The 71,559-nt window shown below is 40.9% G+C and overlaps 6 protein-coding genes across 16 annotated transcripts in view; 2 read left to right on the forward strand and 4 right to left on the reverse strand.

Moving 5' to 3' along the window:
• Positions 1-3,970: 3,970 nt before the first annotated feature.
• On the forward strand, positions 3,971-7,565 carry LOC131233152 (uncharacterized). The gene is made up of 2 exons (XM_058229765.1): positions 3,971-4,937; positions 7,182-7,565. Exons 1-2 carry the CDS (start codon positions 4,171-4,173, stop codon positions 7,216-7,218), a joined length of 804 nt encoding a protein of 267 aa, XP_058085748.1. The 5' UTR covers positions 3,971-4,170; the 3' UTR covers positions 7,219-7,565.
• Positions 7,566-21,966: 14,401 nt separating this feature from the next.
• On the forward strand, positions 21,967-31,514 carry LOC131232767 (uncharacterized). 5 transcript variants are annotated; one of them, XR_009164930.1, is made up of 8 exons: positions 21,968-22,151; positions 22,346-22,593; positions 22,673-22,812; positions 24,720-24,869; positions 24,984-25,043; positions 25,469-25,671; positions 25,930-26,047; positions 31,441-31,514. XR_009164930.1 is itself a non-coding variant. In XM_058229242.1 (7 exons), exons 2-6 carry the CDS (start codon positions 22,443-22,445, stop codon positions 25,643-25,645), a joined length of 678 nt encoding a protein of 225 aa, XP_058085225.1. In that variant the 5' UTR covers positions 21,967-22,151; positions 22,349-22,442; the 3' UTR covers positions 25,646-25,671; positions 25,930-26,361. The 5 variants fall into 5 exon arrangements, 2 of the variants coding, with proteins under 2 accessions (XP_058085225.1, XP_058085223.1); XR_009164929.1 differs by lacking the exon at positions 31,441-31,514 and adding an exon at positions 30,805-30,954; XR_009164931.1 differs by lacking the exon at positions 31,441-31,514 and adding an exon at positions 26,480-26,760.
• On the reverse strand, positions 26,956-31,533 carry LOC131232766 (probable purine permease 11). The gene is made up of 2 exons (XM_058229239.1): positions 31,422-31,533; positions 26,956-28,157 (listed from the first exon to the last, which is right to left on the reverse strand). The coding sequence occupies exons 1-2, from the start codon at positions 31,456-31,458 to the stop codon at positions 27,037-27,039; spliced, it is 1,158 nt and encodes a 385-aa protein (XP_058085222.1). The 5' UTR covers positions 31,459-31,533; the 3' UTR covers positions 26,956-27,036.
• Positions 31,534-34,298: 2,765 nt separating this feature from the next.
• LOC131232683 (probable purine permease 11) lies at positions 34,299-48,864 on the reverse strand. 4 transcript variants are annotated; one of them, XM_058229090.1, is made up of 2 exons: positions 48,670-48,864; positions 34,299-36,157 (listed from the first exon to the last, which is right to left on the reverse strand). In XM_058229090.1, the coding sequence occupies exons 1-2, from the start codon at positions 48,704-48,706 to the stop codon at positions 35,022-35,024; spliced, it is 1,173 nt and encodes a 390-aa protein (XP_058085073.1). In that variant the 5' UTR covers positions 48,707-48,864; the 3' UTR covers positions 34,299-35,021. The 4 variants fall into 4 exon arrangements, 3 of the variants coding, with proteins under 3 accessions (XP_058085073.1, XP_058085072.1, XP_058085074.1); XM_058229089.1 differs by lacking the exon at positions 48,670-48,864 and adding an exon at positions 37,784-38,062; XR_009164905.1 differs by lacking the exon at positions 34,299-36,157 and adding an exon at positions 42,389-42,844 and having other exon boundaries at positions 48,670-48,818.
• Positions 48,865-54,352: 5,488 nt separating this feature from the next.
• Positions 54,353-58,170, reverse strand: LOC131233736 (probable purine permease 11). The gene is made up of 2 exons (XM_058230521.1): positions 58,098-58,170; positions 54,353-55,437 (listed from the first exon to the last, which is right to left on the reverse strand). Exons 1-2 carry the CDS (start codon positions 58,132-58,134, stop codon positions 54,353-54,355), a joined length of 1,122 nt encoding a protein of 373 aa, XP_058086504.1. The 5' UTR covers positions 58,135-58,170.
• Positions 58,171-62,440: 4,270 nt separating this feature from the next.
• Positions 62,441-71,559, reverse strand: part of LOC131233288 (probable purine permease 11) — a 12,321-nt gene continuing 3,202 nt past the window's right edge. Inside the window, exons 2-3 of one of the 4 annotated variants that reach the window (XM_058229936.1) lie at positions 69,850-70,508; positions 62,441-62,977 (exon numbers count right to left, since the gene is read on the reverse strand). In XM_058229936.1, the coding sequence (XP_058085919.1) occupies positions 62,504-62,977; positions 69,850-70,508 (1,133 nt within the window). In that variant the 3' untranslated portion in view covers positions 62,441-62,503. Of the gene's footprint in view, positions 62,978-68,879; positions 70,512-71,559 lie in introns of those variants that run through there. The other 3 variants (XM_058229935.1, XM_058229938.1, XM_058229937.1) reach the window with 3 other exon arrangements.

The raw sequence follows: 71,559 nt of genomic DNA on the forward strand, positions 1-71,559 counted from the left end.
CGAGGTGAACCGACCCATCTGTTTTGTTAGAAAACGCGTGCTTTCAGCTCAAAAATGAATTTTTAAGAAAATTTTACTATTTTTAGTAATTCTGATTTTTTAATATTTTTAATATTTTTAGAGTTTTAGATTTTCTTTCCTTTTAGAAATAAATTTTAATTCTACTAGGACTCTTCTAGAGAAAGTTTATTTGCAATTTTTATTTTTAGAAATTAGGCTTTAAAAGAGTTTTATTAGAATTAAGATTTTTATTAAAGTTAGAATTTTGCTATTTTTGGTAATTACGGATTTTAGTTTATTTTTTCTTTATTAATGGTGTAAGGAGACGCATTAGAGTATTATCAATTATTCATTAATCAATTTCAAATTTATTAGAATTTATTTCTATTTTCTGTTTTCTTTCCTCGTGGATTCGAGAAGTCTCTCTGAGGAGTCGAGAGAAGTTCCATGGATTCAGAATAGTTATCCTCTTGAGAAAGACAGTGCTCAACCTCACATCTTGCCCTGCGTCACATAAGAAAAGACCTTGCTGATTTAATAGCAAATAATGCAGTAAGGACATGATAAAGAGGAGATCAATGTCTATTTCTCAAAAATAGCTCTTGAATTCATAAGAAGAGAAAAAAAAAACTCTAAAAATAATAAGTAAATTGATATTATTAATAATAAAAGTTTACTTATGAAGCTCTAATTATATAAACCTACGCCTAAATTTCTAATGTTCTTGAAATAATAAACTCCTCTAAAATATTACATATATTAAAATAGTGAATTAATTCTAAACAGACTCAAACTCTTCTCTGTCCCAAGTAAATATTTTAATCAATTTTAGGACTCTTCAAACTGTAAAATATTCTAAGACTAACACAACTGTAATTTATTAAAAACAGTAAATTCTTTTTACTAAAAACTCAAAACCCGTTTAGACTTTTAGATCGTACTTTCTAACATGATTTCTTTCGATCCTATCCATGTAATAATTGTCTTTGACTGTCTTACATCAGGTAAGGATCTTAAGAAGAATTATGGGAGGCAAAGGGCTAGGTTTGGATAAGCCCAGCTCGACCTGACACTTTAGACCCAAGGCCTGAGCCCAGCATGTGGCTGGTAAAAATTGGTTAGGCTCAAAATTGATAAAATCCCTATTTCTCTCTTGAATGCTCCTAATCTGTTTGTTGATCAAGTGGGCCACACATGCACGAAAAATTGACAGTCTTAAAATGAACGAAACCAACATTATATATTTAAGATAGATGAACTGCCTAACCAAAGGATGGAATAACATATTTATAGGACAAGACATATATAAATATACATATATAGTGGGGTTAGACTCGGACAGGCTAGATGACTTAGCCCAAACCCTAGCAAAAAAATGATCCGGCTGTCCAGCAAGGCCCAAGTGCAGCATACAAGGCAAGCTAGTTGGTCCAAGCCCAGGCCAAAACCAGGTTGGGCAGCCCAGCCCATTGCCACACTTAAGAAGAATAAGCAACCAAGCAGTATTATAGAATGGATAAATCAGATTAAATGATCTGTGCCGCTATTTTATAGGAGAATAGTTGGATGGATAAGATCCTTCTATCATCTAGATTTTCACTCCATGGCCCATTGAATAATGGGGTAGGCCAAATGGACGACCCAAATATCCGTATGCAAATTGGTGCAGTGTAGGACGTTTGCCATATCAGGTTTGTATGAGAAAAACATGCACTCAGAAAATTTCATGTTCCAAAAGAATTTTTTCTTAGATTAGTCAAGCTTGCAAAGGATAGAAATAAAAGCAAAAATAAGATCCACGAGCAGATTCATGGCCACCACACATCAATCCAAACCGTCCAAATCATGGGACTCATTGTGGATAGGCATAATTCAGAACCTAAATCCACCTATTGGTTCTAAATGTCCCATTGGTAAGAGTCTTATGGTCCAAAATTTTCAAACAGTTTCCATGATCAGAGGTTAGGATCGTCCAATCAAAATCTAATTTTGGTATTGTGACCCATCTAAAATGGACCCACGATCTGGACGGTGCTGATCTGGTGGATCATTTTTGCAACTTGCACCATGATTTTGTGAATGGGTACTATGGATCCCTTCTCCATAAGGGTGCCAATGAGTCGGGTCTGGGTCAGCCTGAGCTGGGCCCATTAGTAAAGGAGCCAAGAATTCTGTCATGAACCCAACCATTTAGTTGCACTTGGGTTGGGCTGGACTGACCCGACCCAGCAGGACCACACATGGGTTTTAAATTTGTTTTGGGTCATCTGGCCCACCCCATTTATAACCTATATGCTAGATTGGGTAGGGTTCAACCCAAACCTGGCCCATTACTTAAAACGGGCAATATTTTCAAACTTGAGGCTAGTCTACTACCCATTTAGCTTTAGCCCAAACCCGCTCCTAGGCGGGTCGGGCCTAAGCATGGACCCACTACCTTACGTAACGCAAACTCTATGGCCAGGTCACAGTCAGAGGATCGGATTGGATGAACAATCCGGGAGTGGATTAGCCGTTACCCGGGTAACACCTACCGTGGGATCCACCCTGATGATGTGTTGTATATCTACGCCGTCCATCCGTTTCTCCAGCCGATTTTAGGTTGTGGTCTGTAGAGTTAAGCAGATCCAAATCTCAGGTACACCACACCACAGGAAACAGTGGTGATTGAGTGACTCACCATTAAGAAATTAAAAGGGCCCATTATTAGGTTTTTGTAATATTTATTTTCCTTCCAGCCTGTTGATAACATTAAGAAGAGCTGGTTGAAGGGAAAATACAAATATCAGTTGGTCATTCATCACTGTTTCTAGTCGTGTGGTCCACTTGAGGTTTTTATATTCTTAAGGTTTAGGATCACGTCCTAAAATGAAGAGGAAAAACAGATAGACGGCGTGGATATACAAAAAATACATCAAGGTGGGCCCCACAGGGTTAGGGTAGCACCCACTAATGCGTTGCCGGGTAACAGCGAATCCGCTCCCGCGCAATCCCATGATCCCTGGATCGTAGGTACCGTACTTTATTTGTGGAAGATAGTTGGAACATTTATATTTAACCGTCCAATAAATGTCCACCAATCGGATGGTCAGATAATCAAATAAATTTTAATTTTAGTTCATGATACAATCTAAATTAGGTACCGTAATTTGGACAATATAATTCTATTATTTGCGTGCAAGTTCTAAGTAATTTTTAAGTGCCTGTGTATCATCCCTCATACTCTGCCAAAGCATTAAAGTTTTTCTGTCGGAGGACACGCGTTTCGGTTAAACCGACTTCAGCCAACACCATCCACCAGTTGACCGAAGACATGGCCCATAGCCTCAAAAAACATATTAATCATATAACCTTCTAAGAGACGCGAACCACCGGTCAATATCAACCATCCATTAGTAAAACCCAGATCCACCAGTGCAAAATTACGGTGGCCCATCGCCCGACTACACGGCGTCAGATAGGAGCGTGCCTGCTAGGCGGGCACGTGGGAGACCACGTGTGGGCGTGGCCTCTGTTCACTCTGCAACCCAAAATCAAGCCGGTCAAAAGCTCAGGTGGGCCACACCGTGGGAAAGTGTTGGGATGGGACGCGGACCGTCGAGCCAACATGGACTATTCATATCATCCAATCCGTTAATCCGACACGAATCACCAGGAAGAAGGGACGTATTCAAAATCACTATATTACACCCTTTCCTACGTGCGATTCACCTAAGTTTTGGATCGCTGTGCAGTTCAGTATCAAGGCCAAGCAGCAGTGCACCTGATGGACGGTGTGGATCTCATCCATACGAAGTTGTTGGCCACGCACAGAAGGCACGTCCCCTGCTTGTAACTACTATGTTTTTACCGTCCCACACAGTCCACGAGCCCATCGCTATTAGAAAATGACGAAAAAGCCCTTCCCATCTACACGCATATTAGAAATTTAAAAGGCCATTCTAGTCAAATCCCAACAAGTGAAATAAATGTCCTGCCCAAGGGCTAATTACAAAACCGCGTCTAGAAATAAAGGAGCGCTCCGAACGTTGGCTTCCCTGCTTTGACCTACACACCCCCAAATCCACACCAATTTCTCTCCAAAATGACAGAGAAATCGAGAAGAACCAACTTCTAATTCTCCTTTCCTCACAAAGAAATGACGGAAAAGGGTGCAATCACAGAAAACGAATGAGGTGCAAACGCCATCCGTTCGAACAGGGCGTAGGCGTCTGCGCTGCCTGTCTCAGGGAGCGCCTTTTAGCTCTCATCGAAGCCCAGTCCAAAGAAAATCGCCGGAAATCTGACCCACAGCCACCGCCTCCGCCTCCCCTTGCCTTCCCACGCTCCGTCTCCCCCTACATCTGCCGCCGCTCCGACACGTGGCAGCACCACAACCAACATCAGTTCTACAGCACCCCGCAGGTCGGCCCCACCTTCTCGTCCAGCACAAAGAAGAAGAGCCGCTTCTCCGTGTTCTCCTCTCTCTTCGGCGCTTCCAGATCTGAGGAAACCGAGAGAGATAATACAGTCCCGATCTCATCCACGTCATCCTCATGGTTCTCCGCCTTCCGCAAGAAGAAATCGCGGCTCTTCTCCCTCGACGATGAGATCTCCGGCAACGGCGCGCGGAGATCGTGCCGGACGAGAGATAGGGGGATGTCGCCCAAGGAAGGCGACGAAACGCCGATCCAGAGCGGGTTCTCGGTGGGATCCTCGCCCGGGTGGAGGAAATCAGCACCTGTAACGGCCGTATCGGCGGCACCGAGGAGGTCGCAGCACGGACGTAATGTATCGGGTTTCGCTTTCTGCCTCAGCCCGTTGGTGAGGCCGAGTCCGAGTCGGCACCGATCCGACACGGGCTTTTCGGACGAGTTGCGGAGCGCGAATCGGCACCATTTGTCTACGGCCGCCTCGCTTTGCGCAAACAGGTCGAGAAAGCTTGCGGATATCGGAAGGTACCCTTGAATTTTTTTTCAGCTCTGTTGACGCTTTTGCCCTCGCCTTCTGCGCGTATTTACTTTGATTTTTTTTTTTCTTCTTCCACTTCGGTAGATACAAGGTAGATCTCGTTGTACGGTTAAAAAAAGAATTACAGTAAAAATCTGGCTGTATAGATAAGGTGAGGAATGAATGAAGGACGTGAACGATGTTACAGAGACTTAAATGTTTACGGAAATGCCGAATTTGCCCTCCTTATGATGTCATCTCCTTTCTTGTTTTGCGGGTTGCTTGTCTAGTTCACCACCACCCTATGACTCTTCTTCCTTAGCAACAATTTCGGCAATCCGGACCGTCCAATTCGTGGGACTCATTGTGGATGGGCGACAGCCCAAAATTCCCAACTGATCGGACATTCGGAATATTGATTTTGGTCATTTTAGTTTAATTTTCATGTGATAGCTACTGATTGGATGGTTAAGATTGTTGGGTTAATGGGCCTCACGTTTTGGATGGTCTGGATTGACGCAGATCCATGCCTACTTAGGGATAAGTGACCAACCAGCATTTGATTGAAGAAATGGCGGTGCATGTAAGCCAATGTAGGCTCTCATAGCACTATAAGTTACAGTGCTCCTAGTTGCATCAGTACACATTCTGTCCATTCCAACGATCCAGACCATCCATTAGGTTCAGCATACCTTATGGGGGTATACAACCTGAAAATCACCCTCAATAGATGGTCCAATCCGTAAGTTAGCCATGATTTTTACAGCCATCTATATTTGGAGTCACAGATTGGATGGTTAAATCCATGATGGGGCACAATAAATAGATGGATACAATTGTTACAGAGGCCTAGATTCCTGGAACTCATCTTGACCTTTCATTTTATAGGCTATTGATCTAATGGTTAGAATCCTTAGATTGGTGTGAATTTCAGATGGTAGGCAAAGAAATGTGTGATGAACCAAATGGATAGTCCTGATTGGTCGTTGGACTGTTTAAGTGTCCTGATGCAGCTAAGAGCACTGTAACTGATTGTGCTCTGACAGCAATGGATTATTTCTCATTAGTTTATCATAATAACTTTGTGATGATAGATATCTAAGATACACTACTTCCGGACCCACATGATTTAAGTTTGGAAATCGATGGGTACAATCTTTTCCAATGGAAGCTTTGTGGGGGCTACCGTGATTACCCCGTTATATCTTCTTCGTCCATCTGTTGCACCAGCGCATGTTAGGATGTGATCTCAAAATCTGGCAAATCGAGAACTCAAGTGGGCCACAAGACAAGAAACGGTGGAGAGGGGAATGACCACCACTGAAGACCATATGAACGGGTTGGATGGCATCTAAACATCATGGTGGACCCCAAGAAGGTTTCAACAGTTGGTGTTTCCATCCTACGTTTCCTGGGGTGTGGTCCACTTGATAGTTTTGGATCTGCCCCATGTCTCAGCTCATGTCCTAACATGAGTTGGCGGATATAGCACAGACATACCCCCGGTGGGCCCCACAGAGCGTAGGCTTATGTAAGCACCGGATACCCGTTACCAGCAAGTCAGCTTCCCTTTCTGACTAATGAAAGCTACTTAATTTTGGACTTGATATCCGCACCCACATGATTAAAAGATACACCCCTTCTATTATTTTGATGGGGCTGGCAAGGCTGCCGTGACAGTTCACCACCATGTTTAACCTGTGCTGTCTCTTTCACTGTCCACGTGGCATACATGCATGTCAATCTGAACCGTCCAAATAGTAGGGTCTGTCTTTGATGGAGCATGACTCGAACTTTGCATAGCATGGCTTAAAAATTGCATTGATCGAATGATTCCCACCATCCAATTGGTGGTTATTTGGTGGACGATTAAGATTTTTTGTGTGTCCGGTATCAGTTTTTATACTCTGCTTCGTTGATGATAGGGTCCTCTACCGAGACTGTCCTGATTATAGTACGTGTACAATGCTGGACAGCACACACCGAACCTTAAAATGGTGGTGAACAATCAATCACCATCGTCTGGGGCCTCTGGGCCACTCTGTGCCAGTACCGGTCACCATTATATAAAAGCAATGGACGGTTTGACGAACTTGCAAGCGGTCTGAATTCACCGTTGATTTGTAGTGGGTCAGGGTTCAATTCATCCAAACATTAATACAGTGGGACACGTTGTAGATGATTGAAATCTAAAAGCTTATCTTAAATGGGCCTACTTCAGTCCTTTGATCATTTAAATATTTACCTTGCAGAGCCAGCCTGGCCAGGACCACCTCAAGCCAATGCTAGGGTAGACCTTACCAGACCAATCAGGTCTCGGGTCGTGACAAAGCCAAAGCCTAGATAACTCGGGCGAGGGTAGGCCCAATCCCAACCAGTTCGTTTGCTTGTAATTAGTGCTTCTGGATCATCCAACAGAATTACCCCATCGTAAAAATGGGATGAACCAAAAAAAAAAAAATCATGCTGACCAACGTATTTGGAAGTTTGTAGATTGTAATTCATTGTTTTCCATGGTGTGGCCCAGTCGTATTGCTCATATGCCATTCAAGGCGTGCATTATATGAGCTGCACTATAATCATCATGGGACACACCATTAAAAAAAAAAAAAAAAAAAGAAAAAAAAAAAGAAGAAGGGAGAATTTTTTCAAAACCACCAAACTGGGATTACTTTGATTGTTCTGATATCAATGTGGATGCCATACACATAACCAAGTGGGCCGCACAACAGCACTTGTGGAATGAGCTTATCGCGAAAGGGACGTGTGGAATAAGAGCTAACAAGAGCCAATCCTCTACCCTTATTGAGTCTGTATAAGTGGGTCCTGTGATTGTGCAATCTATACTGTTTATCCGGCTGCTGCACTGTCGATGGACTGTAGGCTGTTGCTACCTCTTTCTCTTTCTTAACCTTTGGTTTACAAGCGTATATTACGCATATATTAAAGGATGACTTTTGTTAATTAAACGGTAACATTAATAGCAGGTGGTTTGGAATTTGGAATTTGATTGAGTCATGTGCTGTTGTTTGCTGTTAGAAATAGACACCATTACATGTATGTGATGGACCTAACAATTTTCAAACATTGCTATGTCTGGGCCCAAGCACAAGATCTAATCAAATCCCAACGGTGCAGCCCAAGTGGCCCATGCTTTGATATTCACACCGTTGATGTGGTGTGGTACACCGTCCATAAGAAATTACGTGGCAAATTCCCCCAACTATCTAACAATCCTAACCATTCAATGTTTTCCACTTCCGCTGTAGTTATCCATTTGCAAGCGACCTATTGGATGAGTAAGATCAAGACCCGGTACTGACCCCTTTTTATTGGCGGTTTTGGCCCAGATATGTAGCTAGTTTAGATTAATTAAAAGAGAAATGCTCGAGCACCATAAGTTATACTGCTCCTAGTTGGATCTGATCACTTGGACAGCCCAGTGGATCGATCTAAACTGTTCATTGAGTCTAGAAACATTTCATAGGCTTCCATGCAAAAATCGAACCGTTCAGATGATCCAATTCTTCTTTGATTTGGCCTTATTTTCCACTGCCATACATTTTCAAAGCCATGGATGTGGTGTTTACATTTACCTAACAAAGGCGATTCTTTAAAACTATAAGCAATCTACGAGGAACCCTAACAAATCCATGGATCAAATAATTCATTGGACCTATTTTGTGCAGATGATCTTGACCATTCATAGATCAAGTGGTTTATATTTGTCGGATTAGTGTGATGTTTGCATGGTAGCCCAGCATACATGCGTTGAACCTAATGAACAGTCTTGATCAATGGATTGCACTGTCTAAGTGTGCCAATGCAAGTAGGAGCACTATAAGCATCTCTAGTTTAAAAAATAAAATAAAATAACAGCCCCAACCGTTGGATCTAATCTGGGTCCTAAAACATTGGTTAGGATCATCCCGGAGAATGGCCTATCTTCGTGTAAGGTGGGCCCACCTGTGTGTATGAGAGAGAGATGTAATGGAGTAGTGAGTGGGAAAGGCCAGTTTTCTTAGTGGATAGTTGGCGGTGGGTGGCTTATTCAAAGCACTTATAATTGTGGAGGGATACTATATCTATCTTCTAGTGCTAATGAGTGGAAAAAGCAACGTTTATCACTGACCAGTTCAAGTTTCGGAGAAATGCTTTTATGCTTTCTTGGTAAGATAAGTTATAGTGCTCCTAGTTGCCATGTGGGATTTAGACACTGCAATCCATTGATCTAGGCTGTTCATTAGATTCAACGCTCATTTTATGGTCCACCATACAAACATCGACTGAAAGGACAGGCTTAACCATCTAATCATCATTAGCATTTACAATGGACGGTCTAGATCATCCACACAAAAATAGGTACAACCAACGATTTGATCAATGCATTACTTAGGGGAGATTCTGGATTGCTTATAATTGCAGGCGATCCCAACTGTCCCATCCATGCCTTAGAAAAAGGATGGCTAGAAATAGCTTGACTAAATCAAGGATGGACTGGATCATCCCATTAGTGTGATTTTCACATGGTAGGCCATGAAATGTGTTATGGAGTAAATAGACGGTTAGATCGATCGATCGATCGGACCATAGACCCAATGCAACCAGTAACACTTGAGCATTTCTCATTGCAAGGCTTTTAAGCAACTCTCATTTCCATCTTCATGTCTGCATCTTCTCCACTCTCCTCTTTTGCTTTCTTATCCTCATAGGAGGCAGAAGTTATCAAAGGGCCTTGTCATTCTTTCCTTTTATAGCCATTTTGTAACATGGATTGTGAGATTGATCACATGTATGTGAGATCATCTGGATGTGAAAATTCTAGAGATTTACTGTGCATAGGACATGGAGATCTATGGTTCGGATGACTTACCTAACTGAGATGCCATAGATGTCAGATTAGAATACCAGAAAACTAATACTTTAGTCTTCCTCTCCTTCACACCAGTATACAGAATGATAGATGAGACTTAGAGTTCTGTCGCTGTATTGGATCATGGACCTAGTTCTCTTATATAGAAGCTGAGAGATGAGAGTTTGAATCCCCTTATAACTCTCTCTCTCCCACTGCTCCACATTACTGTGTCCTAGTTTAATTCAAACAGCCTTGCGCAATCATGCATAAGGTTATAACACTCAACCCCTAACGTAGAGTATCTGTGTAAATCACATAGAAGTGGGGTCCATTGGTTTACATGATTACACTGTCCAACCGTCTAATCAATCTAGAACGTTGATTAATAAAGCCCACCACATAGAGTTCTTACAATGTAGGCTGTACATGTGAACCTTGCCATGGAGCTATTTCTTTCCCAACAACATATTGCATGTTTAAGTATTGGATCCCTGCAAAAGGTGGACCACACCGTAGTGATCACTTGGCCTGAAAATCGGGCCAATCTACTATTTGGAGTTGGATATAATGTCAAAATCATAACACGTAATTGGATTGTTGAATTTTGATATTTTGAATTTGGTAGAACATGATCTAACCATTTGAAATAAAAATGTACCACCAACACTGACATCGATTTTGTGTCAAAAAGCTTCAAAATATTTGACTTCAATACCATTATGGAAAAACATCCATTCATAATTGATTCAGGCAAGGTAAAACCATACAAGAAAAGAACTAAAGCTAAAAAGAAGAATAAGTAATAAGATGTACAAAGATACACATAGTTTGATAATTTAGCCATGATCATAGGGTAGTAATGCATAGCATTTTTCCTTAATAAAATGAGAAAAATAAAGAGTATAAAACTTACCACTTTCTCCCACTATTTCACCATAAAATAACTCTTACCAAGGAATTATAAAGAAAATCACCCTAGAGGGGATGTTTCCTTATAAGAAATGTCCAGTGCATACTCACTTTGTGTTTCATACATGTATGTGACACATGACCTCAACACTCTAAATTTTGGTACATTATTAAAGAACTAAATTAAATATTTAAAGATTTTATTTTTAAATAAAAAATAACAACAAGTCAATAGTTGAGTTGGTAGCAAAATTCTTAGTTGAGAGAGAGGTTTAGGGATCGATTCTTGAAGTGGTAATAATAAATTTTTTATTTAAAGCCTAAAGTAAAAGGAAGAGGAAATTCTAAGAAGGCTCGATCAGGTAAGTTCTAATCGTTAGATCTTTTTAACTTTTTATTATGTTGTTAAATTCTAAGAAGGCTCGATCAGGTAAGTTCTAATCGTTAGATCTTTTTAACTTTTTATTATGTTGTTAATTTCTTCTTGATCTATACAATGGATGGCGTGGATCATCCACACCATCATTGTATAAGTGTTTAGAGTCAATTTTAATAAAGTGATGTTTTTATGATTTTGGTCTAATTAGTAATATTTTAGGAATAAATTAAATGGATGGAATCAGATTGTGCTAAGATATATCCGTATGGATCATATGGTCCTTAAGGCCAAAATATACAAGGACCATAATTTTTAGATTAATCTAACAATTAGATAGGCCACATTAGTCGGATCTAAAAGTGTTTAATAAAGGAATCTTAGATTTTTACGCAGGTGTTGGTATCACTTGGCGTAGAAGGTCGAGATGGGCCATTGGTGTATTTGTGGTTAGATCCACATCATCCATCTAATGTATAGAGGCAAAACATGATAATACCTCAAGAATCTAAATGATTTGATCATCTAATGGACCACCTCGATCAAGTAATTATCATTCAATTTTATAATCTTAAAAAGGAGAAAAAAATAGAATAGAAATTTTAATTATTTGATTATTTTGGATCTGGCCACCTAGGATGTTAATCAGAGGTGGGCCCCATCATGTAATAAAAACATATGAATAATAATGTTGTTAATATAACTGATAGGACCCTGGAATTCATATCAACCTAATTACATTGTAGATTCAATACTATCAAACTCAGGTGAGTAACCCAACTTGTCTCATAATTCATTAAAATTAAAATAAATCATTGTGATTGTTTGATTGATTTACTGGTTTGAATATTTTGATATGATAATTGTACGATAAATTTATATGTGAATATTTTAATCGAGACAACTATGCCAAATATGAAAAATATGCATTTACATATCATCCCTCATTCATTGCATTGCATAATGCATGGTCGATCCTAGGGGCCCTCCCAGAAACATCGATCCTGGTAGAGCGTTACCAGATGCAGGCTATGCCCAAGCCTACCGAAAGGTGGAAGCCTACCCAACGGGTGGATGCGGGTTGACGACTTCCAACCCAAGCAGATGGACGATCACCCTATCTGATGCATTCATACCCCATTTTACATCATTGTACATGTATTTTTGTATTATTTTAATTGATATGATTATAAATCATGCTGGGTTATATCACTAAGCCTGGCCAGCTTATATTTTTTATTGATGGAAAAATCGTACAAATGTGAATGAGGGTGGGCCGGTGGCTTAAAATTAGGAATATGTGGTCAAGCCAGAAAGGACTTAAGGGACACGTGGCCTTACTTGACAAAAGAAGAAGTTGTAGCCTTAGACTAGTCATGATATTTTTACTTTAATTATATTTAATTTTCTTAAATTGTAAATTAATTCTTTCAAGTTGTTGGACATGTTTATTTCATTTCATAAGATCTCAATTAAGAAGGTCCTTATTTATGTTTATGATTAATTATTGGAATAAATGATCGTTTCTTATTTTTGAGATATTGTTGAGTATGAATGGAATGTAAATCTATGGTAGAGCTAATAGGTAAATAAATAATTGTATAATTAAATGAAATTAGTACACTCAGTGTACGTGTCATGGGCCGAAACTCGGGTCTGAGGGTGCACACTCTGTTTCATACATGTATGTGACACATGACCTCAACACTCTAATACATTATTATTGTCAACTAAAATAAGATGAACTCATTTTCAAAGCCTTGGAGAATATGTAAAAGATTTTATATTCCATATAGCAATTACTAATTCCTATGCATATGAATATTTTTCACTCTTAATTGCACATGTAGCCATGGGTGAATGGATATGGATTTTGCATAGTAGGCCCCACCGCCTAGATCCCAATTTTGACCTAGAAGGTGCCCTGCGAATATGCTAAGGCTTTGAAAATTCATTAATTAGACAATATGGTTTAAATAGGCTGTAGAATACATATACAACGAGGTAATTGTTTGCGTTGATTGATTGGGTGGTTAAAGAACATGTTTATAAGAGCCTTGTTGAAAGGAGGATGTAGAGAGATGCATGACAAGGTGAGAAAGGATAGAATTAGAAATGAATGTATTCGAAAAAACTTAACCGTAACACATATAGAGAATAAATGGAGGGAAATGAGATTTAGATGGTTCGACCATGTCCAATGTAAACCAATAATTGAATTGGTTATTAGAAAGAGAGGCTTGATAATGGCTAGAGAAAGGCCCTGTGAGGACATGGGTGTAGGTAGCATGAAAATACCTAATAACTTATTGATTAATTAAGATTTTTTTTATACACACTCATGCCCACACACTCATGAACCTATGGCTCAGTGGTAGACTCACAAGAGTTTCAACATGAGGTCATGGGCTCGAGCACCCATTGAATGAGAACCACAGCTAATAATAGTATTGGTAACAATTATCCATTCAATGTAATTTTTCTAGTGTGGCTAAAGTTGTATGGGAGTCGAATCGAGTCGAGCTTCGCACAACTTGACTCGACTCGGCTCGGCCAATAGCTAACTCCAGCTCGAACTCGGCTCGGCTCGGCTCGATGCTCGAGCCTAGTTGGCTAACTCAACTTGGTTCAATCAACAACTTGGGCTAGTTCAAGCTTGTGTGACATTTTCTCAAATACATGGAGTGCACTTTCAATTTCTTATGGTATACAAAACAACAACAGCAGTTTACAAATATTTCATCAAACACTCGATAGGTAACATCAAAATCAAAATATAAGAATAGTTCTATCATGTAATTTTTATTTTTATTTTGTAGTGATTTGTTTTATATTATATCTTCCTTGCCACCAACCGTTCCTGTAGAGAATGTATGCACCTGAAACCGTACTTTGTTAAGTCATTTCATCAAACAATTGGGGAGTAATGTCAATATCAAAATAATTGAGTAACTGAACTGATTCGATCCAAGTCAATTTGAGCTTGGACAAGTTCCAACTTAGCTGGAAATTTTTTCAAGCTCCAAAAATCAACTCAACTCAACTTGAACTCAATTTTGAACTGAGCTTTTTCCAGTTGAGTCAAGCCAGTTACCCGAGCTAACTCGGCTCGTGTACAGCTATAAGTGTGGCCCATATATCATAGTCCACAGCAAGGACGTTTCCAATCATTGAACTACTCCGCATGTGTGCAAGCCCAATGCTGGATGACACGTGCAGGATCTTGTCTCACGGGAGAGGCATATCAAAATCACAAAAGGGTCATGATTTAAAGGCTCGATGACTCGACCTGACTAGTTTGGCTTGGACCTGCGTTGCAACTTGCCTAAGTTGAGGCTGAATCGGCCCCACTCACCCGAGTCAAGGGCGACTCCTGTTGCCGAACCGGATCGACTCTGACGAGGTCCGGGTTGACTCGGACGAGTCTTGAAACCGTGGAGGTGGGTAGGATAGTGGGAAACAGGTGCTTTACGACACCATGATTGATGGGTAGTTAGAAGTTACACGCGCCCTTTTCTTTTTATACTTTTGACAGTACAACAGTAGATAGCTGTACTATTGTATGGCCAAAAGTAGAAAAAAGAGGAGTAGATATTAAGAAGTAGGGGGCAAGAGTGGCCCTTTCGTAATTATCACACACCTGCCGTACTGTCTAACTCAGTTTAAAAGCTCGTAGTTGGCAAGTGCGCAGCCCGTGAGGGGGAGACCAGGAGAGAGGACGCGGATTGGGCTCCCAGGCTAGTAATGCACATGGCCTCTGAGGGGTCACTGCGATGTACGGTTATTATCCACACCGTCCATCCATTTTTCCATATCATTTTAGTCTGCAGTTACAAAAATTAGACAGATATAAATCTCAAATGGACCACACCACAGGAAGAAGCAGTGATAATCACATCCACCGTTGAAACCTTCCTATGGCCCACCATGATAGTTAATTTCCATCCAACCTGTTCATAAGGTCACATAGACCTGGATGAAAGGATAAAAAAAATATCAGCTTGATCCAAAACTTCTGTAGCTCCCAAAAATTTTTCAACGGTAAATGTCTAATCCTCACTTTGTAGTGCATTTGAACATTAGAACTGCCTCATTTTTGTGCTTGAATACTAAAATGACATGGAAAAATGAATGGAAGGTGTGGATTGAATCCATACATTTCGGTGGCCCCTCAGAGCGGCTGTGCATTCCTAGCTAGGGAATTGGAATTGACGGGTTAGGAACGTACATTTTCCCTTTGGAATTGGACGGCTGATTTTTATTTTTATTTTTTATTTCCTTCTGACCATTCAATTGATGACAAGTGATCGGAGTAGGGCACAAATTTGGGTTCTTTTATATTGGCTGCACGTCTGCCACGTGTACATGTGATCGTGTGAGAATGGGCTAGACTAACATTTGCAACGTGGTTCTTCAAACAGTACACATAGCATAGCTCTACGGGAATCCAGACCATCCAAATCGCTGACCCAACTGTGTATGAGCAATAGCATAACCGAAGAAATTCTCTGTGAAGAAAATATTAAAGATCTGAAATTTTCATTGAATTTGGACCACTCACTCTCTTACTTTTAATCATCCATGCTACTACTTGGATTGTTTGATTTGTGTGATTATAGAGTAATGCCCAGGATCCACAATCTGGATGGCACGGATAGCTGTAAATCACTGCCACATGGACGGCCTGGATTCACCGCAGTGGTGAAGAAGAAAAAACCTTCCATCCTTCTCCTCCTCATCATGACCTTCTACACGCAGGATCAAAATTCCAACAAGTGGGGCCCATGAAAATTGATATGATGTACTCCACCATGGATGGTTGTAAGTTGTAACCCTAAACAACACCGAGATTGGAAGGTCCTAATCAGTAATCACCCATCTTCGATTCTTATTAACCGTCAATTTATAGGACACAAATGGAGTGGTTAAGATGGTCCTATCTATGAGATTTTCAAGAAATGGTCCATCCACGGTCCCACCAAACAGATCACTGGTCTGGATGAAGAACCGTGGGCCCCACTTATTATAATTGAATTTCTAAGTCTACCGTGCAAAAAGTTTCGTACTGCGGATCCTATATAATTCATGGGGATTATTTGATACTCTGAAAGAGCATGACACTTGATTCACAGCCACTGAGAATTGAGAAATCACACATGTTGCATTCATCAACTCAAACTAAACCAACAAAATTACAGAACCTACCATTTCTAAGTCACAATCTTAAAATCAGATCGTTCGAGCAATCCTCACCTTTGATTCATGCAAATTTGTTTGTTAAAATAAGACCATTAGATATTCTTCATTTTCAACCGTCCAATACTTGTCCACAAATCCGATAGTTAGATAATCGAATAACTGATAGTTTTCTATTCACGGAACATCTAAACCGGGACCCATAATTTGGACAGTTTAGTTTGAATTACTTGTACGCAATATGTGCAATTTTAAGTAATTTATAAATGGCCGAGTATGGTCATCAACCTCTGCCAGAGTATCAAAGTATTTTCTCATAATTCATTTCTTGAATACAACGGTTGCATGAGGTGGTCCTTGTGTAGACATTTTCGTAGGGCCTGTGTGTCGGATAGCTTTGGGAGTTGGCAGGCAGATTTAGTGAAAGCCCATTTCCCTTGTCTTCTTCTTTAAAATGACTCAATCCTTCCATTGTATCAAAAAAATTCTCTCGTTTTTGTGGCAACTGTTGGTGGGCCCACCCTTAGGGCTCTTGAGATTGGGTCCCATCCATGGCTCAGCAACAATTATGAAGGCCCAAGAAACGTCTTTGGTCATGTTCTAGGGCATTTTCGTCATTTCGCTTGTTCCATGGGTGTGCTGGAGTCTTCACATTGGTTGTTCTAAAAGTGGTAGTCAATGGGCCATCCCTTTGTGGGCCCAGGCTGTTTATATATTGGACTGAAATTATGTCTTGGGACCACCACATTCATTAATCAGCCGTCTACGCGACCCGTGACAGCCATAATCGGGCATGAAGCAGGTAGGTAGGGCTGTCAATGGGCCGGACCGATAGCCGTCCAAGCCAGTCCACATGGTAAATCCTTGTCTGAGCCCGTGGGTCCCGTGACCGGCCAAAATGAAGTCCCAAGCCTGGCCCATGATGATTATTTACAGCCCAAGTAAGATCTGGGCTGTTCATTAGGTGTGCACCATCATGCACGATATGTGACAAAATGCCGGCCTGACCGGACTCGTGTCCTGGTGACAGCCTAAGCCCAGCCCTATTAATAAATGGGCTAAATTTTTAGGACTGGGCTCGGTCCTCTGGCCTAGTATTTTAGCCGGCATGTGATGATATATGACCAAAATGCCCTTGAGCCCAAGATCGGCCCAGTTATTAAAAGGACTTAAAATTTAGGCCCAAGACCCCCCACCCATAAAGCCTATATTCCAGTCCAAGCCCATCCCAAATTGGGCCAGGCTTTAAAACTCAACCGCTCAGCCCAGCCCATTGATTTCCTTAGTCTAGGCCCCAATCCAGATGGGCCATTTATTTGGTGGGCCCACTGGAGAACCATTCAATATGGTCATGTGATTTCAATGAAATAAATGTCCATGATTTATGAAAAGCAGGGGTGGGTTGCATTCCAATTTGAATACAAACATATGAGCATTGACATTGGTTTTGGTGGAGTAGTTGTAGGAATTTAAATACTTATGACCACATTCTCCACTTTAAAGAGGAGACTTTGGGCGAATGGAATGGGAGAAGATTGTCTGCGCATAGTACCGTTGAGGGTTGGTGCGCACACATCTCCCACCATCCGATAATGGTGGGACAGGAATCGCCGACATGCATTTTTTTTATTGGGTGTTTAAAGATTTCTATTCTAAAATGATTGCTGGATTCCTGCCAACTATCTTTTAATGGTAGGGAGAGTGTGCACACCGACTCTCGGTGCTCACTGTGCGCATTGAAGTCGTGCTTGAGTAGGTCCACCCACTCAAAATCGTGTGGCTGGAATGCAAGGATTTAAAAATATCTTAGCTTTAACACTTCTCAAGTGGTTTTTTTTTTTTTTTTCCTTTCTATTTTTTCTTTTGCATTGGAACAGTTAAACAATCCCATGGATTGATCTAGACTTTCCATTAGTGTATTTTTTTATTTTTATTTTTGCACTGGGACAGTTAAAGAGTCCCATGGGTTGATCTAGACTGTCCATTAGGTCCAGCACGCGTTTCATGGGCTAACATGCAAACATAACACTGACCTAATAATCTTAGCCATATGATCAATGGGATCCAATATGGACGGTTGAGATCATTTGTACAAAATAGGTCTAACTTTCTTTAGGGTTTACACCATCTAAACCCTAAACCCTAAAATCATAACATACTTTTAGAATGGCTTGATTTTTTAGGTGTCCAATTCATCTTAGTCTAATCAACCATATCTTATAAATGGTTTAGATGGTGTAAATAGAAAAAAAAGAAGAAGTGGGCCACAGTTATTATTTGAAAGGTCCTAATCAGACACATCTTCTGAATAAATTGGATGGCACATACAAAGCAAGGCGAGCCCACATGTAATTGGAAGGTTTTCAATGGTGGTCATCGGTATCCAACTGTTCCCTTTATCGTTGCCCACCTCAGTTTTAAGGAGAACATGAAGTGGTGCATATGATAGACAGGTTGAATGACATGTGTTCTGCTATCTCGATTTATGAGGGACATTTACTTTATTGATTTCAATCTCTTACCAAACATCTATTAAAAGTAATTCTGATCCATTTACCACCATTTATCATGGTAAATGGTAAGACGAATAGGCCCTTAAGGCTAGATTGTCACCTGTATAAGGTAATTTTGTTCTAATGTTTAAGTGAACATATAGATAAAAGTAAATTAATTATAATAAAAAATAGTAATGATGATATGGATGCAATTGTTGGTTCTAATAAAGAAATAAAATTAAAAATTTTTAAATATTGTAAACAATAAATGATAAAGAAATTATTTGGAGAGTTTATGAATGTTTCAATTGTTGTCTTAAAGACAATTTTACCTTCATAAAGAAGATCTTCAATGCATTGGTCCCAACAATTCTACTCATGGAATATAACAACTTTCCTTTAAGACGAACAACCTTAATCATATGCACACACGATTTCAACTACAATAAGGAATATCATCAATGCATTTGGTCTTAGCAACTCTGGCCTCGTGATACAACAATTCTTTTACGAGATGAACGGTTTGGACTAAATGCAAATGCAATTTTAACCACACAAATCCAAACCTACTTTTGTTAATTTGCCTAGTTGAAAAAATGCAAAGAGAAAATCCTTGTTCAGGAGCTTATAACTAGAGGTAAATGGGAAATATAATTTAAGGTAGGTGAATGGAAAGTAAATGACTTACTTGATTATGTTTGGATGAGAGTAAATGAAATGCATTAAAAAAAATTAATATATTTAAAGAAACAAATGTGATACCTTAAATCGGCTTTAATATCTTAAATCAATGTACATATGGGATATTTAATATAATAATTATAATAAGCCAATTGAAACATATACTTCAGTCAAAAAAGAAGAAATTTTGAGCCTATGGTAGGCCACAACTGTAAGAATCACAAACGAGCAACTTGCCAATATTTTTAATTGTCCATTTAAACGACCAACCTTTAGATAGGTTAGATTATTATATTACTGTGATTTAGTGATGTAGCAGATGATTAAATTGTTTTGGAGTAACATTGACATGCTACAAGTATGGTAGGTATGTACTTAGCGACAATTTTACTTATTTCTCCGATTCTCCAAGGGATCTTAAAAAGTTCAAATTCTCTCTCAGATATAAGATTTCATTTGCAAGTCCATTTACTCTCATTTTATTTCATTTCCATGCACCAAGTTCCTCTTTCTTGCATTTGGAATAGAAGAATGAGAAAGCTTTATCTGAATATAAGATACTCACACCATGTCGTGTGCTTTACATATGTGTGTGAGGTTGGTCCCATGACATATCCTTAGTTATCAATATAAAATTTTAATATTTTTCATTTCATTTTCAATGTAAGACTAAACTCAATGCTAAATCACAAACATAAATAATAATAATAATTTTTCATATTTTTAAATTCAAAAATTTCTGACAACAAAGATTGATCAGGTTAAACTGCGGATTAGCCCAAATCCAGCATAGGCTAGTCAAACCCAACCCAACTGTAGACCTAATCTTAGCTCAGCCTAATGTTCAACCTTAACATAATGTGAGTTAGGTTGAGTTGAGATCAAGTTAGGTTGAATTAATCCCTATCATTAATAAATTAATACATAAAAGTAAACACCCAACTATTAAATATTAGCATACATGCAACTCTCAAAATAACTATAAAAAAATAAGCCCACAATAATTATTTATAAATAGATAAAACTTACAAAAAAAAAAAAAAAAACCTTACCATACTTAAAGAGACCATTCAAAGGACATTGGACAACCTAGCATGTGGGACTGGTAGAGGGTCTGTCATAAACCCTATTTAAGTTCTAACCACGAACCCTACATGGCATAAAAACCACACCATAGACGGTTTCAACTATGAAACCTAAATTTATAAGCTTGTGGTACTTCATAGTTGTATCATTTATGTTGGTCAGTACTGAAATCAGTTTGCGTGTATCTATTATGGGACTGAGTAAACTGTGTTGGGCCTACCGTGAGTGCATGTAGTTTTTCCATGCTGTCCATTCATTTTTTTCAAATCATTTTAGGAGTTGAGCCCAAAATTAAAGCATATACAAATCTCAAGTGGCCAAGCCACAAAAATCAGTGAAAGTATTTATTTCCACTGTTGAAAACTTTCTAAGGCCTGCGGAGATGTTTATTTGCCATCAAAACTGTTCATATGAATACAAAGACATGGATGAAAGAAAAAAAAATATTAGCTTGATCTAAAACTTCTTTGGCTCCCAGGATCTTTTCAACGGTAAATGTACAATTCACACTGTTTCCAGTGGTGTGGTCCACTTGAGCTTTGTAAATGATTCGCTTTTGAGTTAAATCTTAAAATGATATGATAAGATAAATGGTCGGAGTTGATAAGATGCATGAATGACAGTGGGCACCACGAAGTTTACTCAGCACGCAATCCGCTTCCGTCATAACTCACGTAAGTTTTAGATTCCTATCAAGCGTTGTACACTCCTTAGCATATCAAGTAATTACTCTACAACAGTGGATGAATATTTATATACATATATGCTTATACATGCAATATCAATTAAACCGTCCACACGGAATGGCCACTTTAGATGGATCATAAAACAGAGGTCACAATAGCTTGATTGTGAAACTAGCATATGGGCAGACATACGAACGGTCAGATTTCAATAAACAAGTGTCCACGAATCAAAGGTTAGGATTGTTCAAATGATCTTGTTCGTGGACAATGACCAATCTACAGTAGACCACATAATTTGACCAGTCCAATTTGAGTTTGCCACGTCTATCAACCATCGCATTCTGACGGAGTATCAAATAACGCCCTCTGTGTCCGTTGGCTTCCCTGTTTCCAGATGGGATGGGCCCACCAGCCGGGTAGCGTTTCCCTGCCGCGAGAGTATATGCTTACACCTGTGTTATATTATACTCATGCAGAGCATGGCGCTTGATAAGCAGGCACTTAGAAACTGTACACGTGGCACATATAAACTCATATTAAATCAACTACAATGTGGAACCCACCGTCACTAAGTTATAAAATCAGAATCCGTCGAAGAATCCTGACCTCTGATTGGTGGACAGTTGTTCGAGAGAGGACCAGTCGATAATTTTCATTATTAACCATCCACTAAATGTCCACTAATCTGATGGCCCGATTGGCAAATAATCGTAGGTTTTGGTTCATGATGCAACTAAAATGGATTCAATAATCTGAAACATTTAATCTGGCTGACTTGTGTGCCACGTATGCAAGTTCTAAGTGCCTGCGTATCATCCATCAAACTCTGCCAGAGTACTAAAGATTTCTCATGCTTATAATCGGTACCACGGCGATTCCTCGTGGAGAGGGGAGGGGAAGAAGAGAGAGCTGCGACGGACTGAATATCCCGACGACCGGTATTTCTCTCTTAAAATCGCCTTCGTTTTTTTTTTTTTTTTTTTGATCCTATTTAATAAAAAATAAAAAAATCGCAAAACGTAATAAACAGAAATCAGAGAGGGCATTTTGTAAAATTTCCTGTTCTTATTAATTTCAATTCCTCGCTAAAATCCTGATTTTTTTTTTTTTTTTTTCATGTTAATTACACCAGAAGTTATCTTGAAAGATTTGAAAAACCTGCAATCACTCAATCGAGCTTCTCAGTCGAAAGAATCGAAGATCGCGATTAGAAATTGCTGATATCTGCCATGGATCTTACATCAATGGGTCCCACCATTATCATCATCATCATCACACTCATTGCGATACGTGTCGCTTATGTATTCTTCCAGAGCGGCAAACCCCTTTGCACTACGTCGCTGCCGCAATCCTATAGCACTCTTATTGTTCTGGGCTCCGGTATGATTATCACATCATCACCATCACCATCATCATGGTCATCGTTGTCATCTTATCATCGTTGATTTTACCAATGTAGGGGGCCACACGGCCGAGATGCTTAATCTTTTGGCGGTGCTTGATAAGGACAAGTTCACGCCCCGATCATACATCGCCGCCGCTACGGATAATATGAGTCTTCAAAAAGCTCAGGCGATGGAAGAATCCTTGGTTCATCAGGTAATATGGCAAATCGGTTTTTACCTGAATCTCATGTATCTTGTGTATCTTGAATCTTTGTATGGATCCCTTGAATTTCTTGTTGATGTTGAAAATACTACTTTCTACTGACCATCTCCAACATACCTATGGTCTGGGGTGATTGGGACCATTCATGTGGTGGGCCACTGCCTGAAAGGACGATAGCTTAAAAGTTGATGTGGTTAGATAAGACAATATTAGCTGTCCAAATAGTACGGCTATTGCACATTGACATCAGACCGTTCATTTTTATGATCAATTTTTGACCATCCATTTGTGGACCATTGATGTGTGATTTGGATAGTTCATGTTTGAGTTATGAAGCATCTACTTGGTTGTCTACTGTATCAACCTTCCCAGATGACGACCACTTTGGCCATGTAGGGCATGCATGGTGGAGATGGACGATCAGGAAAGGGCAGAATTCTTGCTTAGGGTTGTGAATGTCTTCTAGTGATGTTTTTCTTTTGTTCAAGCTTTTTCCTTTTTAAATATGAACTTGGTTACCTTCAGTTTTTATGATTTTGTTAGCAGCTTTGAAATGGGCTATCTTTTGCAAAATTTGATGATTTATCGTCTTTCTAATTGACTTGTGAAAATTCAGTTGAATCAAACGATAGAAATTAGCGATGTTTCCTGGTATTTGTAATGAGGAAGTAGCCCTCAATAGCTGTTATGTTTCTTCCCAGCCCGACCTGAAAATAATGTGATTGCACTTCAGAGCTTTGCTAAGCGCACACGTGTGTGCAATAAAGCTCATGTGCACGCCACACACATGCCAACATGGCATATAGGTTTGAGATTTGATCTATACATCAGGTTGGTCTGACCTAGTATGTGTTTGCCCAAAAATAAATCTGGTCCAGTCAGCATGTGGTCCCTAATATCAGTAGTCGGATGGGCTTGAAAACTCCAGCCAAGTTTTTCAGAGCTATACATATGTTCTGCAAACTTGGCTCCCTTGACCAGTGGGATCAACCTGATTCTTAGTGTAGGACATCGATATAGTGGTGCCATTCTAATGGATGGATTGGTGTGTACCATTTTGGATGTTGGACCTATTGTGGGCTACCCCACATCTCACAGGTCCCACAGTGGGCCTCAACCCATGGCTATTCTGCATCACACAGATCCCACCTCGTGGGCCGCCACACCCCAGTGTGGAGATGCACCTGCATCATCCACTCACACTGATAACGAGACTTGAACACTGATCTCCCGTTCTAATACCACTTGATGTAGGGAGTATTGGCCAACGCACCAAAAGCTCCCAAGTTGTTGGGGGAAGTATTGGAATACCCCCTTTATCCAGGCCCTCCCAGGCAAACCGACCAAGACCTTCCTGTGAGTTAACCCCGCATCTCACAGGTCCCACAGTGGGCCCCACCCCGTGGCCATTCTAAATCACACAGACCCCACCTCGTGGGCCACCCCACCCTAGTGTGGAGATGCACCTGCATTATCGTGGGGGTTCTATCTCATTTATGAGGTTCACATTGCGGGACTGTTATAGGCTTGAATTTGGACATGTCATGAACCTGAAATTTATGAATTTATGGTAAATTAGCTTTATTTTGTTGTTCCATTGCTCTAGTTAATTTGTCTTTTAATTTTATGGCATCATATTAGGCTAGATCATTCCATCCCGCATCATGTGGGCTTAACAAGGCTTTGCATTTCAACTTGATGTAGCTAAAAAAAGTGCAATTCAATTATAGTCTATAAAAACAAATCCTTAGGGCTTAACAAGGCTCTGCATTTCAACTCGATGTAGCTAAAAAAAGTGCAATTCCCCCTATTTACTTTCTGGCCTAATACAGTGGAGACATGCTGCCTGCGAGAGTGGTTTTTTCTAGCATATATTCACAAATCGTGTTTTGGTGCAGACAAATGCAGGGAAAATGGTAGAGGCTGCTCAGTTCATGCAGATATATCGAAGCCGGGAAGTGGGTCAATCATATTTAACCTCTGTTGGAACAACTCTTGTTGCAATGGTTCATGCCCTATGGCTAATGTTTAAAATCAGGCCTCAAGTGGTATTACTTTTATCATTTTCCTTTATTTGCATCTTTCGGTCATTAAAAATGAAGCTATGTCAGAATGTTCAGATTAATTAAAATGATTTTGGGCTGCTTATCCTGTGTCTTCAGATCCTATGCAATGGACCCGGGACATGTATCCCTCTGTGTGCGTCTGCATTCCTTTTAAAGGTTAGCATTTGTTCTAAAACCATCACTGTTTGGAAATTATTTAACCACTCACTTTCCCACATCCTAGTAGTTCTGAATGACTATTAGCAGTTTGGGATTCTTTCCCATAATTCATTTTCATTCATATTCGGAAAATTTGCATGACTTCTATCTTCTTTTTAACCTTTTATCCAATTCTTTTTACACCAGAAGGATGCTGTGTTCGTGAGTTTATGATTCCTGCTTATAATTCTAGGAGATGAGAATTCATAAAGTTTCATGGTCAATCCATTTTCATTATAGAAATAATGGATTGTTTCAATGAATTTGGGAGTCTGGCATGCTTCTAACCTTGATTAGTTCCAGTTCCAGTTCCAGTTTATCCATCTTTGGCTCTGTGAAAGAAGCTCGTCATTGAATTTTGACCTGTTTGATTTCCATGGCAGGTAGCCGGTATAAAATGGTCATCCATTTTTTATGTCGAGAGTATAGCAAGGGTGAGGAAGCTCTCCTTAAGTGGCTTGCTGCTGTACAAGTCACACCTAGCCGATCAGTTCTTTGTACAATGGCCAAAATTGCAAAGGAAATATCCTAGGGCTCACTATGTTGGTTGTCTCATGTAGTTGGCGCCTTGCTGTTGCTGTCCTTGGTACCGTCCTTCCTTCGCCTGAGTTGATGATCTATTTTTCCTGTTGCAATCTACTCAACATTTTAAATGGATCTCCATTCAGCCATGATATGTTTTGATTGATTAGTTATATGCTGTTTGATGTGATTAGTCTGCTGCTCAGTGGTCTGCTTGTGTGGGCAGATGACTAAGCTGGGAGCTAATTCTCCGTGAGGATTTGTTTCTTTGGTTATGTCCATATCCTTCCTATAATTCATTTCATTCTTCATCTTTTGGTAGGTAAGCAAGGGGCTCCAAAACTGCAGCAAACCAGTTTGAGCACAACAGGTCATTGCCTTAGCAAGTGGACATCCTGATAGAAGCAATTCCTCACCAAACTCGCAAATTTTTTTATAAGGTAAGGGCAGTCTTAGTTTTTCACCCCCCAGCATCAAAATCTCTACCAATGCCCATCCGTAAACATCCACATTTGCAGAGATTATTTAGCATTATGTGTGGAATCTCTTCAATCCACTATGAATTATAGAATCCAAGAAGTGTATTTTTTTGAAATGTCTCTCTGGTCACAAACTCACTCATCAGCATGGGGGTAAGACCACTGAGATCTAAAGCCAAGAATAGTATCTGAAACTTCTTCTGCCATTTTAATTGTTATCATGGCTCCTCTTGCATAAGGAATTAGAAATCATAACGATATGGAAGTTCCTGCCACTTGCTTGTTAGATTTCTGCTGTTGATTTTTATTTATTTATTTTACCATAGATTTTAATGGTTGAATTTCCAACCCTTCATAACCTCTCTTGTTAATAGTTACCCTCCGTTGTTTCAGTGCTGACTAAGGCTGGCAATGGGCTGGGCCTGGCCCCAGCAAAATCAATTCGAACAGGCCTGGCCCCTACCAGTTCAAAATCCAGGGTCAGGCCCTGCACATTGCCTAGTGCTTACCCACCTGTTCCAGCGGTAGTCATCAGAGGGGATCAACTTTTTGTTGTGTGGTTGACAAATAACCACGTCCCTTGTGTATAACTCAATCCCAAGACTCTGGCTTTAATGTAGATGGAAGTATTTAATGTTTTTATAAATAGAGTTCTTGCTTCCATTTGAATCTTATATATAGCAAATGGGAATTCATCAATGATTTCTCTCCAAGCAAGAGGACAAATCCGATGATATTAATGTTTCATAAATTATAAACGTAGCAATTTGGAGATTAAACAATCAGTACAAAGTAATATGCAAATACAAGGAAAATACTATGCAGCATAACAGGAAAGGAAAATACCATGCAGCGTACCAGGAAAAAAGTGTCTTAGTTCAAATGCTCAAGCTTGTTTCTCTTCAAGTTTCATGATATCCTCACGCATTTTTCTCAAAAAGTTCATCAACTTATTTCTCTCCACTGGAAGCATCAGAGACTTCATTTACTTCAGTCCGTGCTGTTTTAGACTTTGCACTATCAACATAGTGCTGATAGATGTAAGAAACAAACCCCCAAATTGCCAACAACATAGCCACAACCTTTGCCCCATCCATCTTGTCGTTGAAAAAAATTACAGCAAGAATTGGGATGACAGGCAAACCCAGCGTGCTAATGACATTGCAAAAGAGAGAAGACACCTCAAAAATCAATACCATAGAACAAACTGCAGAAACCTGCCAGGCCACTGCTATCCAAACCAAAGTCATCACATAAGACACTCCCCCCTTTCCAAACTCTCCCATCTCTTCCTTCAAACCCCTCCAGTCACCACTGGCAAAAAGGCCCACAATGCAAGCACATGTGGCGACAGCTGACAGGTAGATTTGCATCTTCAAGACTGCGGCAAAGTTTTCCTTCTTCATGACCTTCTCAAAGGCAAGCTGTGTGAGGGAAAGGAATAGGGAGAATATGGCAGATGCACCCAGCGTGCACAGGAATCCAACTGCATACTTCCCTGGGGAGATTCTTTTGGTGTCCGATGAATTGGAGCAGACTGCCAGGAGGGAGGCAGAGAAGGTGAGCAGGACTACAGAGTTGAGGAGATAGGGGGTGAACTTCTGTGAATTGAGGAAGAATGAGAATAGTGCATTAAAGGCCAATTGGGTCGCGCAAATGAGGGAATATGTTGAGACAGGTAGGTATAAGAGGCCATGTGAATACATCAAGTTGTCACCAGCAATGAGCAGCCCAAGTGAGACATAGAGAAAGGTGAGTGCAGTTACAGAAGGTGGAGTTATCATGCAAGCCATGGTGGTGATTGTGGAAGAGGGGGTGGGGGAGGAGGGTAAGAGGAAGAGGGGTAGTAGTAGTATTGGAAAGCCTGCAGACTGGATAAGCGTTGCCATCCATTTGCTATTTCCCCCTCTATTGTAGTAGAATCTCCCAAGAAGAGTGCCTGTGGATTGACCTCCGAGAAGAAAGGCAATGCTGAGGGCAACCAAGAGCCACTGCTGCCAATGTCTGGGTTTTGGATGTGATGGTTGTTGGATAGCAGTTGTGTCTTTGGGTGACTTTGGTTCTTGGGCTTCTTGAAATGGAAAGATAACAGAGAAAGTTGCGTTAGTGTCTTAGTTGTAAGATGGGTACTAGACAAATAAAATGGATCTTAGAGAGAACATGCGTGCCCCCATGTATGCATGCATAGCAAGATTCGATTGGGCGGTGTCAGTCAAAAACAATACTTTGAAGATTTCCCTCTTTGGTATACAAGAGGATTAAGACGAGTGTTCGTTTTTTGTGGAAAGTCAGGAATTCTCAAAGAGTGAAAGGTGGCTACTGTTTTTTGGCCAATTTCGATACATGCATGTACTGGTCATGGAATCTTTTTACCTGTACACAGCATGCCTCCAAGGAAGTCCTAAAGTTTGTAGCATAGCCAACTTAAAAAGTAAGAAATGTGACACTTCAATAGAAAAATAAATGGCATTAATAAATTTAAAAAACAGAGGTTTTTATTTTTTATTTTTTGAGTATTAAAAATGAAGCTTTTGAAAGACAAAAATAAAATAAAATCTGACTAGTTCCAATCATGTCATTAAACAAAAAGTCTAAACTAATAAATAAACAATTAAGAAACTATTAAAATACTGCAATAATTAATTCAAGAAGTTATAGAGAACATGAATATTTAATGAACATCCTAATATATTAGGGACCTCCTGCTCCTGTGAATATTTTATACATGGGGATGGTACCTGCAATGGAAAAAAAAGGTGAAACTGAAATCTAGAGTGTGCAATGGAAGCCCTGTGTAAGGTTTCTTTGATGCCAAGATGGTGGAGGCGAGGTGGGAAATTGTTAGGCAGGGAAAAAAAAAAACTACATTGAAACAAAACAATAACACAGATACATGTTTGGACATCTCAGTTAAAGTGCTCAGTATAACATTTTGACTTCATCACAGGGACATGGACTCTAGATGTGTCAGGGAGTGTCCAAGTATCCCCAAGCAAAGCACAAAAGTAGCAAATGTCTTGGTAACACTGCTTGAGATCTCAAGTAGGTCAAGACTCTAGACCAACAGAACAATATAAAAACAGATAAAAAGGGAATATCATTGCTGAGAATTGATATAAAGGTAATTACCAGACATCACAGTTAACTATTTTATTACTCATTTAACTTTTACATGTATGCAACCGAGGAGTCCATAATTCTTCTAGTTACATGTGCGGTTGTAATTTAACCACTCATTTCTTCATGAAATTTAGGCTACCATAAGGCGTTTTCCACTAATTACATGTATTTCTTAATTAACATTTTGAAGTGACGTGTTTAAACTTTACAGTTCGCCATTAAATTTGGAGCATAGTCCAAAAACCAAATTCGACTTGATTTGATGTCCACTCAGGTCTGGTTGACTCAAATCAATATTTAAGTATTAAATTAATAAGGATATTTAAATAATCACACCTATTTAATTCAACCGAATATAAAAAGCTGACATAGATTTTCAAAGGTGTAGTGCATGGCTTGGTTGTTGAGTCACTTGATTCTCTAACAAAGAGAAGGCTTCAAATCTCATGCTTCACATTTTGTTTTTCTTTTATTGATCTTATTATTATTAATAAAAGCAATCACCCAATTAGTGACATGGTTCGAGTCGACTGAGTCAGTGAGCCGACTCAACGAATCTGGTCGAGTCTCAACTGAGTTGCGCTCGCCAGCGAGTTTCCTGGTGACTTGGCTCAAAATCTCATTGAGTTGAGTTGACTCGGCTGAATTTCAGGTTGAGTCACTGAGTTTTAGAACTATTATTTGGTGTGATTAGATTAATCTAATTTCTGAGCGTGTCTTTGTAGAACGCAGATAATGGAATTCTCTTTAATTGGTGGAAGCTTACAAGTGCCATGAGTTAGTTTTTTTCGGAAAGATATGGTGAATGTAGACTAAAACCATAGGCCCTGTTTGGTTTCCACTTAAAATGTTTTCATCTCATTTTTGTTTAAGTATTTATGTATTAGAGATCATAGTCTGTATAAATTATGTGATCAATTTATTTTAAATCCTTTCCAAAATCTTGAAAACATAATTCCTGTTAGCCAAAATGAGATGAACTCATTTTTAAGTGGCAACTAAACAGGGTTTTACTCTTTCTGGAAATGGCTGGAGATTCATGTCTTTGCTTTCATTGCTGGAAATTTGAGATTTAGAGTGACTTAGGAAGGTTCTTGTGATCTTTAGGAAATCAGTTAGATATAGTGATGGTATGGGACAAGACCATCACTCAATTCTCTTGGAAAATGGGGAGATGCGAGGGTTTGTCCTCTTTCATGTGTAATAGTGCTTGAAATGCAATACATGTTGACCGTTTTCTCATCTGTATTGATCATTTGGAGTTTCATAACCACACGGGTGGCGAAGATCAAGAAAAAACCCATTTCATTGAGGTTTTATATGACACTTTGGTGGAGGACACTGTTCTGTCCTGGTGTGATGATCTGGACTATTGATCTGATGGGCTCAACCGCGAATGGATCATGGCAGCTTGCAAAAGCGGTCACTGGAGAAAAGGCAAAGATTGGATGTCTGGGATCATCGACCTGGGAGATCTTTTGGAGCCAATAGACCAATAGTCTTGGATCACTAAATAAGTAAATATGGACTCCCTGGCTACTTATATACTTGTTTCTGTTTGTTTTACCTTCTTCTTCTTCTTCTTTTTCAAATATTAGGAACTGCTGAAAATCAGAAGGGCATTATGTTGAACATGTTGGATGGACACAGATACAAGCATTGGAATCCTACACTGGCATGGAGTGTTGTGTTGGCCAGACCTTGGAAGATTGGATAATGTGTTTGGAGAAAATAGACATTTTATAGACGGAAATAAATAATGATAAAAAGGCCCTGTACTGGTAGACGTGGTATAACTCCCTATTATCATATTGAGAGTTACTTGATAATTTTTTTAAAAGAAGAATATAAGGAAAGAAAAAAGAAAGGAGTTATATGATGCTTGGGTTTTTTTTTTTTTTTTCCTCATTGGCAGTAGTGGTATATTTACTGGTATATTGTATTTCAAATTTTTTTTTTTTTTTGAAACAAGGGACTTCTTGAACGGATAAATATTTCAAAATAAAATGAAGAAAGAGAAGGCAATAAACATTTTGCAAACATATAAGATGTATATCGTATTCCAATTTTATTTTTATTTTTTTAAATGAAGATGGATGGATTGACGGAGGAAACTGTTGATTGGCTTCCCTCTAGCATGTCTAGCTTCGCCCAATTTGAACTTGTATCTTTTCTTAATTCAAGAAAAAAGAAGAGAGGATGGTAAGTGACTGACCGTTTATGTGGAGGTGCAGTTCTTGAACCTCCCCCATGGAGCTGTAGAGAGATAGACAGAGAGATTATGTAGAAAGAGAATGAGATCAAAGAAGGTAAGAGGGGGATGGAGGGAGGGAGGCCATTTATAAGCTTATTTAGTTCGAGATTTATAAGTTCTTTTTCCCTTTGCTAACAGTAGGAGGGAGTGTTCTTTGATGTGATCTTTTGATTTGTGAGTGTGCATTCTTGTGGTTTCCTTTATTATTATTATTAATTTTTTTTTTTTTTTTTGAGAAAGTCTCTTTGGATGACCCAATCTTTCCTTTATTTGACCTTGTTTTCTGTAACCATCCATTTTCCAAGCCTGGGGTCGTTACAATGGCATAGAAAAGGTGATTCTTTAGAATCTTAAGCAATCCATGGTAGGATCTAACAAAAAGATCAATCAAATGATCGATTTGACCTATTTTAATGTGAATGATCTGGACCGTCCACATTAAAAGCTATTGATCAAATGGTTGTATTTGTTAAATTTGTGTGATGTTTGCATGAAATGTATGCTGGACCTAATGAACAGGCTGGATCAATGGATTGGATTAAGTGTCCCAATTCAACTAGGAGGACTATAACAGACAGTGCTCTGAGATCACTGGAATACCAATGGTTTAGATCAATGAGCCATTGGACCACTAATACAACAGAAAACCCAAACAGCACAGTATAACACCTCTGTCATTTATGGGAAGAGTTCTTTAGTGAGGTAACCACCATTTATTTATTTATTATTTTTTTGTATACTATACTAGGAATAGGGACAAATGACCCCTGTTGATTGCATCCATTTATCAGGTGGTGATGGGCCACGGTTTTCTAAATGGGGAAAGCTAACGTCCCCACCTTCGTATGACATTAGCAATTTACAGAAATTTCTCCACAGAAGCTGCCCCATCTCCCCCTTTTCCATATTTTAAGGCAGTGGTGAATCAATCGAGGGGATCCTCACGTCATAGATGGGGGCGTATGGCACACGTGTCAGAGATCCAGGCCGTTATCAGGTAAGATACACTGTAAGCATGCCATCGACCTAACGTTGATCAGGCAGGTGCACTTTTATAGAAAAAGTGGGCTATTAAAAGAAAATGTCCAAAATCACATACGTGTGCGTATCATTTGATGAGTGTCCTACCGTCAATTTTCGTACATTCCATGTCCTCATTTTGCACTACCAGTATACATTTATGGTACGCTTATTAAATTATCTGACTATCAGATTGGTGGACATTGATTAGACGGTTATAATGAAAAATAATGGTTAGAATATATCCAGGAATCATAGGTTAGAGTTGTTCAATCAATCCGATCTGTAACTTAACGACACAATTTAATCGGTTTCATTTGAGTTAATGAATTCCACGTGTACCATTTCTAAGTGCATGTATATCAAGCGTCGTGCACAGCCAGAGTATCAAATACCTCTCAAAATAAAAAGGAAGCGATTCCCTGCAATGTCCACCCAGTAGAGATGGCGGTCAGAACCGTTTCATTTTTGTCATTTTCTCATGAAGGCCGGTGGATGTGCGCAGTACGCACCTTTGCTTCAAGGAGGAACCTTTCATGTAATCGGTCATTACCCATCGCTTTCTCAGCAACTGTTACTAGGATATTGTAATCCTATGAAAACTACTCTCGAATGAAGCTTTACACGCAGCACACGTGCCAACCATAAGGGTGGGACGAAATCTGAGCCATCCATATGGTGGGTCTCACCATAATGGTGACCTGGCACGAAAATCAGGAAATCAGATGTCCTGCAAACAGTGCTCCTGACCCTTCATTAGGCTGCCCCACGAACAGACGGTTAAGATAGAAAATACAGTGAGGGTCCGCGTTCAACCAAAAGCGACCAGTTTTTAGTAGCTAGTATTTTCCGTTCTTGGGAATTTTTACTTCTTTCATGACAATCCCACGCGTGACAAGATGGTACGTGCACTTTTTAAGGCACATTCAAGCCTTTTCTACTCGGTCTATCACCCTCGACGTCTTTCTTGGCAGGAGATGTGTTATGTTGATCCAAACCGTCCATTCACATGGGCCAACCATGTGAAGTTCATAAATCAAAATTCACGGTGATCCGACAATCCTAACCATTTACAAAATTTAGGTACAACTATATCCTAAAATACAGTCAACGATTGCTACCTGGTTAGGATTGTCGGTTCATCACGCTTATTATGAATGAATGGTTCAGATCATCATACACCATGACAGGGAGGATTCGTCTTACCAGATGGACCGTATCGGGGTGGGCCATGCTCGAGCCCAGAAAATCAAAATTTGAATAGGCCAGGCCCGAACGGTTCAAAATCGGGCCGCAGAATAGTTTTGAAATTGTATTCCTGACACGTAGGCAAGTATGTAACTGGGACAAGGCGCTGATAATGATGATTATGATGACGATGACGGTAGTGGGCGAGATCGACCCGTGGATCAACGGTGGACCTGCGTCTGAGGCTGATTTGGGCCAATCTTAGTGGGTAGTGGGTCAGGCTCAGGAAACAGAAAATGGCCTAGTTAATGGGTTGGGCTTGGGTCGAACCACACCCAACCTGCATCGCCCATATATGTTATCAATGGGCTGGGACAGATGACCCGACAGTCGGCGTAGAATGGGGTTTTAGATTACGAATTTTTAAGTGGGTTGCGTCTTACAGCATGCTAATGGTTCATGGGCCTGTTCGAGCCAATTCTAGGCCCATTCAGTAAATGGGTTAGGCCTGGGCTGAACCGGAACCCACCCAAACCTGTTGCCATCCACCCCTGCTGTTACATCCATCTAGACCGTTAATCACGCTCACCCCCACCCTGGATTACCATGGGCTGCAGATTAGTCTGAGGATAAAACCAATGATTTTGACATTTCCATACATAAAACTTCAAACATACTTTAGTTCAACTTAAACAAGCCACTTTAAGCCCATATGCTATTACTAAGCTGTCCATCTACACACCACCATGGAATATGAACGTGACATCAAAGCCACCCATCAGCACGTGTGCCCCACCGTATAGATTCCCCAGCCCCTCTAATAATCAGTCTGGTCAACTCTTCAGATGGGCCACAGTTTATGAAACAAATGGATGCCTAATGGGAAAAAAAGAAGAAGGTTTTTATTTATTTTTTATTTTTGCTTACATTTTTGCATACAACCGACTGTATTTTGGGCCATCGACTAAAAAATTAAAAATTAAAAACCATTTCTAAGTAAATATGGGTAGTTTTGGTTTTTTTTTTTTTTTTCTGAAATACTGTTCTTCGCGTGTATAGCCAGACAACGGAAGGCGTCTAGACATCTAACGGCACAAAAAGTAGTCGGGTTACTTTAAATATCTAAAGTGGGTGTTTTTTTTTTTTTTTTTTTGTCGATAGCCCTAACTACAAGCGGTTGTATGAAATCCAAAACAAACTCCACCCAGTTTTTTAAAGCAGTCCAATTGTTTCTAACATTGTGGCCCACCTAGAGACTGAGTCCACCTGAAATTTGGGTCTAATGCAGCTAGACTAAGAGACCCATCTGATGTAAGGCTAGGATATCATCAACCATTTTAATGCAAATCTCTCTCAAGCAGTAGCAACATCAGAGACTTCACTCACATCAGCCGTTGTAGTCTTCTTAGACTCGCAATCATCAAGATAATGCTGATAGATGTATGATAGAAATCCCCAAACAGCCATCAGCAAAGATACAACCTTCACCCCATCCATCTTGTCTTGGAAGAACACCACAGCAAGGACTGGTACAATTGGCAATCCCACGGCCCCAATCACATTTGTAAAGAGTGAGGAAACTTCAAAGATCAGGCCCACCATTCCCACATTACTAACCTGCCAAGCCACAGCCGCCCAAACCAAGGTCATCACATAGACCACCCTTCCCTTATCAAACCCAACCATCTCCCCCTCCAGCCGCCTCCATCCACCACTCGCAAAGAGGCCGATCACGGCCACACAGGAAGTGACAGCCGACGTGTAGAACTGAATCTCAAGCACCACATCAAACCTCTCCTTCTTGAGGACCTTCTCTAGTGAGAACTGCGTGAGGGACAGCCTGAGTGCTAAGCCGGCAGACGCACCCACAGTACATAGGAAGCCGATCACATGGTTTGCAGCAGACACCTCCTTGGAACCCTTGGAATCGGAGCGTATCGCCAGGAGAGATGCAGAGAAGGTGAGAATGACTATGGAATTGAAAATGAGGGGAGTGAATTTCTGTGAATTGAACAAGTAAGAGAAGACAGCATTGAAGGCGAGCTGGGTCGTGCAAATGAGTGAGTAGGTGGAGACTGGGAGATAAAAGAGTCCATATGAGTACATTACATTATCGCCTGCCATTAGTAGGCCGAGAGAAATATAGACGAATGCAAGGGTGGAAAAGGAAGGTGGCGGTCTCGCTGTGGTTGTTGCCATTGTCGTCCTTCTTGTTGTTGTTGTTGTGGAAGGAATGTTAAGGAAGCGATAGAGTAAGAGGGGGATGAGGAGGATTGGGAAGGCTGCAGCTGAGACGAGAGTGGCTACCCATATGCTATTTCCACCTTCGTGGTAGTAGAATCTTCCGAGGAGAGTGCCGGTGGTTTGGCCGGAGAGGATGAATGTGATGCTGAGAGTTACCTTGAGCCACCATGACCAGTGTTGGAGTCTTGTGTGGGGTTGTTTGGTGATGGAAGTTGCATGTTTGGAGGATTCTTGTTCTTGGACTTCTTTAAGGGTGGATAAAACAAACGGAGGAGAGGATTAGTATGTTGGCAATCAAAGATATTAATAGTTGATGATGATGGGCCCACTTGTATTAGTGTCCAAATGATCCAGACTTTCATGTGGATGGAGAGAAATATCAGATCATGCAAATTGTGACCTTCGAGGGTGCGGATTAGCTGCGGTCAGCCCTCACCCAACATCATGCGGTCAGGAAAATCAGGAGTGTCAATGGGCCGGGCTTGGGCCTGAAAATTAGAAAATAGAATAAAGCCGGCACGAAGGTGTTCAAAATTTGGGCCCATACCTATTTCAGGCCCAGCCCGTTGACAGCCCTTGGAAAATCCAAACTCTTCCATGGTTGCGTGGTACGTGATCTATCAGGGATAGAGAAATTCGACGTGACGTATTCTGTGAGCTGGAGTCATAGGAAATGACGTGGACCAATGAGAAGAGATGGCAATGGAATTTCTTGGAAACGTTGGCTACTCCCCCTGCCACCAGCCCCGGGGCTGGTGGTCGGTGCTCTGTGGGCCCCACCATGATGTATGTGTTTCATCCATTCCGTTCATCCAATTTTACAGATCATTTTAGTGTGTAATACCAAAAATGAGAGGATAAAAATCTCAGGTGGATCACATCATAGGAAAACAATAGTGATTGGATATCCACCATTAAAATCCTCCTAAGGGCCACTGTATTGTTTATTTGACATCCAATATGTTGATTACGTCATACAGACCCAGATGAAAGGAAAAAACAAAGATCATCTTGATCCAAAACTTTTATGGCCCCAAAAAGTTTTTAATGGTCTACGTTCATTCAACCCTGTTTCCTGTAATGTGGTCCACTTGAATTAATATATCCCTCGTTTTTGGTCTCAATCTGTAAAATGATCTAAAAAAATATATGGACGGTATGGATGAAACACATACATCATGGTGGGTCCCACAGAGCACCAACCACCAGCCCCGGGGCTGGTGGCAGGGGGAATAGCCAATCCGTTTCCAATTTCCTTTGCCTTCAACACAGACGACCCCACGCTCTAAATGTTATAGGTTTCGTTTGGGAAGTTAGTTAAGTCGGTGTTACCGTTACCGTTACCGTGTGGGGTCCATTTGATAAATGAGTTGTATATCCACGCCGTCCATTCGTTTTTTTAATTCATTATAGGAAGTGATCCCGAAACGTAAGTAGATCCAAATCTCAGGTGGACTACACCACTGAAAACAGTGGTGAATGACCATTAAAAACTTTTAATGGGCCACAAAAGGTTTAGGCCTATACTATCTTTGTATTTTCACTCCATCCACGTCCTGTTGATCTTATCAACGAACTGGATGGCTAATAAACATTTAGGTGGGCCCTACGAAGTTTTTAAGGGTGGGTGTTCAATCACCACTGTTTCTAGTGTGTGTTCCAAATGAGGTTTTGATCTCTTTAATTTTGGGACCGCATTATAAAAATGACTGAAAAAACGGATAGACGGCTTGGATATATGAAAACTTATCAAAGTGGCCCCCACGGCAATGGTAACACCCAATCAACTCACGTCTCGCGAAAAGACGAGAAAAAACACGAGAGAAATCGAAAATCCAAATTGAAAAGACGAGTTTAGGGCAGCGAGTGACCTTTGATTCGGAGATGCAGCTCTTGAAGCTCTGCCATGATCAGAAGATGAGAGAGAAAGAGAGGAAGAAGGAGGAGGGCCTTTCCGCAGTTGAGTGGAGTGTGAGACGCCGGTGGGATCTTTTAAAGAGGAGCCGGCAGCCTCTCAAGTGAATCATGTGCAAGCGCAGCCGTAGATAATACATATACTATCTTCTTTCCTTGTTTTATGGACGCTGATTGCATATTAACCCTTCCAGTCGTGATCTGTGGGCCCGACCTTGATGTATGTGTTTTATACATGTCAGTCCATCCATTTTGCTAGCTCATTTCAAGGAATGAGCCTTTTTTTTTTATATAACACGCACACACACACCCACACACGCACACCGTAGTGGAATTTCTCCACCTATGGTACTCAAACCCTTCACCCGGTGTTGAAACTCCCGAGAGTCTACCACCCGAGTAAGAGTAAGGACCCATTTCAAGGAATGAGCCTAAAAGTGAGGCAGATTCAAATCTCAGGTAGACCACACTACCAAAAAATAAGGGTAATTGAGTGGTCCACTATTTAAAACTTATTAAGGGTCACAAAAGTTTGGGATTAAACTGATATTTGTATTATCTCTTCATGGATGTCTTAGGGAACTAATCAGCAGGGAGGATGGCAAATACATATTACAGTAGACCTTAGAAGTGTTTAATGGTGGGTGTTTAATTACCATTGTTTTCTATGGTGGTTCCACCTGAGATTTACATGTGCCTCTTTTTTTCTTTTCTTTTTTTTAGCTTGAAAAATGAATGGTTGATAAAACGCATACATCGTGGTGGGGCTAGAGAGCAACGTTTCATTGTCTTATGTTAACTTGGGAAAACAGGCGTCGGCTGTACATTTCTACATTCGATGTAAACTAAAATCCATGTGATGAGAAATTCGTAATAAAATGAGCCATCTGATCGTGATCCTCTCTCATTTTAGCAATCATGATCTATAAAGTACCATATAGCAAACGCACATTTTAAAAAATCATTACATTTTCATATTATAAAATTATTAATTTTAGAGGTGTTTATTTTTATTTTTTCATTTACGTATATAATTACCGGTAAATAGGCTTTGCATTCCATACAATTGAATTTGTACTAATTCCATGTATAAAAATCATGGGGGCCACCGTGTGGCTCACATGAGTTTTGAAACTACCTCATTTTTTGATCCATTTTTCTAACATGATTTGACAAAATGAATGGACAACATGAATTTATTGTAAACATCATAGTGGGCCCATCCATCATATTGTTGTTGGAAACAGATGGAGTTTTAGCCCAGCTGATTCGACAATGACTCCCCTAGTACCGGTGTAGGTAGGGGTGCACACGGTTCAGTTTGGCCCGGTTTTGGGGTGAAACTGGAACCGAATCGTTCTTTACGGTTCCAGGATTTTTGGAACCGAAACCGGACCGTTAGCACCCTAGAACCGAACCGGAATTGGACCAGGAAAACCGGTTCAGTTCCGGATCGGTTCCACGGTTCTAGGCTTTTTATAATCCAGCCCAATTGTATGTTCTATTTTATAATTTAGCCCATGTCTATTTGTGTTGTGATCCACTTGATGAATGGTTTAGATATTATATGTGGTGTGAAAAAATACATTTATGAAAACAAGCAAAGAGTGCATTGTAAACCATAAATCATGAGTCAAATATACAACTAAAATAAATTGTAAACTCACGGTTCCATGGTTCAGTTCCAAGTTTGGTTCCACAGTTTGGTTCGGTTCTACATACCCTCAAACCGGAACCAAAACCGGTGCACTCTAAAACCGGACCAAACTAGACCATTTGGTTGGTTCCAATCCGGTTCCATAGTTCTACTGGTTTGATGTGCACCCCTAGATGTAGGTATTGTTCTGCAAGTGTTTTATCCACTCCTTCCCTTCATAGGGCATGAACCGAAAAATGAGATAGATCTAAATCCTAAGTGGACCACACTATAAGAAATAGTGGTGATTGAATGCCCACCGTTGAGAACTTCATATGGCCTACTGTAATGTTTATTTGCCATCCAACATATTGATTAGGTCACAAACCTGGATGAAAGGATAACACAAATATCAGCTTGTAAAGTTTTTTGGCTCTAAAAAGTTTTTAATGATGGGTCACCACTATTTCTTGTGCTTTAGTCCACCTTAAATTTGGATGCGCCTCATTTTTTTAAAAAAATCTTATGCTATAAAATTAGATGGACGGTGTGGATAAAATATGAGCCATGGTGCATTGTTTCCTATGATGTGGTCCACTTGAGATTTGGATCTGCTTCATTTTTTAAGAAGTGATCTATAAAAAACATGGATCGCATGGATATATAACATGTATGCTAAGGTGGGCCCCATGGTTAGGGAAACACCCTGTTACAGTAACGCGTAATCCGCTCTCCACCCTTCTTGGTAAGGGACGCAGATTAGCTACTGACAGGTTGAATAGCGAGAGCCCCATTATGATGTATGTTTTATATCCACACCGTACATCCATTTGGAGAGTTCAGTTTAAGGCATGAGACAGGGAATGAGTCCGATCCAAAGCTCGTGTGGACCACCATAGAAAATAGTGGGGATTGATACCTTATTATTAAAAACTTCTAGCAAGCCGATAAAGCTAATATTTGTATTTTCCCTTTGTTCATGCCTATGTTAACTTATGAACAAGTTAGATCTCAAATAAACATCACGGTAGACCTTAGGAAGGTTTCAACAGTGGGTGTCACTCTTCCCACTTTGTACTGTGATGAGTCCTAGCTTTGGATCTGCCTGTTCTTTGGCTCATGCCATCAAATGATCTCTCCAAATGCGGATACAACACATATTATGGCAGGGCTTCTAGGACTTGGAGATGTCACTTCAGCATACTCTCGCTACCCAACCTGTCAATTAGGGCTGAAAGTCGGGTGGGTTGGGCCAAGTTGGTGCCCAACCCAACCCAACCCAACCTCGGGTTGGGAATTCTCAACCCAAGCCCAACCCAAGCGGGTTCGATCGGGTTAGTCGGGTTGATCGGGTAGATACATGCTAATATTTTAATGATTCCATTAGTTTATTACATTTCAATATAAGTTTTATTTTTTATATCTATAATTTTATTAATCATATACGTACTAATTTATTGTAAAGAACTTCATTTATTCTAAACAAACAATCTAAAATACTGGACAACTATGTATTTAAAAGTCATGTTGTGTAGCACACAATCTATTTGGGAGAGAGAAATCCAGCATTTCTTGTTAGCTTGAGTCATCGGAAATGATGTGGACCAATGAGACCCGACAACACTGAAATTTCCTATGTCTTTAACACATACGATCCACACTCAATTATAATCTATAAGTAACTTCTATGTTGATCGGGTTCGGGTTGGCTCAGGCAATCCAAGACTTCAATCCGAGCCTAACCCAAGTTTTATCGGGTTGGTGTTTGTATAGCCTAAGCCCGAGATTGGACTCTATACATCCTGCCTAAGCCCAACCCAATGTCGGGTCGGTCATGGGTCAGTCAGGTTCAACCCGCCCAACTTTCAGCCCTACTGCCAATAACTAATCGGATGCGGATTAGATACTGACAGGTGGAGTAGCGAGACTCCCCACTAAAGTGACGTCGCCAAGTTCCGTGGACCCCACTATGATGTATGAGTTGTATCCACCATGTCCATCCATTTGGAGATATTATTTTAAGACATGATCCAGAGAACAAGGCAGATCCAAAGCTTTAGTGGACCCCACCATAGAAAACAGCAGGAAGATTGATGCCCACCGTTGAAACATTCCTAAGGCCCACCATGATGTTTTTTCGAAATCCAACTTGGTCAAAAGTTAAAAAAAGACATTAAAGAAGGGAAAACACAAATACCGGCTTGATCGAAAACTTTTGTGCGCTTTATAAGTTTTCAACGGTGGCATCACTCTCCCCACTGTTTTTCTGTGATGGGATCCACTGGAGCTTTGGATGTTACTCATTCTTTGGATCTTACCCTAAAATGATCTCTCCAGATGGATGGACGGCGTGGATATAAAACATACATCATAGTGGGGCCCACAGAACTTGGTGACGTCACTTCAGTAGCAGTCTCGCTACTCAACCTGTCAGTAGCCAATCCGCGCCCTAACTAATCGGGGTTGGGTGTGCCCGCCTAATAATGGCCATGTGCCAAGAAAATCGCAAGTTTATGGAGACGAGGGCAGCAGCATCATGAGCCACTACAGGCCAAGAAAACCCCACTGGCATTGGGAGGAGGGCTGCGATGAAGGAGAAACAAAAGACAACAATGAAAAAATGAAAAGCCTAAAAGATAAGACACCAAGTCCACTAAAAAGCTACAAACAGATGAGGCAGCTTTTATCCAAGCAACTCAGACGTTGACTAGACGACAACCTCAAGGCTTCTCAGTCTCTGGAATATGGGAGAGAATTATAATTAGATTACCTCAGGAGATTTTTATAAATATATATTATATCAAGATATTATAATAAATGAATAATATTTGAGATTTATTGTAAAGATTTATATATGACTGCTTGATTAATGCTTAGTATTATATATGCGTGATTTGAATTCGATGAATTTAGATAAAACTTAAAATAAACACAAATCTTACTTCTTATTAAACCGATCAACTGATGAAGTTAATATACTATTTATATTAAACTCAAGTTTAAAAGTACCCACTCTGTATTTGAATTTTTACGCGTGAGAACATAACTCAAATAAAATGATCCATTTGAAGGGATATTAGATGACCAGGATTGTCGATTGTCCGATCGGCATGGCATTTTTTTCAGCAGTGCTTCCTATTCGGTAGTCACCTAGCCATGTGGGTCTCATCACAAGCGAGCCAAACACCAAAGCAATCTGGTGCGTCCGTTTCCAGTTGGCAACCATGCAATACACAGGCGGGTCCCATCACCCAATTTATGCGAACCCACTCGCGCAACTACTGCCTTTGGCAGCATGCGGTCCGTCCTTCCGTAGTCGTTGTCCGATCATGGTGAGAGTTCGTCCCCTCAATTAACCCATCAATGACATGATTTTAGTGCACTGTTGGAACACGTACATGTTTTAAACTAATCGTCAGTAGACCATACCATAGATGGGCCATACCCAAAAGAAAAGGGGAAAAAAAACACTCCCATCTGACAATCTAACCATCCTAGGTAGGCTTTTTGATGCAAGGAAGGACGTGAGGTCGAGCACTGTCTTCCTAAAGAGGAAAACCATTCCGAATCCCATAGAACTTCTCTCCTCAAGAGGATAACTATTTCAAATTCATGGAACTTGATAAAGCAGGAAAATAGAAATAAATTCTAATATATTTGAAATTACTTGACAAATAAATTAAATGAGTTCACAGCCTTTTAAATAGGAATACCAAGCAATAAAAGAGAAATCAAAAGCAAACTAAAACTAAAACTCCTAGAAATTCGTTACTTATTATAATAATAGTAAATTTACTTTTTATAGGCTTAACCACATTATTCTCCTAATTATTCTAATTACTTTTCATGTTGGACACAACTCGAAGAAGAATTACGATCAAACTAAAACTTACTATTTATAGTAAAAACGGAAATAAATATAGAATTTGACCGTCGATCTGATGGAATCTCGCAAATTTGGTGTGGGCTAAAGTAGCTAGTCCTATCCCAAAATCATATTTGGTACGTCGAGTAACTCATTTCGGTTTGCAAGATATGCCTGTTTTAAGGTTCTGACGGTCTTGATGACTTGTGTCTTTGATCGGGCCTTCTTTGATCCATCTTGCGAGATATGATTGTTTTAAGGTTCTGACAGTCGGGCCTTCTCTAATCCATCTTGGACATGAAAGTGTCCACCACCTGCTCTACCTCACTTTTGGAGAAAGAAATGGCCGGTTGCAAAGGTCAACCAAAGATCTTTAGGCCATTCTAATTCCTAAAAAATCATCCAACCCAGGATTAGAATTTTCTAGTTGGTCGGAATTTTGGGACATGGACCATCCTAAGTCGAGCTCACCTGATGATCGGTTCGGATCATACCAGAATCGTCTATAACAGCACACAAAAAAAAGGAGTTCTGTGGGGCCCACCATATTATATATATAAATCCACCCCATGCGTCAGATGAGAACTTTTATTTGAACCGTGTATACAAAATATCAGCCTGACAGAAAACTCTGATGGGCCACACCATTGGTAACAATATAAAATTTCTCCTAAAACCTCTAATTTCATGCGATGTGGCCTGCCACACTTTTCATAACAATCTAATTTTTATTTCTTTTCTTTCCACCCTAATTGGTTACAAATGATTAATGGGTTTGACGAAGACGGCCCCAAACACAAACGTATGTTTGACATCTCATCCCGACCGTTCCCTTTAGTGTGGCCCACCTGATTAGTGGATCTGGCTGATTTTTATTTTTATTTTTTCATGGACAGAATCGTGTATAAAATATGAGTGCGGCTTCAGTGGATCTCCGGATCTACCGAGGTGGGTGGATTCCCTGACTGTGGGGCCCCAGTGATGATTATGAATAGGAATAGGAGATGGGTCAGATCGGCCTGTGGATCAACTGGCCGACTAGCTTCTAAGACTGATTTGGGTGATAGTGGGTCGGGCTAAGGATAAGGAAAATGGCAGAGTTAAGTAAATGGGTTGGGCTTGGATTGAACACCACACAACCTGCCTCCCCGATATTTATGTTATCAATGGACTGGGACGGATGACCCAACCTGAAAAGCCCATGCCATGTCAGGTTGGGTCACTTGAGCCCGACCATTACAATTTAAATGGGTCAGGTTAGACCAAGGGTTGTTGGCATGAAAATGGTTCATGGGCTGGTTCTGGTGGCCTATTCAGTAAACCGGTTGGCCTTGGGCTGGACCCAACCCAACAAATTCCATCCCCTGCTGTTACAACCATGTGAACCGTTAATCACGCTAACAAACACCCTCGATGGCCATGGGCTGCAGATTAGTCCGAGGACAACGCGAATTTTGAGATTTTCATATATAAAACATCAAATATACTTCAATTAAACAACTTTTGTTAAGCCCACATGCGGGTTTTAAGCCGTACATCTACACACCATTGCACGTGGCACCACGAAATATGAGCGTGACATCAATGCCACCCATCAACAGGTGTGTCCCACCACGTAGATTACCTAGCCCCCTCGAAAAAATCAGTTCGGTCAACTCATCAGATGGGCCACGGTTTTTGAAATAAGTGGACGGTTGATGAAAAAAAAACTCCACCCAGTTTGAAATTGGGGTCTAAGGCAGCTAGACGAATAGACCAACCTGATGTAAGGCTTGGATCTCATCAACCATTTCAATGCATATCTCTCTTAAGCAGTAACGCCATCAGAGACTCCACTCACATCAGCTGTTGTAGTCTTCCTAGACTCGCAATCATCAAGATAATGCTGATAGATGTATGATAGAGAGCCCCAAACAGCCATCAGCAAAGATACAACCTTCACCCCATCCATCTTGTCTTGGAAGAACACCACAGCAAAGACTGGTACAATCGGCATACCCACGGCCGTAATCACATTTGTAAAGAGTGCGGAAACTTCAAAGATCAGGCCCACCATTCCAACATTGCAAATCTGCCAAGCCACAGCCGTCCAAACCAAGGTCATCACATAAGCCACCCTTCCCTTATCAAACCCCACCATCTCCCGCTCCAGCCTCCTCCAGTCACCACTCGCGAAGAGGCCAACCACGGATCCACAGGAAGCAACGGCCGACGTGTAGAGCTGCATCTCAAGCACTACATCGAACGTTTCCCTCTTTAGGACCTTCTGGAATGAGAGCTGTGTGAGGGATAGCCAGAGCGCGAAGCCAGCAGATGCACCCACGGTGCATAGGAAGCCGATCACATGCTTCGCGGCCGATACCTCGTTGGGACCGTCGGAATCGGAACGGACAGCCAGGAGAGACGCAGAGAAGGTGAGGATGATAATGGAATTGAATATGAGTGGAGTGAACTTCTGTGAATTGAAGAAGTAAGAGAAAACGGCATTGAAAGCGAGTTGGGTGGCGCAAATGAGTGAGTAGGTAGAGACTGAGAGATACAAGAGTCCATATGAGTACATTACATTATAGGCTACCATGAGTAGGCCGAAAGAAACATAGACGAATGAGAGGGTGAAGAAGGAAGGTGTCGTGGTTGTCGTCGTTGTTGTTGTGGAAGGAGTGTTAAGGAAGCGATAGAGGAAGAGGGGGATAAGGAGGATTGGGAAGGCTGCGGATGAGACGAGAGTGGCCATCCAAATGCTTTTTCCGCCTTCGTTGTAGTAGAATCTTCCGAGGAGAGTGCCGATGGTTTGGCCAGAGAGGATGAATGTGATGTTGAGAGCTACCATGAGCCACCGTGGCCAGAGTTCTAGTCTTGTGTGGGGTTGTTCGCTGATGGAAGTTGCATGTTTGGGGGATTCTTGTTCTTGGATTTCTTTCAGGTTGGAAAAACAAAGAAAGGAGAGGATTAGTGTGTTGGTAATCAAAGATAATAGTTGATGAAGATGGGCCCACTTGGCGTTTTGTCCAAATGATCCAGACTTTCAAGGGAGCGGATTAGGTGTAGCCGGGCCTCACCCAACAATGCCAAATTATGCGGCCCTGACGTGGGGCCCATCTTGATGTATATGTATTAATGCTTATCCAAGCCGTCCATCCATTTTTTCAGCTCATTTTAGGATATATTTCCCAAAATGAGGTAGATACAAATCTCAGGTGGACCACACTACAGGAAGAAGTCGTGGTTGACCATTAAAAACTTATTGTGAGATATTTGCTTTTTCCCTTCACCCAGGGCATATCAACAAGTTGGATGGCAATTATAAACATTAGGATTTTTTTTTAATGGTGGGGCGTTCAATGACTGTTTTCCGTCATATGGTCCACTTGATGTTTGAGTCTCATTATTTTTTTCTCATGTCCTAAAATGACCTTGAAAAATGGATGGACGGACTTAATGTTTGAGTCTGCTTCATTTTTTGACTCATGTCCTTGAATGACTTCAAAAATGGATGGACGGTATGGATTTAGAATACATACATCAAGGTGGGCCCATGGTCAGGGCCGCACCGTTTTGGGTGAGACCCAGGCTTACCTAATCCGCTTCGGACCATGAAAGGGATGACTCAAACAAAATGGTCCATGAGGAATATTGGATGGCCATGATTATCCCACCCGTATGGCATTTTTTCAGCAGTGCTTCCTTTGTAGTCACCTAGCCATGTGGGCCTCATCACAAGCGAGCCAAACATGAAATTAATCTGGTGCATCCGTTTCCAGTTGGGAACCAGCAATACACAGGTGGGTCCCATCACCCAAAAAAAAAAACTCACATCTCACAATCCTAACCATCCTACAGGAAGGCTTTTGGTGAAAGAAATGGCCGGTTGCAAAGGTAAACCAGAGATCTTTCGGCCATCTAATTCCTAAAAAAGTCGTCCATTCCAGGGATTGGAATTTTCTAGTTGGTCAGAATTTTCGGATATGGACCATCGTAGGTCGAGATCACCCGATGATCGGTTTGGATCAGACCAGAATCGTCTATACCAGCAGTTTTTTCACTGAATCAGGTAAAACACCCTAGCTCTGTGGGGACACAGAGTTATATATGTAAATCCACTCCATACATCAGGTGAAAACTTTTATTTGAACCGTGCATACAAAATATCAGCCAGATAGACAACTCTGATGGGACATACCGGCACACCATTGGAAACAATGTAAAATTACTCTTAAAACCTCTAATTTTGTGCGGTGCAGCCTTCCTGACTTTCCAGAACAAGCTACTTTTTTGTGTATTTACTTCACCCTGGTTAGTTACAAATGATTGACGGCTTTGATGAAGATACAGGCCAGCCGCCCCAAACACAAACTTAGGATGGACATCCCATCCCGACTGTTCCCTTTTTAGGGCATGTTGGGCCGGGCGGATCGGAAGGGATTGGAAGGTAAATACCCCGTGTGCCAAACAGGCTCGGTGATCTTATCCTGGAATATAGTAATTCCATGGGATAGGGCAATTCACTGACATCACCATCATAACCTTAAAATCCATCCAATTTTGCATGGGCCCACCTCAGTACTGGATCTGTCTGTTTATTATTATTATTATTATTATTTAATTTTTTAATTTTTATGGCCTATAATCGAGTATGAAATATGGGCGCTACCGTGGATCCGGAGTGGGTGGATCTCCTGACTGTGGGGCCCATAGTGATGTATTTTCCCTAAATCCCAGTTGTCCATTCGTTTTTACAGTTCATTTTAGGGAATGATACGAAAAATGAAGAAGATCTAAATCTGAGGTCGACCACACCACAGGAAACAGTGGTGATTGAATACCCATCATTAAAATAATCTTGAGGGCCACCGGAATGTTTATTTATCATCCAGCCTGTTTATAAGGTCACAAAGACCTGGATCAAGGGAACACACAAATATCAGCTTGATCCAAAACTCTTGTGGCCAACAAGAAGTTTTTAACGGTCAATCACCGTTGTTTCACCACACTTGATATTTGGATCTGCTTCTTTTTTAGGATCATAGCCTAAAATGAGCTGTGAAAACGGATGGACGGCATGGATGTAAGGCACATACATCATGGAGGGCCCCATATGGATCCACCGAAGCCGGCCCCATAAAATATAAAACTGGTGGCCCCACATGGCTTGGGTGATTCCGCTCCGTTTAAGATCCGGTGGAAATTTGCAACATCTACCGTGAGAAACAGTCGGGATTTACCAAAAAGATAAGGAAAAAAAAAAGAGGAGAGAATTCGAAAAATCCAAACAGAATAGATGAGTTTTGGGGAGCAATTCGAAAAATCGAAACCGAATAGATGAGTTTGGGTGAGCAACTGACCTTTGATTTGGAGATGCAGCTGTTGAAGCTTGGCCATGGTTAGAGGATGAGAAAAAGAGAGGAAGGAGGGCCTTTCTGCAGTAGAGTGAGGGAGTGCAAGAGGCTGGTGGAATCTTTCAATAGGCGGCGGCCTCTCAACGCAATAATGGACAAGTGCAGCCGTGGCCTTGGATAAGGAAAGCGAATTGGCTGGTCTACCATAGAGCTCCGGTCGGTAGAATAGGAGCGCTGCCTCTATAGAGCTCCGAATTGTACGAACGGTTAAAAGTAGATCAAAATTTACATGGCCCCACAATGACTTATTTATTATATCTACACCGTTCACCCATTTGGTGATATTAATTTAGAGCATTATCACACAAGTAAATAGTATCCAATTCTCAACTTTACTGCCTGCTAAAATGTTTACTTTCCATCCAATCCGTTGATAAGGTAATAAAGACCTGGATGAAGAGGAAAAAGTGTTATATTGATCCAAAATTTTTATGACCCCCAAAAGTTTTTCAATAGTAAGCGTTCAATCCTCCCTTGCTTTTTGCAGCATGGTCCACTTGATCTTTGGATCCGTATTATTTTATTTTACGGCTCAAGCCTCACTAGGATCTCATTAAATGAATGGACGGTTTGGATATAACACATACCTCATGATTGGACCCATATAACTCGGTGACGTCAACACATCAGTCAGGTTGGTGGTGCGTGGTACACTAGCCAATCCGCTTCCTGCTGAGAGATACGATGCCTCCTTTCATTGCTTTTATGATGGGATACTTTGAAGGAAAAAAAACAAAAAGGCTTCATCTTCCACCACAGGTTCATCAAAAGTTTTCATTCGAATCTTTATTAGGAAAGTGTCCGTTTCAATGGACTCTATAATTAGGGAAGTTTTGTGTGCCGTGTACGATTTGTTTTGATACTCTATGAGTTATATGACATCTCGTCCGTCCACAAAGTAGTCCTATTATAAAAATAGGATGCTCCAAAAATCAAGACAATGAATTCGCGAAAATGAAATGCTCCATGTGAGCGTGTGTACATATGAAAGCACTCTCAAGTCCATTCGGTTGAACTATTTCTCTGACTTAGATGTGGTAGCATTTAATTTCAAAATAAATGAAATATGGACGACTTTATTTAATGACTTTGAAAATAACACGCTTGCATTTATTATGATTTGCTAATTATGAAAGGTATTCCGCTCCAAGTGATTGCGTCGTGCCTCTACCATAACGCATTAAATGCGTAATGTGTGCGGGCAAAAGCTGTGTGTAGCCCGCTGCGATTTATGGGTTTTATCCATGCCGTCCATGCATGTTTTCAAATCATTTTAAGGAGATGTTTGGCCAGGCAGATCCCACGGTATTAGGAGGGATGGGATGGGCAATATCCTGCGATTGGCATGACGAGCCAAACAGTTCCGGTGAACTTGTCCCGGCTATGAGCAATCCATGGATCTTAAGACAATCCACTGACATCATCATCATTACCTTAAAATTGATCCTATCCCTTGGTTGGATGCATTGGAAGGTAAAATCCTAGGATATGAATGGCGTGCCAAACAGACCGAGTGAACAGGTCCCAAGATATGAGCAATCCCATGGATCTTAAGACAATCCACTGACACCACCATCATTACCTTAAAATTGATCACATCCCTTCTTATACTATGGGATCTGCCCGGCCAAACAGGCCCTAAGGAGGTCAAACGCTCAAGTGGACTGCACCAGAGCATAATGTTGATTTGTCATTCAACCTGTTCATGAGGTCATATAGACATGGATAAATTCATTTTTGAGTTTATATCTTAAAATGAATTTTCACCGTTGTACTGTAACAATGACCTCTTTTAGAACTTTTGTGAGTCTGGTGAGGCAGGACCGGCTTCCTCTTCACCGTGAAGTTTAAGAAGGGAATCCCATTAATGTGGGAACACGGTGATGTTTGTGAGAAATTTATTCTGTTGTGCTTGCTCATGTCAAGACATGAGCAAAAAATGAGGCAGATTGTACCGTCTACCCGGGTCTTGGACCTACCTCATTTTTGTATCAATGTCTTAATAATGATCCAGAAAAAGAGATGGACAGAATGGATTTCTCACAAGCATCGTGATTTGCGCCACCTAGCTTCCCATTACGAAAGTCTTTAGGTGAGACCCCGGCCTCACCTAAGTCGGTTTGGCCCTTACTCAAGTCTGTGTGGCCCTTGCCGTGGGGTTACCTTAGGGCCCACCTTTATGTATGTATTATGTATCCATGCCATTCATCCATATATTTTTCCATATCATTTTAAGGCATTGTTCCAAAAATGAAGCAGATCCAATTATCAGGTGGACCATACCATAAGATGGGATTTTTAAACCGAATCTGAAATACCTTCTTACTTCAACGGTCCGCATTGATGCGCCTATTGAACCCAAGCCTTGAAGCATGATGGTTGGCGGGCTATCATGATAGAGGAGCTCCATGCACTTTCCTTTAATCAAACATGTGACTTAGTCCCTTGCTCCTCTTCAATAACGTTGTTGGCTTCCGCTGGGTCTTTAAGACCAACTTTCACTCTAATGGGACTCTTGAACGCTTGAAGGCTCGCCTTGTCACAAATGGTTATCATCAACCGGATGAAAACGATTTAAACCTTTATTCCTATTATCAAGCTTGGGACCATTCGAATTGTTCTGACTTTTGCCACTATTCGTTAATGGACCAGCTCACCAAAAAAAAAAAAAAAAAATGCATTTCTACATGGCTCTCTTCGTAAGCCATGTGCTAGGATATCTTTTGCCCCATATCCTTTGGTGGCACGTCACCTACCAAAAGCAAAATGGCACAAACCCATATGCACATTTGCCGATAAGACACTACAACAAGCAACATGTGGCCCTAATATGGGTAGCATGTGTGGTCAAAGCAGCATGCCCTACAAGTTTATAAAAATCCACTGAGAATCTTATCATAATATGGATATACATGGTAAGGCCATCTCACACAATCTTACCATAATGAGAGATCTTTCTACAGATGATTGGTTCTTTCGCGGCGATTACGAAGGATTCGAGTCCAAGGAGACTAACCTCGTAATATCTAGGGATCTCTACAATCACACTTGCGAATAAATCTAAAAATGGTTTGATCCCGTAATCGTCAAAGATCCTATACCAGGAAATCCAAGAGGGTTTGCTACCTCTCGATCTATATAAGTAACATGCGATGAAAAGCTTATGACCCTACACCAAACACAATATCTCTACATAGTGCAACATTGTCTTATATTAGTTTAGCTTTAAAATCCTCCACTTCTATTTATTCACGCTGCAAAATGTCTATAATTTAGAATATATTTAAATCATTATTGTCCAGTGCTTTTGCTGCAGTAGGCATGGGGGTAGTATAAATATCAACGACATACCATTGTTGAAACCGAGTTCTTACTTCGAATATCATACATTGATCACATCCTACCAATCATCCATCTCGATTGTTTGTTCATACAAGCAATAACATGTATTTATCTTTTATTCATTTATCTGCTAATTGCACTATTATCAACCTTTAGTTTTAATAACTCCCATTCATTATTGTACTATTGAGAAATACAAAGGCATGTTATTGTAATTGAAAGAAAAGTCATTAGCTTAAGACAAGATTCTCATTTAGAAAAATAAACCATCTCCTTCTAAATTGTTTAATCATTGTAACAATTGGTAACTAAAAAAGTGGCTAATCTTCACTAATCCAATCTTAATCGGTCTATCTCAGTGCTTGGGTCACAAGTGTTCAATTAAACTCGAGTCAAAGACAACTCTAGCATGCTCATATTATTCTAACTACGCTCACTTTTTTAATGGTGGGTGTACAATCACCACTGTTTTCCATGTGGTGTGAGCAAATAAAGGACTTCCTCTTCGAGGCCCCACACGTGTTAACGAGACATGCAGAAGAACCCACATGATGTAGAGCGGGTTGCGAACAATTTCATGGCAAAGATAGACTAGAAGAAGGCCTAATCGGAGGAGGAAATGATCAGGATCATCAGAACCTTAAAATATTCATATCTCACTAATTGGAATGAGTTTTTTGACATATTATATATGATTTTGGGGTAGAAGAAGCTACTTTAGCCAACCAACCCTACCATGCTAGGTTCCACATGCCTGATTTGCGAGATTCCATCAGATTAAAGGTCGAAAGTCCATTTTATTTTCATTTTTACTATAAATAGTAAGTTTTAATTTGATCATGATTTTTAATCCTTTAACTTCTAGGAGTCGTGCCTAACATGAAAGTGGCTTAGAAAATTAGGAGAATAATGTCAGTAGGCCAAATTGGACACTTACTATTTTTGGCTGAAAATTATGAAGTCTAGTCTGAATCATGACCGTTTATAAATAGTAAGTTTACCATTTATAGTAAGTCACATTTTTAGGGAGTTTGATTCTAAAACTCCATCTTAGGTTTGAGCTCATTATTTAAAGGATTGTAAATTTATTTTTTTAATCATTGATCGTTTTATTTTTAAATTTATTAAAAATTATTTCTATTTTATCCCCAGTGGATTTGATGAAATTATGTGAGGAATCCGAGAACTCCATGGATTCATAGTTATCCGTGAGAAATACGGTGATAGACCTCATCAGGTCCCTCCCTCGTCACATGTGAAGGAATCCTCTTCCAACTCTCACATTCTCTCTACTATTTCTGTTCTTTATCAAGTGACGCATGTCAAGCTGCAGAAGCCGCACCATTGGCAGAAAGATCCGTACATACAGGTTGGGTTGGTGTGGAAAGCCAGAAGTGGCTGCATTCTATCGAGCCATATCCCTGATGCAAATGCACTCATTGACAATAATGAGCAGCTATATATGTTTGTATCTCCACGTGTGACCAAAAAAAAATTAAAAAATTAAAAAACGATGCAACGAAAAAAACAAAGGAGCTGAAGGACTTGATGACTAAACCAAGGACCCATGCTTGTATTTGTTATGTGATGAGATGGTACATTTTCTATCTAATAAAACAGGAAAGTAACTTCGATACTCTGGCTAGTGCGATGGATGATACGCTGGCATTTTGAAATTACTTAGAAATTGCATAAGTGGCTTACAAGTACTTCAAAGTCAAACTAAGTTACGGGTCTTATCTAGATGTATCATGAATTAAACATTATACTCATTTGATTATGTGACTATCGGATTGGTTGACATTGATTGGATGCTTATAAATGAAAATATCTAAATGATCCTATTTCAACAAAATCTGAGGTTAGGATGGTTCAACGAATTTGATTTTGGGACTGCATCTTAGAAACAGTGGTTTACACAGCTTAGTCAGTTTGATTTGAGTTAATGCATGGCGCGTGTACAATTCTGAGTGCCTGTGCATCAAGCGTCCTGCCAGAGTATTAAAATAACTCCACTGTAAAAGACAAGGCTTTTGGCTTCCGAAGGCCGGACACACTCCCTCATCAGATGGGCCACAGTTTATGAAACAAATGGACGCCGGATGGGAAAAAAGAAAGAAAGAAAAACACTCCACCGAGTTTTCCAAAGCAGTCCAACTGTTTCTAATATTGTGGCCCGCAGAGAGAGCAGGTCCACCTGAAATTTGTGTATATAAGGCAGCTAGACCAAAAAGACCCACCTGATGTAAGGCTAGGATCTCATCAACCATTTCAATGCAAATCTCTCTCAAGCAATAGCACCATCAGACTTGCAACCATCAAGATAATGCTGATAGATGTATGATAGAAATCCCCAAACAGCCATCAGCAAAGATACAACCTTCACCCCATCCATCTTGTCATGGAAGAACACCACCGCAAGGACTGGTACAATCGGCAATCCCGCGGCCCCAATCACATTTGTAAAGAGTGAGGAAACTTCAAAGACCAGCCCCACCATCCCCACATTGCAAACCTGCCAAGCCACAGCCGTCCAAACCAAGGTCATCAAATAGGCCACCCTTCCCTTATCAAACCCAACCATCTCCCCTTCCAGCCGTCTCCATTCCCCACTCGCAAAGAGGCCAACAACGGACGCACAGGAAGCAACAGCCGACGTGTAGAGCTGCATCTCGAGCACTACATCGAATGTGTCCCTCTTGAGGACCTTCTTGAATGAGAGTTGGGTGAGGGATAGCCAGAGCGCGAAGCCGGCAGACGCACCCACAGTGCATAGGAATCCGATCACATGCTTCGCGGTGGACACCCCGTTGGGACCCTCGGAATCGGAACCGACCGCCAGGAGAGACGCAGAGAAGGTGAGAATGACTATGGAGTTGAATATGAGTGGAGTGAACTTCTGTGAATTGAAGAAGTAAGTGAAGACGGCATTGAAAGCGAGCTGGGTCGCACAAATGAGTGAGTAGGTAGAGACTGGGAGATACAAGAGTCCATATGAGTACATTACATTATAGCCTGCCATTAGTAGGCCGAAAGAAATATAGATGACTGCGAGGGTGAAAAAGGAAGGCGGCACTCTCGCCGCTGTTGTTGTCGTTGTTGTTGTTTTGGAAGGAGTGTTAAGGAAGCGATAGAGGAAGAGGGGGATGAGGAGGATCGGGAAGGCTGCGGTTGAGACGAAAGTGGCCATCCAAATGCTATTTCCACCTTCGTTGTAGTAGAATCTTAGGAGGAGAGCGCCTACGGTTTGACCAGAGAGGATGAATGTGATGTTGAGTGCTACCATGAACCACCATTGCCAGTGTTCGAGTCTTCTGTGGGGTTGTTTGGTTATTCCAGTTGCATGTTTGGGGGATTCTTGTTCTTGGACTTCTTTTCAGGTAAGAAAAACAAAGAGAGGAGAAGATTAGTGTGTTAGTAATCAAAGATAATAGTTGATGATGATGGGCCCACTTGGCTTAGTGTACAAATGATCCATACTTTCATGTCATGGGCACTACTGTGAATGGACGGTTGGGAAAGATCAGATTATGCAAATTGTGACCTTAAAGGGAGGGGATTAGGTGAGGCCGGTGCCCACCCAACATTGTGTTGTAATACTATATGCGGAATAGCCGAATGAACTTCCGTGCATTGGATACGAAGATACGAAGGAATAGATGGCTTACCTAGTTGGGACGCCAGCCATTACTGTAAATAGGGATGCTGAAGTGGATTGCTAGAGTCTTACTCTCATTACACCCTTAGAGAAGATACAATAGGACTGATGCTGTGTGTGTATCACAGTTATATCACTCATCCTTTACACGAATTTATGAATGTATCACAACCTAGTGGGGCCACTGGTATACCCGATCACATTATCCAACCCTTAAGACAATCCAGACCGTTGATCAATAAGGCCCACCTTATAGAATTCTTACATGTGCAGCCCTGACTGTAGGGCCCACCTTGATGTATATGTATTGTATGTCCACGCCGTCCATCCGTTTTTCCGTATCATTTAGGGAATGATTCAAAAGATGAAGCATATACAAATCTGAAATGGATCATACCATGGGAAACAGTCATGATTAACTATTAAAAGGTTATTGTGGGCCACAAAAGTTTTGAATCACGCTGACATTTTATTTTATTTTTTCCTTCAGCTAGTCTATAAGACCTATCAACAGATTGGATGGCAAATAAACATTACGGTGAGCCGTAGGAAGTTTTCAATGGTGCGCATTCAATCGATGGTGTGTTTCACATGATATTTGGGTCTTCTTCATTGTTGAGCTATGTGCTAAAATGAGCTGCCAAAATGGATGAACGGTGTGGACATATAATAAATACATCGATTGAGCTCATGCACTAAAATGAGCTGCCAAAAAATCTGGCTATTGCATGTGTTAGGTAAAAAAGGCTATCCATCTCTATTTCTAGTCTGCACACAAATTGGGCCTCATCACTAGCGAGCCAAAGATGAAAGCAATCAGGTGCATCTGTTTTTAGTTGGGACCCGGCAATACACAGGTGGGTCCCATCACCCCATTATTGCAAACTCGCTCGGGCAACTGCTGCCTTTGGCAGCCTGCAGGCCGTCGTTCTGTAGTCGTTGTCCGATTATGGTGAGAGTTCCTCCCCTCCGTTAATTCATCAATGACATGATTTTAGTACACGTGGCAACGATATACCGGTTTCAAACTAATCGTCCGGAGGCCATAACCAAAAGTAAAAAACTACCATCTGACAATCCTAACCATGTTTACAAGCGAGCGCGACTTGGCTGCCACTGGGAACCAGCTATGTGGGTGGAAATCTGACAGTAGGGCCCACCTCGATCGATGCATGCATTGTACATTGTACATCCATGCCGTCTATATGTTTTTCCAGCTTATTTTAGAGAGTGGTCCCAAAAATGAAGAAGATGCAAATTTCAGGTGGACCACACCACAGATAGAACGCCCATTATTAAAAACTTCCTAGGTTCTACCTTAATGTTTTTTGACCATCCAACCTTTTGATAAGGTCAAACAGACCTGGATAAAAGGAAGAAACAAATATCAGATTGATCCAAACTTTCGAAGCCCACAAAGAGTTTTTAATAGTCAATAACCACTTGTTTTCCTGTGATACGTTCCACCTAAAGGTTTTCTCTATTTCATTACTGGGAACATGGCCTAAAATAAGCTGTCAAAATAGATGGACGGCGTGGATATCCAATGAATGCGTTGAGGTGGGCCCTGCGATCAGGGTCGCCCCACTGCTGTTTCCGGTTCGCAGCAAGTCGCCCTCTCTACAGGGTATAGGAAGGCTTTTAGAGAAAGAAATGGCTGAGGTCACCTAGATATTTTTTGGCCATTCTAATTCCTTAAAAAGATTCTCTAGTTGGTCGGAGTTTTGGGACGTGGGCCATCCTAGGTTGAGGTCACCTGATGATCGGTTCAGATCGGACTAGAATCGTCTATAACTGCAGTTTTACACAGCACCAGGTAAAACACCCGAGCTCTGTGGAGACTATACCATCCATGCGTCAGGCGAGAACTTCTATTTGAACCATACAAGAAAAATATGAGCCTGATAGAAAACTCCGATGGGCAACACCAATGGAACAATGTGAAATTACTCATAAAACCTCTAAATTATGCAGTGTAACCTGCCTGACTTTTTGGAAGAAGCTATTTTTTAATCTTCACTTCACCCTAGTTAGTTACATATGATTAATGGCTTTGATGAAGATACAGGCCAGCGGTTCCAAACACAAACTTATATGTGGTTGGCATGGCATTCCCACTATTCCCTTTAGAGTGGCCCACCTGAGTAGTGGATGGCCTAGAATCGAGTATAGAATATACAAAATGGTGGGGCCCACGTAGCTTGGGTGCGTAAAACAAGTGTTGTAGAGGATTCCGGTCCGTTAATGATCCGGTGGAAATTTGCAACTTGTAATGAGAAACGTTCAAAGTTTCTCAAAAAGACAAGTAAAAAACAAAAGAGAGAATTCGAAAGATCTAAACAGAAAAGATGAGTTTGGGAGAGCGACTGATTACCTTTGATTTGGAGATGCAGCTGTTGATGCTCGGCCATGGTCAGAGGTCGGGAGAAAGAGAGGAAGGAGGAGGGCTTTTCTACTGCACTAGAGTGGGGAATGTAAGAGGGTGGTAGAACCTTTTAAGAGCCGGCAGCCTCTCAAGTCATTCATGCACAGGTGCAACCGGGGATAAGAGATATCATACCATCTTGTTTTATGGGACGGGGTTTGGCTAGTGACCCAGCACCAGCGAGCTAGCTGGTGTCAAAGCTCCTAGGGCCCCACCATGGTGTATGTGTTTTATTCAGGCGGTCCATCAAAATTTTCTGCTCAGTGGGCCCCACCATGATGTATGTGTTTTATTCACACTGCTCATCAAAGTTTTCAGCTCACTTTAGAGCATGAGCACAAAAATGAGGCCGATCCGAATCTCAAGTGGACCACACCATAGGAAAATAGTATTGATTGAACGTACACCATTAAAAACTTCCTAGGGTCCACTATAATGTTTATTTGCCATCCAACTTGATAATAAGGTCAGACCTGGATGAAGGGAAAATAAAAATATCAACTTGATCCCATCCAACCAGTTGATAAGGTCACATAGACCTAGATGAAGGGAAAATACAAATATCAGCTTGATCCAAAACTCTCCACCCATCCTAGTCCTCACCCTAAAAAATAAAATAAATGTTTTCAACTATAAGCATTAATTCAATATATATCAACATTATTGTGCATTTTCATTGTTTTCACATATCTGATTGGCTCTGTGGCCTGTAAATATAATCGGATCTTGCCCATCAAAAACCTCAGTCAATTAATTGTCGTTTTAGCATATACATTGTATTCATTTTCCATCGTATCTAACTGGCGGGTGTATGCTCTAAGACCTGATGATATAATCACAACAAGTCTACCCGAAACCTTGGTCGGTTGGCCGTTGTTTTACCATAAGCATCCATGTAGCATCTTAAACATCTCATATAGGGGTATACATCGAGTCGAATCGACCTCAGCTCAACTCGGCTCTGTTCAATCAGCAGCTCGGGCCAAGTTCGAGCCAAGATCAAGTCGAGTTCGCCATTGAGGCATTTCCACAAACACCTGGACTGCACCTTCAACATCCATTGATTTTCGGTACAACAAGAAAGGCACAAACCTCTTGATCTTGTAAAGCTTGGTTCCTTGCATGAGCGTTTCAGAGCGGAATCTTCTAGCTGATGCTGCAAAGATCATCAAGAAGAACAACATTTGCAAGCGGAAAGACGATTAGGGGCGAAATCTTCTAGCCGAGCTTGGTTCATTCCATCTGTAAATCTCGTTGGGAGAAATCCTATTCATTTCTAGCAGGTCTCTCTCTCTCTCTCTCTCTCTCTCTCTCTCTCTCTCTCTCTCTCTCTCTCTCTCTCTCTCTCTATCCATTGTATAGAAAATCAAAACTCGAAAAGAAGATTAGGGGCGTGCTAAACAGGGCGAGCCAAAGAGGAGGGAGAGACTAGAGAGAGAGAGGGAGGAAAAGGATGAGGAGTAAAGATTAGGGGCGCTGGGCAGGAAGGGAAATGGGTTAGGATTTAGGGGTGCCAGTCGTGCGAGCAAGGGAAATGGGTTAGGGTTTAGGGGCACCAGTCGTGCAGGCAAGAAAAATGGGTTAGAGCAGTAGGGTTTTTTTTTTTTTTTTTTTTAAAGGGTATATATACCCCTGCACCGAGTCGAGTCGAGCTGAGTTGGAGTTGGATTCGATCCGAGTCGAGCTGGGGCAAGCTTGAACTTGTTTTCGAGCTCCAAAAATCAGCTCAACTCGGTTCGAACTCAGGTTTGAGTCAAGTCGATTCGAGCTTTTTCGAGTTGAGTCGAGCGAGCCAACTAAGCTAGCTCGATTCGTGTACACCCCTAATCTCATATATACACCCTGCACTTGATTGTTTTGAACGTATGCTCTGTAAATATAAAGAGCATGCGATGAAGAGCTCAGGACCCACACCAAATACAATATCTCTACACAATGCAACACTATCTTACCTTAATTTAACATTAAAATCTTACACCTGTCCAACCATGCTGCAAAATGTCTGAAGTTTAGAATAAATTTAAATTGTTGTTGTCCAGTGCCATTGCTACAGTAGGCATGGGAGTAGTATAAATATCCACGACCTACCGTCATCGAATTTCTGATCAATTGAGTCCTTACTTCAAATATCACACTCCTGTCACATCGTACTCACTATCCACCTCAAATGTTTGTTTATATGGGCGATGACAAATATTTATTATTTATTTATTTTTTTATTTATTTCTTTGTTTATTTGTTTATCTGCTAATTATACTGAGCTTTTATTATAAATCAATAAAATTGATAGTATTAACCTTTAGTTTAAATATTTTCCATTTATTATTGCACTATGGATAAATACAAAAACCCGTTATCAAGTTGAAAGAAAATTCATTAGCATAGGATAAAATATTCTCATTTAGAAGAATAAACCATATCCCCTTCAAAATCGTCTCCTGATTTAAAAAGGGCCGTTCTTCACCAATACACAGTCTTAATCGGTTTATATCTCAGCATGTGCGTCGCACGTGTTGAATTAAACTCAGTTTGGTATGCCCATTCTAAACGTCCTCACGTTTGACTAAATACGTGTATTTGTTAACACGTGCGGCATTGAATATAAAATACTGGCCCTGGGATGTCTTTAATGGTGCTGTTCAATAACTACAGTTTTCCGTGTTGTGTATGGGTGGACAAATTAAGGACTTCCTCTTCGAAACCCACGCATGTTGACGAGACACATGCAGGAGTACCCACGCTTGTGAAGGAATCATCTTCCAATTCTCTCACACTCCCTCTCCTGTTTCTGTTCTTCATCAACTGACACATGTCAAGCTGCAGAAGCTGCACCATTGGTAGAAAGATCCATGCCAAGATGCATTGGTAGAAAGATCCATGCATACAGGTTAGTGTGGAAAACGAGAAGTGGCTGCATTCGATCTAACCGTATCGCTGATGCAAATGCACTAACGACAATGATTTGCAATGTTTGTATCTCCACATGCAACCAAAAAATAATAATAATAATAATAACATAAAAATTAAAAAACTATGCTACGAAAAAAACAAAGGAGCCGAGGGACTTGATGACTGAACCAGGGACCCATTCTTGTATTTGTTACGTGATGAGATGGTCCATTTTCCATCTAATAAAATAGAGAACTAACTTCGATCGATACTCTAGCTAGTGCGATGGATGATACACAGCCATTTTGAAATTACTTAGAAATTGCATAAGTGCTTACAAGTACTTCAAAATTAAACCGTCCAAGTTATGGGTCACATCTAGATATATCATGAATCAAACATTATGCTTATTTGATTACGTGACTATCGTTTTGGTTGACATTGATTGGACGGTTTAAAATGAAAATATATAAATGGCGGATGCGGATTGGCTGGTGTACCACACACCACCGACCTAGCCAGTGTGTTGACGTTCTGTGAGTCTCATCACGAGGTATGTGTTTTATCCAAACCGCCCATCCATTTAATGAGTTCTTATCAAGGCTTTAGCCGAAAAGTAAGACAGATCCAAATATGAAGTGGACCTCACTGAACAGAGCAGTGGGGGATTGAACGTCTATCATTGAAATCCTTTCTGAGCTCACGGAAGTTTTGGATCAATATTATATTTGTTTTTCCAATTCATCCATATCTATGTAACGGTACGAATAGATTGGATGTAAAATAAACGTTACGGTGGGCATATAAATGTTTTTTGGTGTGGCCAATTTGAGATTTATATGTAATTCGTTTTTGGGCCATGTTCTAAAATGATCTCCCAAAATGGGATGAACGGTGTGGATATAATAAATATATCATTGTGGGCGCATGTAACTTTGATCTCATTTGAACCGTTCGCACAACCTGGAGCTCGAGGAGCGTCGGCGCTCGTTTTCGCACGAAACGTGCTCACATCATGCAGGCTTTCAACGAATTTGACTTTGGGACTGCATCTGGGAAACGGTGGTTTTCACTGCTTAGTCAGTTTGATTTGAGTTAATGCATGGCGCGTGTACAATTACAAGTGTCTGTGCATCAAGCGTCCTGCCAGAGTATTAAATAACTCCAATATAACATTGGAGGCTTTTGGCTTTTATACCGGCCTACAGGCCGAAAGCCGGACAAACTCCCCTGAGCTTTTGATCTACCTCATCCGATGTGCCGCACAGTTTATAAAACAAAAGGACGCCTTATGGTAAAAAAGAAAGAAATAAGGGAAAAAAAAACTCCACCTAGTTTTTCAAAGCAGTACTCCCAACTGTTTCTAACAATGTCCCACTTAGAGAGTGGGTCCACCTGAATTTTGTGTATAAGGCAGTTAGACAAAGAGACCCACCTGATGTAAGGCTTGGATCTCATCAACCATTTCAATGCAAATTTCTCTCAAGCAGCAGCTCACCATCAGAGACTTCACTCACATCAGCCGTTGTAGTCTTCTTAGACTTGCAATCATCAAGATAATGCTGATAGATGTATGATAGAAATCCCCAAACAGCCATCAGCATTGATACAACCTTCACCCCATCCATCTTGTCATGGAAGAACACCACCGCAAGGATTGGTACAATGGGCAATCCCACGGTCCCAATCACATTTGTGAAGAGTGAGGACACTTGAAAGACCAGGCCCACCATCCCCGCATTACAAACCTGCCAAGCCACAGCCGTCCAAAAAAGGGTTATCACATAGGCCACCCTTCCCTTATCAAACCCAACCATCTTCCTCTCCAGCTGCCTCCAATCACCACTCGCAAAGAGGCCAACCAAGGACGCAAAGGAAGCAACGACCGACATGTAGAACTGCATCTCAAGCACCACATCGAACGTGGTCTTATTGAAGACCTTCCGGAATGAGAACTGGGTGAGGGAATCTGATAACATGGTTCGCTGCGGACACCCTGTTGTGGCCCTTGGAATCGGAGCGGACCGCCAGGAGAGACGCAGAGAAAGCGAGAATGACTATGGAGTTGAATATGAGTGGAGTGAACTTCTGTGAATATTGAAGAAGTAAGTGAAGACGGCATTGAAAGCGAGCTGGGTCGCACAAATGAGTGAGTAGGTAGAGACTGGGAGATACAAGAGTCCACATGAGTACATTACACATTATAGCCTGCCATTAGTAGGCCGAGAGAAACATAGACGACTGCGAGGGTGTAAAAGGAAGGCGGCACTCTCGCTGCTGTTGTTGTCGTTGTTGTTGTTGTGGAAGGAGTGTTAAGGAAGCGATAGAGGAAGAGAGGGATGAGGAGGATCGGGAAGGCTGCGGATGAGACGAAACTGTTCATCCATATGCTATTTCCGCCTTCTTTGTAGTAGAATCTTCCGAGGAGAGTGCCGGTGGTTTGGCCGGAGAGGATGAATATGATGCTGAGAGTTACCTTGAGCCACCATGACCAGTGTTGGAGTCTTGTGTGGGGTTGTTTGGTGATGGAAGTTGCATGTTTGGGGGATTCTTGTTCTTGGACTTCTTTAAGGTTGGATAAAACAAAAGGAGGAGAGGATTAGTATGTTGGTAATCAAAGATATTAATAGTTGATGATGATGGGCCCACTTGTATTAGTGTCTGAATGATCCAGACTTTCATGTGATGGGCCCTACTGTGGATGGAGAGAAAGATCAGATAATGAAAATTGTGACCTTCGAGGGAGCGGATTAGCTGCGGCCCTGTCCTCACACAACATCAAAAACTTCTCAGGGTCGAGTGTAATGTTTATTTGTCATCCAACCTATTGATAAGGTTACATGGACCTGCATGAAGGGAAAATAAAAATATCAGCTTATCCCGTCTAACATGTTGGTAAGGTCACATGGACCTGGATGAAGGGAAAATACAAATATCAACTTCATCCAAAGCTAGCCACGGGTCCTCCCCCTCCCCCCAAAAAAAATGTTTTCAACTATAACCATTAAATCCTCACTTATTTCTTATGGTGTGGTCCACCTGTGATTTGGATCCATCTCATTTTTTGACTCACGACCTAAATTGAGCTGGCAAAATGGATATACAATGTCAATAAAACACATAGATCATGGTGGGATCCACAGAACTTTGACACCAACTAGCTGGCTGGTGTTGGGGTCACTAGCCAAACTAAGTTCATTTTATGAAGGCTGATTGCATACTGACAATGCTAGCAGGTGCTCTGTGGGCCCCACATGATGTATCACATGACTCATGTGTGTTATACAAGCAGTCCATTCTTTCTGCCAGCTCATTTAGGGCATGAGCCTAAAAATAAGGCATATCCAAATCTCAGATGGACCACACCACCAGAAACAGTGGCAGTTGAATCTCCCCACCGTTAAAAACTTATTGGAGGCCACAAGTTTTGGATAAGCTGATATTTTTCTTATCCCTTCATCCAGGTCGATGACCTAAACAAGAGATAGGATGGCAAATATGCATTACAGTGGGCCCTAGGAAGTTTTTTAATGGTGGGAGTTCAATCACCATTGTTTCCTACAGTGTGGTCCACTTGAGATTTGTATACGCTTCATTTTTGGTCTTGTCCTAAAATGAGCTCAAAAATGGATAGTGGATAAAACACATATATATCATGGTAGGGGCCACATAGCAGAGTCAGGGTCAGTATGCAATCTTGAGTCCTTGTTTTATGGTAGCTTTGGAAAATAGGTGTCTGCTCTACTATTCTAAATTTGTTGTATAAACCATGCAATGAGAAATCAGTAAATGAGCCATCTTATCATGACCCTCTCTCATTGTATGGTCATGATTATAAATACTATACTGCATGCAGACTTCACATTTTGGCCCTGTATGGTTTTCCAATTTCTCATGAAAAACAAAGTAAATAGCCATTATTATCATTTCATGTGTTTGTGTAAACATTAATTATAGCTCATAAATCAATATTCAAACTTACACGGAGGAAATAGGTAAATTACTTAATCAATCAATATTAATATTACATTTTCATATTATAAAACTATTAATTTTAGTATAATTTCTATATGAAACAAACAATGTAGTAAAATCATCATTGCAGTCAAATGCACATGATACTAAAACACAATTACAAGAGTAGTTAACCATTATCCATTTTCACCCATTTACCGTTGTAATTGGAAAACCTAATAGGCCACTTATATATGCAAAGGAGTTTGACTGCTTATGAACTTTACTTGCGGAGAAAATCACAAAGCTAGAGAGACGAAGGCTGCGGCATCCATCAAGGAGAAAGAAAAAGACAAAAGAATGAAATAAAAAGGTTAAAAGATAAAGAGAAATGCTCACACATAAATTAAACAGTTAGAAGCATTTCAGAGTCAGTTGTGCTAGCTTGTTATGCATAAAATGATAAAAATGACTCTTTTTAAAAGATTATGTAATGCCATGAACTATACAAGTAGGATGGTAATGCGTATCAAAGATCCTTCATTAAATAAGGCTCATTAATTAGATATCATCTACTAAAATTTATTAAAATATACTTACTTAAGCCACACATGGAAGTTAAATTTAAAATATTGTAATGCATTTCTAACCAATCCAAATTTCTCCAAAAATAATTTACTCTTGATTAGAAGAAACAAAATTTTGGTCCACCATATTCTCACAGGGTGTCATACCTATTCAACAGACCAGGTCTCTTTGGCATATGGTGCATCACATGGTCAAAGCCATCATCTTTTTCTCTGTTTAAAACTCTCTCTTAACCGCACCAAAGAGACTGCGAAATTAGACAGAGAGAGCTCGGGGTCTATCGTGATGTGCACATGAAATCTACTCCAACCATTATGGGAATGATAGAAATTTATCCGTGGATCTTAAAATCCAAACGGATTTGTGATTCTAGGCGCAGGCCAAACCAAGAGAAACAATGAGAGAGGGGACGCTAACCCCTGATCTTTACAAGGCCACAGTCATGTTTATGCACAATCCACTGCAACCATTAGTACTTGTGTCAGCATTCGTCGTGTTTAAGGCCCAAAAATTAGGCCGTTATGCAATTTATGCAGGCCAAGAAAATAAAACAACTTTGATAAGAATGTATATAAGCCAAGAAAATAAAACAATTTTAATTTTTTAATAGGGCCCACCATGTTGTTTATATGATATCCACTTTAAACATATGCTGCCTCATGATAAGTTATGCATGTGCCACACCCTGATCCATAGCTCAAGTGGTAGACTGAGTGAAAGATACCTCGTTTCAACACTGAGGTCTTGGCATCGATTCCTGGTGGGGTGGCTAACAGTGGAGTGTGAACTGAAAGTGGGTGTGCTAACCAAAAAAAAAGTTATGCTCGTGGCTGCTTCACGATAAGTTATGCCTGTGGACCAAATATTAGGCTTATATGCGATTTATAGATATCATACCAAGTGAAAATGTTTGGATGGTGAGTGTCTAGACACTATTTTCTCCCATACAGCCCACCTAAATCTTGGATGTGATTGATTTTTTAAGCTTTACAAATAAAGTTCCATCGCACATCTTATGGTCAGGGTGGATTTCATCTATATTTCATCGAGGGGGACACCGTTTGCAAGAGACCAGGTCTTTGTCCGCATGCATGACCTGTTGCAGGAGACCAGTTGCTTCGGTTTGCACACTGCTTGCCCGAGATCAGGCGCTTATTGGGTACTTCCCCTGGCCGTTCCAAGATATGGAGAGGCTAGGACCACTGTGATGTATGGATTTTATAATCACTGTCCATGAATTTATTTTTATTTTTATTTTTTAATGTCATTTTAGGCTGGGGTAACAAAAATGAGGCAGATATAAGGTTCAAGTGGGCCACACCACAGAAAGCGGCGGTGTTAATGACACCTACTGTTGAAACCTTTCTAGGGCCCACCTTGATGTTTATATTTCATCCAACCTGTTCGTAAGGTATAATGGATGGACAAGTATAAATATAATATATAAATACATCACAATGGGGCCCACGTAACTTTGATTTTCTTTCCCTACTTGGTACCATCCATTAGGAGCCTCGAGGACGGCCGGGCTCTTCTACATGCGCCATGTGCCCACACCGCTTCCAGACTAAGAAGGGGTTAGTTGGGGTGGACCCCACCGTAACTTGTATGTGAATCCACTATAGTGTGTGACAGAGATTTACCAATAAAAATAAAAAGTCAGCAACGATCATGATTCGCGTGGGCCACATGAGTGGAAACATTGTGTATGGGAACGGCTACCATCCAAACTATTTAACTTGGTATTGCCCACATAAATCATGTATAGGCCTAATATTTTTGTATCAAGGCATAAATTTTCATGATTTAGCTAATAGTTAGAGTAGATTCTATATAAAAATAATAGTAGACCCCATAAAAATCAATCATAGAGGTCCCTCTACCAATTATTTCCTTTAGTGTGGCCCTACCTAACCTTGTATCAATCTAATTTTTTTGTCCTTAGATGAATGAAGCAATTGATGACTAAGCTGAATCACCCATTGTTTTTCCTAATTTGGCTAAGCTGAATCACTAATCCAATTGTTTTTTAGCTGCTAAATTTCTATTAAGATTGGATTTCAAGTACACATCATGGTTCCCACCAAAAGCGAGAGAGAGAGAGAGAGAGAGAGAGAGAGAGAGAGAGAGAGAGAGAGATGTTGGGAAGCGCGGAAGGTGAGCCCTCAAGATCTGACGGTCTACACGAAGTTTGGAACCCTCACAAAGCAGAAGAATGGTGCTTCAACGGCCCGCCTATCTACTACTGGAGTAGATGGAACTATTCACACCTCTGATCCTACGGTATATAGTGGCCCCGGATTGCGATCTATGGATCAGATCGTCCCAAGGACAAGCTAAGATGGACAAATTATAGTGCACACAGTATCTCTCTGTATACTCTCGGTTTATCGTATTTCTTAATGCGAGAGAGAAGAAAGGCCGGAAGATGCCTAAACTTATGGGACCCACCCACTAGTGATTGCTCACCAGTGGGCCCCACCGGCCTACGTCCAACAAGAGAGAGAGAGAGAGAGAGAGAGAGAGAGAGAGAGAGAGGCTATTTTCTAACACACACTAGAGATTATAGTTTGGAGTTTTAAAAAAGTGATCCAGTCGGATAATGCATCAAATATGTAAGAGATCTGGTCTATTGATCAGGAAAGTACCTTTGTAAGCATGCAGTGGACCAATTTCTTTTCCTTAATTAGTAGTTAAGGTTTTGTTAGGAGAAATTTGGATTGTTAAAAATACATTACAACAGTACAAATTTTACTTGCATAAGTAGCTCAAGTAACTAGTAATTTTTAATAATTTTGGTAGGTAAAATTTAATTAGTGGACCATAACTCAAGTATTTAGTATCTTTTAATGATTTTGGTAGATAATACTTAATTAGTGGACCATATTTAATAAATTAACGATATGAAACTTTAACATGTGTCCACATCTTTATTATGTAGGATATAGTATACATAATCTCTCCTTACCAGCCATTATATATTTATAGAGAGAGTTTTCTATCCCTATTTAACCCCAGCTAGCTGTGTGTGAGCATTTCTCAAAGATGAAACATCAAGTCCAACCAAAAATATATATATATTCAAAGAGATGAGACAGCTTTTGCGCAAGCAACTCTCACGATAGCCCAATCCAATCCAAACCTGACTCATTGGCCCGTTCTTTACAGGCCAGTCTTGGGCTGAACTCAACCCAATCCAAACCTGACTCATTGCCACCCCTGCTATTACATACATCTAGACCATTAATCAATCTAACCACCACCATGGATGACCATGGGCTGCAGATTAGTCAGAGGACAAAAACAATAATTTTGAGATTTTCATACATAAAACATCAAACAAGTTTAATTAAACAAGACTTGTTAAGCACACATACGGGTACTAAGCAGTTCATCTACTCACCATTTTATGTGCCACCACGAAATATGAGGGTGACATCAAAGCCACCCATCAGCAGGTGTGACCCACCATGTAGATTCCCCAGCCCTCTTAAAAAATCAACCTGGTCAACTCATTTGATCGGCCACAGTTTACGAAACAAATGGACACCTGATATAGAAATTTAAAAAATAAAAATGCTCCCAGTTTTTCAAAGTTGTCCTACTGTTTCTAACATTGTGGCCCACCCAGAGAGTGGGTCCACCTGAAATTTGGGTCTAATGCAGCTAGACGAAGAGACCCACCTGATGTAACTTGTAAGGCTTGGATCTCACATCAACCTTCCACCTGAAATTTGGGTCTAATGCAGCTTGACAAAGAGACCCACCTGATGTAAGGCTTGGATCTCATCAACCATTTCAATACAAATCTCTCTCAAGCAGTAGCACCATCAGAAACTCCACTCACATCAGCTGTTGTAGTCTTCTTAGACTTGCAATCATCAAGATAATGCTGATAGATGTATGATAGAAATCCCCAAACAGCCATCAGCAAAGATATAACCTTCACCCCATCCATCTTGTCATGGAAGAACACCACAGCAAGGACTGGTACAATCGGCAATGCCAAGGTCCCAATCACATTTGTAAAGAGTGAGGAAACTTCAAAGACCATGCCCACCAAACCCACAGAGCAAACCTGCCAAGCCACAGCCGTCCAAACCAAGGCCATCAAATAAGCCACCCTTCCCTTATCAAACCCAACCATCTCCCCCTCCAGCCGCCTCCATTCCCCACTCGCAAAGAGCCCCACCACACACGCACAGGAAGCAACCGCCGACGTGTAGAACTGCATCTCAAGCACCACATCAAACGTATCCCTCTTGAGGACCTTCTGGAATGAAAGCTGGGTGAGGGATAGCCAGAGTGCGAAGCCAGCAGATGCACCCAGGGTGCATAGGAAGCCAATCGCATGGTTCGCGGCTGACATCCCATTGGGACCCTCCGAGTCGGAGCGGACCGCCAAGAGGGAGGCGGAGAAGGTGAGGATGACTATGGAGTTGAATATGAGGGAAGTGAACTTCTGTGAATTGAAGAAGTAAGAGAAGACAGCATTGAAAGCGAGCTGGGTCGCGCAAATGAGTGAGTAGGTGGAGACTGGGAGATAAAAGAGTCCATATGAATACATTACATTATCGCCTGCCATTAGTAGGCCGAGAGAAACATAGATGAATGCAAGGGTAGAAAAGGAAGGTGGTGCTGTCGCTGCAGCTATGGTCGTTGTTGTTGTGGAATAAGAATTATGGAAGCGATAGAAGAAGAGGGGGATGAGGAGTATCGGGAAGCCTGCGGATTGGACGAGGGTAGCCATCCATTTGCTATTTCCGCCTTGGTCGTAGTAGAATCTTCCGAGGAGAGTGCCGACGGTTTGGCCGGAGAGGATGAATGTGATGTTGAGAGCTACCATGAGCCACCATTGCCAGTGTCTTAGTCTTGTGTGGGGTTGTTTGGTGATGGCAGTTGCATGTTTGGGGGATTCTTTTTCTTGGACTTCTTTAAGAAAGGAAAAGAGAGGAGAGCATTAGTGTGTTGGTAATTCAAATATAATTGTTGATGATGATGGGCCACTTGGCATAGTTTCCAAATGATGTAGACTTTCATGTTATGGGCCCTACCGTATATAGACAGTTGGGAAAGATCAAATCTTCCGAATGGTGAGCTTCATAGTGATGACTCGAACAAAATCGTCCATGACGAAAATTGGGACCCATGCAATACACAGGTGGGTCCGGGGGCGGATACCGAGGCTTTGACTGGCAAGATTTGATTGGTCCAGCCCCGTCGGTGGAGTACGTACCTGCGGCCCCGGGGAAACGGATTAGTGTGTAAGGCCCTGACCTTGTGGCTCACCTCGATGTATTTATTGTATCTCCGTTTTGCATCTCATTTTAAGACATTGTTCCAAAAATGAGGCAGAATCAAATGTCAGGTAGACCACACGGTAGGGATTAAACTCCCACCATTAAAACTTCTGCGTCTGACCTTATCAAAAGGTTGGATGGCAAATAATCATTACCATGGGACCTAAGAAGTTTTTGACGATGGGCGGGCGTTCAATGACCTCTGTTTGGCATGGTGTGGTGTACTTGAGATTTACACATGCCTTCAAATGAGCCAAAAAATCTGATGGACGGAGTGGACGTACAACACAAACATCAAGGTGGGCCACGCCCCAGATTGCCATAAGCTCCAGTAATCGGAAGCTACACTATCGGGACCTTCAACACCCGATCAAGGGTTCGAGTATATATAGGTTGTGATATCCCACAAGCGTGAGTGTATGGGGGTGTGCGTGGGGATGATATTTGTGCCTACAGTTTATCTTGAAGTGTACACCGCTTATGAACTGTTTGTATGACATATAAGTATCATGATAACTCTAGGAAGGTTTCAATGGTGGATATGTTCGTTTTATTTGTTTCCTGTAGTGTGGCCCACTTGAGTTTTGAATCTGCCTACCATTTTACCATTGCCCTGAGATGGTGAAACTGATGAACAAAGTAGATTTCTCAAAGTCATCTATTCATGCTCATTATAGCCT

Source organism: Magnolia sinica, chromosome 18, assembly GCF_029962835.1.
Source record: "Magnolia sinica isolate HGM2019 chromosome 18, MsV1, whole genome shotgun sequence".
NCBI lineage: Eukaryota > Viridiplantae > Streptophyta > Magnoliopsida > Magnoliales > Magnoliaceae > Magnolia > Magnolia sinica.

Bases quoted from the DNA above. Each gene is read 5' to 3' on its own strand.
- LOC131232766 (XM_058229239.1), bottom strand. From the start codon at position 31,458: ATGGGGGAGGTTCAAGAACTGCACCTCCACATAAACG. The intron at 28,158-31,421 runs GTCAGTCACTTA...TTCCATTTCAAG, and splicing joins ACTGCACCTCCACATAAACG to AAGCCCAAGAACCAAAGTCA.
- LOC131233152 (XM_058229765.1), top strand. From the start codon at position 4,171: ATGAGGTGCAAACGCCATCCGTTCGAACAGGGCGTAGGCGTCTGCGCT. The intron at 4,938-7,181 runs GTACCCTTGAAT...TTTACCTTGCAG, and splicing joins AAGCTTGCGGATATCGGAAG to AGCCAGCCTGGCCAGGACCA.
- LOC131233736 (XM_058230521.1), bottom strand. From the start codon at position 58,134: ATGGCCGAGCATCAACAGCTGCATCTCCAAATCAAAG. The intron at 55,438-58,097 runs GTAATCAGTCGC...TTACCTGAAAAG, and splicing joins GCTGCATCTCCAAATCAAAG to AAGTCCAAGAACAAGAATCC.
- LOC131232683 (XM_058229090.1), bottom strand. From the start codon at position 48,706: ATGGCCAAGCTTCAACAGCTGCATCTCCAAATCAAAG. The intron at 36,158-48,669 runs GTCAGTTGCTCA...CCACCCTTAAAG, and splicing joins GCTGCATCTCCAAATCAAAG to AAGTCCAAGAACAAGAATCC.
- LOC131232767 (XM_058229242.1), top strand. From the start codon at position 22,443: ATGGATCTTACATCAATGGGTCCCACCATTATCATCATCATCATCACA. The intron at 22,594-22,672 runs GTATGATTATCA...TTACCAATGTAG, and splicing joins TCTTATTGTTCTGGGCTCCG to GGGGCCACACGGCCGAGATG. The intron at 24,870-24,983 runs GTATTACTTTTA...CTGTGTCTTCAG, and splicing joins TTAAAATCAGGCCTCAAGTG to ATCCTATGCAATGGACCCGG.